This window comes from Phaseolus vulgaris, chromosome 4, assembly GCF_000499845.2.
Source record: "Phaseolus vulgaris cultivar G19833 chromosome 4, P. vulgaris v2.0, whole genome shotgun sequence".
In the NCBI taxonomy this organism is placed as follows: domain Eukaryota; kingdom Viridiplantae; phylum Streptophyta; class Magnoliopsida; order Fabales; family Fabaceae; genus Phaseolus; species Phaseolus vulgaris.
Window position 1 is genome coordinate 40,838,869 of NC_023756.2, and position 72,089 is coordinate 40,910,957.

The 72,089-nt window shown below is 34.1% G+C and overlaps 3 protein-coding genes and 1 long non-coding RNA gene across 4 annotated transcripts; 2 read left to right on the forward strand and 2 right to left on the reverse strand.

Moving 5' to 3' along the window:
* Window positions 1–21,633: 21,633 nt before the first annotated feature.
* On the forward strand, window positions 21,634–23,259 carry LOC137837663 (CEN-like protein 1). Its single transcript, XM_068646757.1, has 4 exons — window positions 21,634–22,141; window positions 22,271–22,332; window positions 22,419–22,459; window positions 22,641–23,259. The coding sequence occupies exons 1-4, from the start codon at window positions 21,854–21,856 to the stop codon at window positions 22,856–22,858; spliced, it is 609 nt and encodes a 202-aa protein (XP_068502858.1). The 5' UTR covers window positions 21,634–21,853; the 3' UTR covers window positions 22,859–23,259.
* A 3,802-nt stretch (window positions 23,260–27,061) lies between these two features.
* Window positions 27,062–29,763, forward strand: LOC137836515 (uncharacterized). Its single transcript, XR_011085317.1, has 2 exons — window positions 27,062–27,432; window positions 28,919–29,763. It is a non-coding gene; the product is annotated as an uncharacterized lncRNA (long non-coding RNA).
* Window positions 29,764–33,371: 3,608 nt separating this feature from the next.
* LOC137838827 (uncharacterized) lies at window positions 33,372–34,121 on the reverse strand. Its single transcript, XM_068648049.1, has one exon. It carries the CDS (start codon window positions 34,119–34,121, stop codon window positions 33,372–33,374), a length of 750 nt encoding a protein of 249 aa, XP_068504150.1.
* A 6,317-nt stretch (window positions 34,122–40,438) lies between these two features.
* LOC137837664 (E3 ubiquitin-protein ligase XBAT33-like) lies at window positions 40,439–49,849 on the reverse strand. The gene is made up of 10 exons (XM_068646758.1): window positions 49,220–49,849; window positions 49,007–49,066; window positions 48,617–48,688; window positions 48,177–48,358; window positions 46,784–46,944; window positions 46,648–46,706; window positions 46,530–46,576; window positions 46,301–46,444; window positions 42,106–42,197; window positions 40,439–41,479 (listed from the first exon to the last, which is right to left on the reverse strand). The coding sequence occupies exons 1-10, from the start codon at window positions 49,394–49,396 to the stop codon at window positions 40,941–40,943; spliced, it is 1,533 nt and encodes a 510-aa protein (XP_068502859.1). The 5' UTR covers window positions 49,397–49,849; the 3' UTR covers window positions 40,439–40,940.
* Window positions 49,850–72,089: the final 22,240 nt, after the last annotated feature.

The following is a 72,089-nucleotide window of genomic DNA, read 5'->3' on the forward strand; positions in this document are numbered from 1 at the left end:
AATTTAAATAAATTTATTTTTAAATATTTCTAAATGCTAATATTTGATTATATTTCATCAAATTATTATATTTTTTTATCAATATATTGGGTTGAATGACATTAAATGTTATAAATGATGAAATAATGTTTATATTAGATATTAAATGAATATTAAGTTATAATTTAGTCTTCGTGTTAATATTAATTTAAAATTCACTTATATTATTATATTCAATGTATCTAAAATATTATGTATTTTTATACACTTTTTCCACTTTATTTTTTTAGAACTCTCTTCTTTAATTTTGAGATTAAGATTTAAAAACAAATACTTTTATTTACTAATATAGAAAAGCTCATTTATTTTATAATTTCAATGTTGATTAAAAAAATAGAAAAAATTGTGCAATAAATTTTTTGTAAATAAATATAGACTTTTTATGTTAGTTATACTATGAACCAATGTAAGAAGTCACTTTTATGTCCATTGGTATTGCATCTGACGTAAAAGTGACCTCTTTACGTCAATTCCTAGTATAATCGACTTAAAAAATATACTTTATTTTATAACAGTCTCTCATGTTGTTGTTAATTTGACATCTTCTTTATTTCTATTTCGCATCATCAGTGTTGCACCCAACTCAACATCATCATCGTCATTGTTGCTAGCCACTTTCACCGACCCCACCCTACACTATGTTGCACATGCATTTTCCTCATATCATCCTTAGTCACACTAGTATTCGTAACAACTTCTCTCCTCGTTATGTTTCTTTTTTTTTATTGGTGTTACCCCCTTGCGCCATCATAAATTTTTCATGAATTGGTTTTTATGTTGTTGGTAAGTGTCATTCAACAATGTTTCATATTAAAAACAAACACTTATATGAATATTAATTGATAAAATAACTATAATATAACCCCTAATTTAAGAATTTAAACCTTTTTACATAATTTGTTATTATAATATGAATAAGAACGATTTATTCTCAAATTTGTGTTAATTTTAGGATTCTAGGGAAGAATGGAGATGAAATGGCAAAAGGAGAATATACAAGATAAAAAGTGAAAGCCGGAACACTCCAAACACTTGCCCAAACTCACCTAAGCCAGAAGCTCCCAAAGGATCTCGCCCAAGCGAGATCACTTCAAAGACATTGGGCCTGTTTTCATCCAACTCGCCCAAGCGAGCCCAATCACGCCGAAGTCAAAAGTCACTTATCCCAAGCTCAACTAAGTTAAATATGATCAGACACAACCCTAGACATCATTTCAGAGAATATAAGGTGTTAGAAAACCCTAAAGGAGGCAACCGTTAAGGAGAAACATTTTGGATCTTCTTTTCTTGCATTCCATGCTTGTAATGGACAACATGAGTGGCTAATTCTACCCTTTGGATTGGGAGTAATCTATTCAAACTCTTATGTATTGGGGTGATATTTAAATATAATATTTTGTTCTTGATTGATGATTGATATTGTCATTCTATTTGTGACGCTTGTTTATCATGATCTAGATCCTTAGATTTGACTGAAAGTATCTCTAAGTTTCTGACCCAAATGATAATGCTTAACATATTTGAATGCTAGGAATAGATTTGAAATGTTAATCGCTATTAACATCTAATCATAATGATAAAGTGTTTTTATAAATATGCGGGGAATCAATATTTAGGAGACCCTTTTAATAATTTTATATGCAAGGAATCGATATAAATGAATTTTATATGAGCATCAACATCAATCAAATGATAGAATATTACTATGCTTTTTAAAATACAAAAGAGTAAGGAGGATGAACTCCAATCCCAATTTTCCTAATTGAACCAACAAACTCTTTAACTTTCTTTCTTTACAATTCTTGCAATCATAACAAACTTACAATTTTTTTTTCTATTTAGTGAATGAATCTTGTACTTGATAATTCAATTGTTCCTTGTGGGTTTGATATTCGTCCTTAGGGACAAATTATTATTTCTGACGCGGTATACTTGCCATAAAATAGTCATCAGTTGCCTCGTTGCTGCCACGTGTTAAGAAGGTCTCCCACCACCAGGTAGTTCATCTTCTCTCCTTTTCACATTTGTTACAACTATGTATATTCTCTAATTATTCTTTTTGCTATGATTTACTTTAATGATGTATATTGATTTTGATTATGTGAAAATAGGTCAAAACATAGGAAGTGAGGTTGAATTATGTTTTAAGACTTCTCAACAAAAAAAAAAATCGCAAAACTTTGTCTGAAAGGTGCTAACAGACAAAAGTTTATACTTTTACAAATGATCTATCAAGTATTCTTAATAGTAGTGTTTAATGAAGAACGTTAGACACAACTTCAAGTTTGATAGAAACACTTTCAAAAAGGCTTCTCAAAACATGTTTTTCTCAAAATTCTCATTCTGAGGTTAGTTGTAGATTAATAACATGAATATGAAAATATAAGAGTTAAGAGAGGTTTATACAAGGTATTTTTATACTAGTTCACTGGATAACGCATACTACACATTCAGTTCTTGATTAACACAATCAAGTTCAACTAAGCAAACAAGTATTGTTTGGACCTTAACCACTCTTGGCTAAAACAACAAAAGTATTATTTGCACACATACCCACTCCTAGCTAGAATGCTAAGTATAATTTGAAATGCAATCACTTTTGGCTAAAATCCTGAGTAGTATTCAGAATGCAGTCAGTCTTAGTTAATCTATAAAGGTTAAGAAAGTGATCTAATAGATCATAGGGTTGCTCACTAGAAAGAGAATAACGTCTTACGATAAATATGAGATAAAACACAATCTTCTAGACAATTATAAATACAAACAATATTATTCCTCACAACTACAAAGCTAAATTTTACTTAAGAAAACAAGAGTTTGTGCACGTTCTTGTTGTTGGAAAAATTGGCTTTATATGTGGGTCGAGTGGAGCCTATCGACTATCTTTTTCAGCAAATTAGACTACACCATCAAGCACAAACAAAGCAAACAACACAACAAAGATTTAAATTGGTTCACCCCAATAACATGGGTTATGTCCAATTCTCCCTTAAGCAGACGATTTAAGAGGTTCTATTAGTAAAAATAATTTATTACCGTGAGTATATCAACATTCCCAGTTAACATGAATCCACCAATCTCAACAAGTTATAAATGGTTACACCAACCACTCCTGGTTTAACTTGTCACAATCTCCCTTTGAGATCAAGACCACTGAAGATAACAAAGAAACACTCTTAGAGAGAGCACACTTAAAGCTCACAAGGGTAAAACTTTACACAATGAAAAGTTACAGATATTTTCTCACTACCCAAAACACTAGATGTTCTACTTAGCAGATATAAACAATTATTATTTTGTGAACAAATGTTGTATGTGGCTTGTGTACAACATTCTTTTTGTTCTCTTTATATAGGCTTCTAAAGATGATTATTGATCCTAAGCTTTGTTTCAACATCTTCTTAAAACAGATCTTCATCTTTATTGCAATAAATGCTCGAAAAGAAAACTTCCAATCTGATTAATATTTTGCATCTTATGCTTTAAGTTGATAGGCTTAGATCGATAGACGTTTAACGTGTTAAAGATAATAAGATTGTTTAATGCATTGAAAAAAAAAAGAATAACGCTTACTTTTCTTTCTTACTTTTGAACATGAAATACTTTGTTAGTAAACACTTCATATCATATAGTTTTTCTTATCATCAAAATCTCATAGACTACTTACATACATAAGATCGTCTAGTGAGATCTTAGACTATTTAGTGTCTCAACACATGTTGCATGAGTTTTTCCAATCTTCCTTATTCACAAGCATCTTCTTTATATAGAGCTTGAAAAGAGAAATTTTTTTGTAAAATATTTATATTCGATGTTAGGGTTTTCTTCTGCTACTACTTTTTCTAGCATATGAGCATGTTTTGAAGTTGCGAAACACATCAACCAATGTTAACTTAACTTTAAATGTGCGTGTCTTCTTTGACAACACCTCTGGAACACAATAGAGCTTCATGGGCCTAGGCAGGTAGCTTTCTTCCACCTTTTGAGCAAATAGAAGGTTTGATACAGTAGGCTGACTCCACATCACTAGCATCCCAACTTTTCTAGAAAAATATATTTGTGAGGAGTAGCTTTAAGCACATTCTTCAAGACATCTTGATGTTTGCAAAACATTGTGAGATTCTCTTGAAAGAATGAAGGAGTGTACATTCTCTACAAGCCTAAACTAAGTATTTATTAGTTTGACATGTATATTCTCTGAAATGCTTAAAGCTCGCACCTGTCAGACAAAATATACTCATTGTCCAAGCAAAAGCTTGTTAAAGTATACTCATTTGTGCCTATTCAAGTAAAAACTTATCAAATGAAGAACCTACATACAACAATTGCAATTGTCAAGCAAAACACATATAAACAATGTTGTGTTAGGATAAACTAAACAAAACACATACATAAAGTTATGTTTTACGCTTAGATGTTTAAATACAAAATCAAAACCGAACAAAAAGTTTGTTGAAGTTGGATCTAATATATTAGATAGTTATTTGTATTCTTTTGTAATATATTTAGGGTTTAAAAAAATATGACCGATAAAAATAAATAAATAAATAATAATAATTATGACATAAGAAATAATAATTCTAAAATTAACTTATACAACAATGATTGGAAGGACTAAATTATCTTACTCCCTAGGAGTAATTGTTTAAATTCTTGAAAATATGTTGCTACGAATGGCGATCAAATCCTGAGCAATCGGAGGAACACGGTGGTCGGGATACGTAAAGGCTCTTACGGTTTTGTTATCTCTCATCAATGGCGGACACTTCGTTTTTCTTTACTAACTTCCCCGAACATTTCATGGAGAGAGATCTTTGGAAGGTTTTTCAAAGGTGGGGAAGGGTTATGGATGTCTTTGTTTCAAGAAAGCTCAATGCAAGGAACAGGAAGTTTGGTTTCGTAAGGTTCCAGGGTGTGAAGGATGTTCTTTCTCTGGAAAGAGAGTTGAGTGCAATCTGGATTGGCACTTGGAAGATGCAGGTGAACCTTCCCAAATATCAGAGGAAGGATGAACCAAGGAAGCAAAGGAATGAAGGGTCCAGTTTAGGGCGGAACCCAAAGCTGAGCCAACGAGTGGGAAGGGGAAGCAAACGGAGCAGGTTTCGTTCGCTCAAGTTGTCTCAGGGGGGGCAGGCAAGCTCGGAACAGGCGAGAATGCGGGTAGCTCTTTGGGGGGTGAAGTCGATTTTCAGGTTACAGTGGAGGTAGAACATGATGATTGGTTAGAAGGAAGCTACGTTGGTAATCTGAAAGAGCTTCCAAGCATGCATGTGATTCAGGAGAGCTTTGTGCTGGGAGGTTTCAGCCAAGTCAAAGTAAGATATCTTGGTGGTAGGTTCGTTCTGCTTTCATGCGATGTTGGAGGGAGTCTGCAGAAGATCATAGCAGACAACAGGTCATGTTTCGACGAAGTGTTATCGGCAGTTACCCCCTGGGATGGTTCTTTCGAACTAAAAGAACGTCTTGCATGGATACGATGCAGTGAAATCCCGTTACAGTTTTGGTGCAATCACAACTTTTCCAAAATAAGGGCCGTGGTGGGAGAGGTGATAGAGGTTGACGAAGCAACTGAGAGAAGAGAAACAATGGAGTTTGCTCGGTTTAGAGTTAAAACAACGGTCAAATCAATCGTCAATATGGAGAAGGAGTTGTGTATCAATGGCAGGTCGTGTAAGGTCGCCTTTGTTGGAAAGTGGAATGGCGGAGCTTCAGAGGTATACACCGAAGCTAGCTCTGATGACGGAAGCGTAGCGGCTAGTTTGTGTGATTCAGTGGGGTCGGAGCTTGGGATGGCCGGAGATGGAGGTGCGGACGCCGTCGGGGAAGGAGGAATGGTGATGGAAGAGACGGTGCAGGGCAAGGTGGGCCTGGGTTGTCTTGGTAAGGGGCGTGAGGGAAGGGTTCAAGATCATTTAAGAGGGCCATTGAATGTGCACGGTAATTCCTTGAGAGAGAGAGTGGCTTTAGTGGGTGGGCACGGTTCTCTTAGCTTTTCAAAGAAAGAGAAAATGGATTCCTACGTGGAGGTGGCTAGTTCCAAGGAGTCCAAGTCAACAGATGAAAAGGCAAGGAGTAATGGTGGTGTAGAAGTGAGTAGGTGCACGTTGAGTGGTTCTATGAGGGCAGGAGCGTCTTTTCAAGCGCCACCTCAAGAGCCTTTCTAGATGTAGGAGTGCAGGAAGTTAATGATGGTGGGCCCGCTTCTTTAAAGGTGTGTTCCCCTATGATTAGGTAAGTGGAAAATGGTGTTTTAAGTGTGAAAGGAGTGGTGGGGGATTTAAAGTGTCAAAGTGCACTTATGAAGCCGTGCAACATTATTTTGAGCGCCCAGGATGGCTGTCACGAAGAAGAAGAAGTTGAAGTCGGGACTGTTTCAAGAAAGACGAGTTTGGTGAGTAGGGTCGCTGACTCGGTCGCTGACTCGGTAGGGATAAGACCTTCTTTGCACGATTTGGAACAGTCTGGGACCAGTGTGATTAGAGATGGAGTTGTCGGGAGTTCGTTAATCGTAATGGACATCCCAAAGTCTCCAGTAGTCCAAGGTTTGACTGATAGTGGCTCGGCTGACCCTGAAAAGCCAGATGATGCAGAGGAGGCAAGGAGATCAGAGACGTCAAAGCCGAGAGACGGTGGGTGCGCCTCCCCTCCAAGAGGACAATCAGAGGTTTTAGGGGCGGGTTTGGAAGACGAAGTGGAAGGTGGGGGCAACAACGGTGATATGGAGGGCAGGGTGTCGGGTTTGGATGGAGAAGTCGTGGGAAGACAGTCCTCAGTGGATCAAGTGTTTTTGGTTCACCAAACAGGCAGCTCGTCGAATTCGCTATTCACTTCTGATAGTGCAATTGAGAATTGTAGCAGGATTTTTTGGGTGAAGACAGATAAGAATTTGGCTGCAAGTGTCTGGGGAGTAGGGAAAGAAGCTGGGTTTTCGCTCGCTGATCGAGAAAAGGTAGTTTTAGATGGTATTTATTCGTTATCTAATCAAGGCGGGGTGACTACGAGGAGAATGTGGAAAGAGAGGAGCAAGTTTGTTAATGAAGATTCTTAGTCTGAATATCAGAGGGATAGGCGGGGCGGTAAAAACGAATTATGTCAGGGATATGATTAGTAGGGAGCAGGTGGACATGGTATGTTTACAAGAGACAAAGTGTTCGGATTTTAGTAGAGAAAAGGTGTATCTTATTTGGGGAACCAACGAAGTGGATTGGGTGGAAAACAAAGCAGTTAATAGCGCAGGTGGGGTGATTACGATGTGGAGCAATAAGGTTTTTCAGTTGTCCAGTTTCAAGAATGGTAGGAACTTTTCAGTGTTATAAGGGGTTTGGAAGAGGGGTTTTGGAACCCACGTCACTATTGTGAACATTTATTGTTCAGGATCTTTTCGGGAAAAGAAGGAGATGTGGAATGAGATCAGTGGTATCAGACAGGGTCAGCTATTGAAGGCTTGGTGCATCATTGGAGACTTTAATTGTATAAGAAGGCAGGAGGAAAGGAAGAGTTTAGTGTCGTGCTCTGATTACTCTAGAGAAATAAAGGGGTTTAATGATTTCATTGAAAGCTCTGAGTTGGTTGATATTCCGCTGGTGGGCAGGAAGTTTACTTGGTTCAAACCCAATGGTTTGGTGAAAAGCAGGATTGACAGGGTGCTGGTATCCAAGGAGTGGTTGGAGTTGTGGCCAAATAGCCAACAATTTGTCTCCAATAGATCAATCTAGGACCATTGCGCTGTTATTCTGAAGGAAGTTTCAGTGGATTGGGGTCCGTAGCCGTTTAGGTTTTTGAATGTTTGGCTGAATGATAGTAGGTTTAAGGAGTTTGTGAGTTCGAGCTGGTCTGCTTACAAGGTGACAGGAGGGGGAATTTTTGTGTTTAAAGAGAAGCTGAAAAAGTTAAAAGAGGACATCAAGGTGTGGAATAGGGAAGTATTCGGAGATGTGAATCAGGCTAGTAAGGAAATCCAAAAAAGGTTAGACGAGTTAGATTCTCATGACGACGAAGACGGGTTGATGGAGTCAGAAAGGGAAGAAAGAAAGTCTCTCTTTGCTCAACTATCTGAGTCCAAATCCAAACAGGAGGCGATCTTATTCCAGAAAGCAAGGCATAATTGGATAAAGCAGGGGGATCACAATACAAAGTTCTTTCATTCCGCGGTTAAGTGGAGGAGGGCAAGGAACCAGTTACATGGTTTTTTTGACAATAATAAATGGTGTATTGAAAAGGAGGAGGTAAAGGATAAGGTTAGTAAGTACTTCGAAGAAAGGTTTGCCCGGAACGATGGTTGTCAGGTCACTTTGGATAATGTCAGGTTCAATACCATATCGGAAGCTGATAACGTTATGTTAGTCAACGTTTTCTCGGAAGAAGAGGTAAGAGATGCGATTTGGGGGTGCGATAGTTCAAAAAGTCTTGGTCCCGACGGGTTTAACTTTGGTTTTATAAAATCTTGTTGGGACATCTTGAAGAAGGATGTGATGAACGCAGTAAAGGATTTTGCTGATTTTGGATGTTGGCCAAGAGGATCAAACACATCGTTTCTTTGTTTGATTCCAAAAGTTGAAAATCCTCAACAGCTGGGGGAGTTCAGACCAATCTCATTAGTAGGTTGCCTGTATAAGATCATCTCAAAGGCGCTCTCCTTGCGCCTGAAAAAGGTGATTGGAAAAATCATTGACATTACACAGTCGGCTTTTATAGAAGGAAGAGGTTTGTTGGATAGTGTGCTTATTGCAAATGAGGTTCTTGAGGATTACAAGAGAAAGAGAAAACAATGTATCTTCTTTAAAGTCGACTACGAGAAGGCATACGATTCGGTGAAATGGGAATTTTTATATTATATGCTAAGGAGGTTGGGTTTCTGTGCTTGGTGGATTCGTTGGATTAAGGGATGCTTGGAGTCAGCTTCGGTGTCGGTCCTTGTAAACGGAAGCCCAACTAGGGAGTTCTTTCCTAGAAAGGGTCTTCGTCAAGGTGACCCGCTTGCCCCTTTTCTCTTCCTTATTGTGGCGGAGGGGTTAGCTGGGGTGACAAGGGTAGCAGAGGAAAAGAAGTTGATTGACAGTTTGGAGGTTGGGAAGAATAAAGTAAAGGTAAATATGTTACAGTATGCGGATGGCACTTTGTTCTTTTGTGAAGCAAATACCAAAAGTGTCTTCAACATCAGGGCGATCCTGCAGTGTTTCGAGCTATCTTCTGGGTTAAGGGTTAATTTTGCGAAGAGTAGGATTGGAGGGACGGGGATGGATCAGGTCACACTTCGGAGATTTGCAGCGATTCTTTGTTGCGATACGATGGTTCCTCCGTTCATTTACTTGGGTCTGCCAGTCGGAGGGAGTCAAAAGCGCGGTGCGTTTTGGAACGGGATGATTGAGAAAGTGCAGGCTAGATTAAGCAGGTGGAAGGGAAGAAGTTTGTCGATGGCTGGGAGGATGTGTCTGATTAGGTCTGTGCTTTCTTCTATTCCTTTATTTTTTATGTCTTTGTTCAGATTGCCTGCTGGGGTGGCAAGGAAGTTGATCAAGTTGCAAAGGGATTTTCTTTGGGGCTGGGGTGCAGAAGGGAGGAAGATCGCTTGGGCTTCCTAGAACCTGGTTTGTAAACCTCGTGAGTTTGGGGGGCTTGGAATAATAGATCTGAGATTGTTTAATTTGGCTCTGTTGGGAAAGTGGATATGGAGGTTGGGCTCGGTTGAGGTAGGTCTTTGGAAGGACATCATTTTTTCTAGGTACGGTGGGTGGAGAGATCTGGGAGAGGCAAGTAATGGTAAGAGTCGTTCTCTTTGGTGGAAGGATTTGAAGGAAGTTTGGTATTCGAAGGGGTGGGGGAGATGTTTCGAAGATAGTTTTGAGTGGAAGGTTGGGAATGGGACAGACATTTGTTTCTGGAAGGATAGTTGGTTGATGGGTGAGGCGTTGAAGAATGTTTTTCCACGACTTTTCTCAGTTAGCTCTAACAAAAATGCAAAACTGTCGGAACTTGGGACTTGGTCTAATGGGAGATGGGTTTGGGGACTTGTTTGGAGAAGGCCTTTTTTCGAATGGGAGAAGCCGGCGACGGATCGATTGAGTCAGCTCCTGCTTGGGGTTGAGGTTGTTCTTGAAGAGACTGATAGTTGGGTTTGGAAGGGTGGGGGTTCTCAGTCATATACGGTTAGCTCAGCTTACAACCTTTTCAGGAAGGATAATGAGGCGGTTTCCTCGCAGGAGCTTAGAAAGTTGTGGAGGAGTAAGGCAATTCCATCTGCAATGGTTTTGGCTTGGAGGGTGTTGGAAAACAAGCTTGCTACCAGGGTCAATCTTAGTAGAAGAGGGGTTCTTTTAGAAAGCTTGAGGTGTGTGTTGTGCGGGAAGGAGGAGGAGTCGAGTAGCCATTTGTTCTTTGGTTGTTCGTTTGCTTGGCGAGTTTGTGACTCATATTGATCCAAGGAGCAATTTTGATCAATTTAGATTGAGCTTACCTTCGGAGACGGGCCTGGTTGTTTGGAACACGATCTAGGTAGGGGTGATTAGTGAGATTTGGAGTCACAGGAATCGTATAATTTTTAATAGTGGAGTGGAAGACGAGAAAGAGGTCTTTGCATTGGCACAGGTAAAGACTTGGTCTTGGGTCTCAACAAATTCCCAGTTAGTTTCGTTCTCTTATTCCGATTGGTGTTTGGCTCCTTTGGAGTGTACGAGGTTAGTTCCTTGAGGTTTTTTGCTTGGTTTAGTAAGGGGTAGAAGAGTTGGGTTGGTTTTTAGAAGGAGATAGCTGGAATTGGTTTAGCGTTTTATGTATAAGGGTTTAACCACCCCTGAAGTGGTTCTATTTTATTTTATTTTATTTATTATTTATTGCCGATAAAAAAAAACGAAATTAGATGGGAGTTTCCTTCACCAGGTTGTGTTAAACTACATTGATGAAGCTACTAAGGGTATCATGGTCTTGCTACTTGTGGAGGTATTTTCTGTGGGAGTATGGGGGAGTTTATTGGTGCTTTCTCTGTGTTTCTTGAAGTTCAGACTATTATGGTTGTTGAGTTTTATGGAGTTATACATGCTATGGAGGAAGCTGAAAAGATGACGCTTACTAATGTCTGGCTTGAATGCAATTTTGCCTTGGTTTATGTTGCGTTTACTGTTAGGACTAATGTTATGTGGAGGCTTCATAATCGATGGAATACTTGTCTTAATTACTGTGGGAAAATCAAGTTTACTCATATTTTCCTGAAGGGAATGTGTGTTTTGATAAGTTTGCTAATTTAGGATTTATTCATAGAGAATCATTTGGTATAATAAGCTTCCATATAGTCTGTTTTTATAATTCTTTATGAATAGGTATAATCTACCTATGTATCGTTTTTGTTAACATATGAGTTTTGGTCTAGTCCTTCGATATTTTTGTATTTTTTTGTATTTTTTTAATAATAATACTTTTTTTATGTGATGACATATGATTATTGTTCCTTGAGATATCAATCTAGCTGAGATGTCAAATTGCATAATAATGCTTAACATAATTTTTTTTATAAAAAAAAATAGTTTTGCAGCTATTGCAAAATCATCATAATCCAATCACCTTGCGACTAGATTAACATAGTTAAAAAAAATATGTATGTTTAATTTATATTTTTTTAATTATAATTATATTTAATTGTGTATATATGCACACATTTAAGTATATACATCTAATATTAGTTGGTAAAACTTTATAACTATTAGATATTAATTTAAAAATTATTTATTAATAATAAAAATTATTTTAGAATAATTTGTATAATTTGTAAAATAATATTTAATTTAGTTAATATAATAATTAATTATTTTTCTAAAATTATTTTTTATTTAATAATTTTTTATAATAAAGTAAATAGAGTTAATTCATTTAGCTTGACCCATTAAAATATAAATTATATAGAAATTACTTATTTAATCTTTTATATTTGAACAAACTTTACCTTTTTAGTTTCTACATTTAGAAATTGTTTATTCTTATTTTATTCTTTTAGTCTTTATTACTTTATTTATATGCTAGAGATTAAAAGAGATTACAAATAATATGAACAGGAAATAAGAAACAAGATTAAAATTGTATTACATAGACTAAAGTGAACAGTTTTAAAATATAAAAAAAAAACAAAGTTAATATAACTATAGATATTAAATGAGTTATTAAACCTATTTTTTAAAATTATTTCGATGTATGCTTTACAAACTATTTCAGGTTTAGAAAATATTGGTTCTAAATTGATTTTTAAAAGTTCTTTAAAATAAATAACCAAATAATTATTTAAAACTTAAACATATCTTTATATTATTTCACTTTTTTGCATACCAATTTGAGTATTTTCAGGGAAAAAATAATTTTTTTCCAGAAATGGCTATTTATTTTAAAACAATTCTTAAAAGCTTAAAAAATATAAATAATTGTTTCATCCGTACATAATTGTTTGAAAAAAAAAGCTTAATTAATATAGGCATAAGAATAATTAATAAACACACTTGTCAACATATTAACAATAGAAGAAAAAATACAAAATATATTCAGACTAATATTACCATAAAATTGATGTGATGGATGAAAGTACTTTAATGAACTATATAGATAGATACGTGTTCTTCTATATGTTGTATGAGGAAGAAAATAATAATGTTTTTTGTAATAATTTTGATTTTCATTTTTAAATTGATGAATTTAGTTTCTAAAATTATGTTTTTACCGTTATAAAATTAAAAAATTAAGTTAATATATTTTCTAAATTAGAAGATTATATTTATCAATTTAAAAATATATAGAACAAAATCAAATTTGATAAAAAGAATATGGAGATTGAAAACATGTTTTTTTTTTCATATGATAAATTATTAGTGGTGGTTGATGAATTTTTCTTGGTGTGTTCGTTTGTCCTTATTCGTTTTCTTTTTCTTTGCGTGATCTTCTGCTAGTTTCTGATGAAGTGGGGAAAAGAATATATACATGAACCCAATAATTATTGATAAAGTTTTTTTCTTCTTCTGACAACTGATACAATAGTCATGGAAATAGCATCTCTGATTATGGAAATAAAGTTCTATAATTTCATACAATAATACTACTTGCACTTCAAATTATTCTTACACGTCTCTCCAATTTACTATCATCGTTCATTTCTCTATTTTTATTTTATTCAATAAATATGGATAATGTATAATCGAAGTAGTGAATAACTAGAGCAAAATTATTCAAATAAATCACTAATTTTAGAATTTAAAAATATTAAATATATAAATTATACTATAAAAAAATCATTAAATAAAAATGAATTTTAAAAATAAAATATAATTAGTCACTACATTAACTAAATTAAATATTACTCTTATAATTAAAATTTTGATAGCTAATAACTATTTATTAATAATAAAATTGCATCATATACTAAATAAATTTTTTAATTTTTAAAATAGTATCTAATTTAGTTAATATAATGACTAATTATTTTTTTTTCTAAAACTAGTCTCTATTCAATTATTTTCTTCTAGTGTTAAATATTAAAATATATTTATAGTTTATTTGAATTGTACATTACAAGACAATTATTAAATAACAACCAAATTCGAATACAAAAAATAATTAGTCAATATATTGACTAAATTAGATAATAGTTTAGAGACTGCTTTAGAAACTAAAAAATTATTGGTATCGAATGTAAATTCTATTATTAATAAATAATTTTTAAATTTCTATCAAGGTTTTACTATTACTATAAAATTTAAGATAGTTAGTAGCTAAAACCTTACTAACTAATGGTTAGATACTAATTTAGAAATTACTTTATAAATTTTTACTATTGATAGAAACTACTTTATATATCAATAAATTTTTTTAGTTTATACAATAGTCTCTAATTTAACCAATATAGTAACTAATTATTTTGGTTTTTAAATTTTTTTACTTATATTGTGTTGTTGTAGACGTTCTTACTTTCTTTATTATGTGACTTTTTACTATCACTTATCAACCCTTTTTATATTTTAAAAACTATCAAATTAATTATAAGTTTAAAATTGTTTAATTTTTGTTAAGGATTGTTCCTCTCAAATGATAGTTTTATTTACTTATAATCTTTGTATTAATTAGTTTGCCTCAAATATAGTTTATAAATTTTTCAAATTTCTGATTTTTAACTGTATAATTTTTCTTTCTAAATTTAAGATACTTACCTTTCTATTAAAATTACTTACACACATTTTTGTTAAAATTTATAATTTTAAATTATTTTTTAACAAAAAAAATCAATACAATATATACAAAATCATTATTAATCACCTTTACATACCACTTGAATGAAATGATCATTAATTTGTTCCCTCTTACTCTTCAAAATTCGTTGAATATATAATAGCAAAAAAAATAGTTAATTTTGTTGAAAAGGGTTCATTATTGAATCTTAACCATCTCTTTTAACCTGAACCGGCCACCTGTGTGAGACATGAATCTAGGAGAAATTGATTCTACAGGAACAATTGATATGTCCATTCACCAAACATAAAATTCACATTTCTATTCATCAATTGTTATGACACTAGAATTTTGATGATTGACTTGATTCCAAAGCTTGCACACTGATAATTAGCATCTATAGTATTTTATTGTGATGATAATCTTAAAAGTTTCATTGGCAATGCCCTATATTAATAATAATACATATGATTGTGAAACAAAGAATATAAATATGTTTTGTGGATTTTGTCGAAGGTCTCATTGATATTTGCAAAGTAGTATAAATGAATAAATAATAGTGTTTATTTTAGAAATTAGATTTTAGGATGAAGTTAAATATAGTGTTTTCATACACCTATGATTTAAGCCTTCAATTTTGAGAAAAATCGTAGAAGTGATTATCAAATGTCTTCATCACAATTTTACTTAGGTCATGAATACCTAGTACACTCGTAGGAGAAAATTATGGCAACTGAGTACGTGTACGATCCATGATTGATAGTTCTACGTGGGAAGACAAAGCTTGGTTCCATTCATTGTAGATAAAGTTTCTAGAGTTCCACAATTGAAAGAAAGTGGGATTCCATAGTGAATAACTTGCATATGCTAGATGAATTTAATACGTATCCAATTTAAGGGAAAGTGTTAAGAGTTATTAGTTTGTCTTTTATATCTTAGATAAGTGTTCCAAATTTAATTCTTATTTCAGATAATATTATGTTAGGGTTAATTATTATATCTGAAATAATGTTTGTTTTATAATTCAGAGTTTTATTATGATTTTATTTTTAAGAGTTCATCAACAGATTAAAAATATGTATTTAAAAGGTTTTTGACCTCAACTCATAAGTAATGTGAGACTATCGAATGTACCGGAATAAGTCCCTCAGTCAATGTATAAGGGAAATGATGATTTGTCTTTGGAACCACTTTTTCATTTTATAGACAATGTCAATGTTCTGATCGTTATGTTAATAACTAAGGTATTATCCGCTTTGGAACTCAGTTTTGTCACAGTTTTTTTTAAAGAAGCCTTAGACGACTAAGGAATTAAGGTGTATTTAAATTACGCTTAGTCTCAATATCTAAGTGATATAAGACTATTAAACATTACTAGAATAATAAGATTTATCTTTTGACTTAGTTTTATGCTTTTGATAATATTAAAAAAAAAATTTGTATATATATATAATAATAAAAACAAAAAAAACTCCATACAATATTATCTTTTTTTTAAATGTTCCATGTTCACATAGGAAAAAAGTTTCTTCACTAACTAGCAAGCATATTGCTTAAGCATGAAATGAAAGCTTGACATGAATATTACTTAAGCATGAAATGAGTTTGCAAGAAACAAAATTGCAAGGGCAAAAACAATTGTTTCTCTTTTTCATGTTGATGATTTGTATATAACTGTCATATTATGCAAGGGAGACATAATTTCCGAACACCATACTTTCATATCTTTTGTAATCTTTTTAAGTGAGTACGTTGGCATTAGGATTGATTATGATATAAAATTTTAGTCTTGTTAACATCTTTGTAAACAATGGAACACCAAAAAACGAAGGTGGCATGGACGCGGGAAACAAGACGAAGGCAAGGGACAAAATTAATTTTCACACACTTTCGAATTAAAAACAAGTAACTAGACATGTGGAAAAATTTTCAAAGGTGGGGAAGATTTTTTTAGGTAAACTTAGTGGGTTTGATTTTGTTAGATTTGCAAAGATCTACAATGAAGCTGACTTAATGAGAAGGTTGAATGCAATCTAGATTAGAAATATGAGGTTGCACGTTAATAGACCAATGTACATGAAGTATGAGTATCAAAGTAAAAACTATGAAAGCAAGAAGGTCCAAGTACAAAAAAGAAACAAAACAGTGCGGGTGAAGAGGAGACAACAACAAATGTATGCACAAGCCATAGTGGATGCCGCAAGATAAGGACAATAAAATTGATAGATGGAATGGAAGGAAGCTTTAAGTGGAGTTGGTGGGGAATAAATGGCTAAAGAAAAGTTCCGTCGGGAGGTTGAATGAAGATACAAAGTCGGTCATGCTAAAGGAACATTTTATCACAAGCAAATTAAGGTTCATTAAGGTAGGTTACCTGAGGTATAATTAAGTCTTATTGATAGGAGAGTACAACATGAGGGTTAGGAAAAACAAACATCTAACAAAGTGAGTGACTCTCAGGCCTTTTCAATTCAATCGTTAAATGGTCACTCGAAGATATGCTTAGAAACAAGTTAGTTTGAGTAAGATGCAAAGGCATTTTTATATCTTTATGAGGTATATGAGTGCTTTAAAAGGATAGTGCAACTCCTTTTCCTAGTAAAAATGCAAATAGAAGTAGAACATTTTATATAGGATTACTAATTTTCTTATGTAAAAAGTGTGACCATAAGTGAGCTACATTGGGCCTAATTAGGGTTTGACTTGGAGGTCAAAACCCTAATTTGCAAGTCAACATTCAACCTTCCTCATTAGAGAAGTCAAAATCGTAATTGAGGAGGCCAATAAGGTCAACACACAACCCACTCATAAGCCTCACACGACCATGCATAAAACAAGGAAACAAAGGCACTTATAAACACTTGTTCTTGCTTTGTTTTGAGAGATGTGGGAGTTAGAAAGGGTTAAGATGGGATGATCAACTTGCTCCATTCCTATATCTCATTGTAGCTGAAAGTTTGATAGGATTAACAAGACATATAACAAGAAAAGGAGTAAAGGTGGGGGAATAGGGAGTTTGAAGTAAAATATTATAATTTGCGAGCATCACATTATTTTTGTGTAAGGAAAACAATTGCAATATTTTAACAGTAAAATGCATCCTTAGGTGTTGCGAGCTTGTGTTGGGGCTTAAAGTAGACTTCACCAAAAGAAAAATTGAGGGGCTAGGTGTTGATAACTATAACATAGATAGGTATTAATCTATCATTTGTGAGAAGATTCTGCTTGATAAAAAATTTCATTAGTGTAGTACCTTTTTTTATTTATCCTTTTATAAAGTGCAAAAATAGGGTAGACCAGGAAGATTCAAAGAGAATTCTTTTAGGATTGAGAAAGAGATGGTAGAAAGATAGCTTGGGTAAAATGGGAAACAATTTGCAAATCAAAAGATGGGGGAGACTTAGGCCTCAAAGACATTAAGGTATTTAGTATGACATTGTTGACTAAATGGAAGTGAAGATTATAAACAAAGGAACATAGTTTATGGAAAAATATAATATATTCTAAATATGGATTTTGTAGGAGCTTGGATGTGAGAGGTAAGCCTAAACATGAATCATGGAGGTGGAGGGACTTGAGTGAGGTACGTGGGGGAAGAGAGGAAGTAAATTGGTAAAACCAAAAAAGATTGTGCAAATTAGGAAGAGGCACCATAATTAAATTTTAGAAATATAGGTGAATAGGTGAAGATGATCATATATACATACCCTAGGTTGTATAATAATGTCTTATTGAAATATGCAACAATGAAAGAGCTCAAATTGTGGAATAATCACAGTTGGATATGGAATATCACATGGCATGTGGAATGGTTCAAGTGGGAAGCTAACCAAGTATCATTCTTACTGCAAATGAAAACCCACCTAATAGGATAAGGCAAGATTTATTGATCTGGACCTTTAGTGGAACACAAGTGTACATAGTGAAATCAACATATGAAAATTTTTTTATAGCCACACAAAGGAGAAAATCGGGTGGGTTTTAATTTATTCTAAAAAGTCAAAGATACGCCATCGAACTTATTCTTAATGTGGAGATTCTTCCATAATGATTGGCCACAAAGCATAAATTAATTCGCATGGGAGTTTACTTACCTAACACATTGTGAGCCTGAAATTGAACAGAAGAAACAACAAGTCACATTCTATTTAGGTGTAAGGTAGCCCATTGTTTCTGAGCTCAATGTCATTCTTGGGAAAATATATACACAACACAACATAATGGAGTAATGTAACACTTCCAACAATTCCCCTTATCAACCTTGAATCCAATGGAAGCCTAATATGAAATTGTATGTGGGTTGCGATTATATAGAATATTTGGAAGCAAAAGAAACCAAATAATATTTAATAATAAAAAGGTGTAGATGATGTGGATATTTTTACAAAGGCCTAATGCGTGGTCATGAATAACAAACCAATATATAAAAGCAAGTTTCACATATTCGAATTGGTGTGTGAGTCCAATCATGTTCATCAAATATATTCAATAATAATTCACTATGTAGATATGCAACGCAAAGATGGAAAGGGAGGCTGACATAGGAAGCTCAAACTAGACATGGTATTGTAAAATTCTCAACAGTTTTAAAACTATCACCATTAGAAGTTTTATGAAAGCAGTAATTTTATTTATGTAAGTAAATTCTGCATTGCACGCGAATATTATCCAACATTCTTTATTTGTTGGTAAAGTCAGCATTACATATAAATTATTACATATGAACACATATTTGTAGGTAAATTATCCATGGAAAAATTTCACACTATCAATTTCAAAGGATAGAGGGAGGTTTAGATAACTAACCTCAATGAAAAACATTAACCAAATTCAATCGAATAGAAACCTCCATCATATCAAAGCAATCACATAGACCCAATAAAAACAAAGTTGGAATTACCAATAAAGGTAGAAACAAACTTACTACAATCGTCACTAGAAAAAAAATAGTAAGAAACATCATTTATACGAGGAAAAAATGAAAAAAAAGACTCACAATATAATTTTAAAGATTTTTGTTGAATCACATTTATAAAACTCGACATAAAATTCATAATTTAGGTTAGATGATATGATTTGACATAAATAAGCTAATTTTATTTACAATATTACTATCTTTTTTTTTTACGTGGTGGTTGATGGAGTGTAACGTAAAAGTATATATAATATTATCTTTTCTATATTTATCAAAAAGAAATTCTCTTAAAATAAAAAGAATCTTAAATTTAGAGCATTTTTGTTAGGAAAATAATATTTTGCAATCTTTTTTCAAAACCAATTCTACTTTAGATGATGCGTGCTTGAATTCGCGTCTTCACAAGTGGCAGCGTGGAGCTACGTGCTTCAGAGTATGGAAAACGTTAATGCTTTTCTTGTCCAACCAAACCCCACGCAGTAAATTTTGAAAATGGAAACAAGTTACCAAACCCAAAATCGATTATGACCTAAACGTGATTTTGGTGCCAAAAGCAACGTGCACTTACAAAATCATCTACATTAGAATTTGAAGTTCTAAATTTTAACACTTAATATTTAGTGAATATTTTAATTTTCTCTTAGAATAATTTCATTACTTTTTAAAAATGGTATCCATATACAATCATCTTATTCATACATTTACATATATTTCCATGACAATACGAAATTATTATACCAATATACAAAATTATTATACCAATATACAATATTAACAAGTAAGATCACTACAAGGAAATCATGAAATAAAAACTAATATTTAGAGACAAAAAATAAGTTGTTATAATAATTAAATTAGATATTATTTTAGAAAAAAAAAATTTGGTTTCTAAAATTATAGTTTTTATTATTATTAAATAGTTTCTAAATTAATGTTTAATTAGCAACCAACGTTTTTGCTACCAATTATTTAGATTCTAAATTTGGTAGCAAAAATTTTAGTTGCTAATTAGACACGAATTTAAAAAACTAATTTAGAAACCAAAATTTTGTTAGTCTCTAAAATGGTTTCTAACTTAGTCACTATAACAACTAATTATTTTTAGTCTTTAAAAATTAATTTTTATTTAATGTTCTTCATTTATAAATTCGCATATTAAATGTTGGATATACAAATAGAGTTGATAAAATAAGTTTGATAGAGATGAACTGATACAAATGGTCCTTAAAATAGGTAAAGTTAAATTAAAAAAAAAATAATGACCTAAATATAAGTAAGTCTATATGTTGACCTATTCTGTTTAACATATGGTCAGATGACTTTAGGTTAAAGTAGTGTGTAATCTGATGAACATAAATTTAAAAGTTATTGTTTTATTTAAAAAGTAATAATTTAAAATTAACATAATTTGTGTATATCTTTTATATTGATATGAGGTAAAGCCAAACCAAAATATTTTGACTCTTTTAAAATATAAATTAGATTAGTGTAACATTTTTTTTTTCAAAAAAATAAAATAAAATTAAAATGTAACATTAATCCAGACATTATTGGTGAGATTTGCCTATAGGATTATCTTGAATAACTATGTAAGTGAGTGTCTCTTTGCCTATAAGATTATCTTGAATAACTATTTTATTCCAACAAAAACAAAAACTGATGCAGTGGGTAGTGCTTTTGTAAGTCACACCTTCTTATAAACTTTCTCCCCCTCCAGTGTTTGACTGTTCTCATCTAACACATACACTTTTCACAGAGTATTTTCCAGATCTTTCTCTTTCCATTCCCATTCGTCTGAAAATTCTGTATGTAACTTCACATAATCTATTTGCCTATCAAATTCTTCCACCATTCATTTTTTTCCACTCAAATCACTGTCTTCTCCATAAAAACTTTTATATGTCAAATACATTCATATTCCAACCTGAAATATAATGCCCTTTAAAATTTGAATTTGCATTAGTCTAACATAAATTTTCTCTTGAAAAATTGGGTATTGCTGGACCAACCGTTTTACTGTCTATATATTAAAATACTAATAAAATATGGTGGTAGGAAAAGTATATATATAAGGTATTATTTAAAATATAAGAGAACAAAACAGTTGTGATCTAAAAGTTGTAAGAAATTGTTCAGTGGGAAGTGGATCTTGACGATGAAAATGACTTTGTTTTAATGTATATTAATTAGACCTTTTTATTTCTGAACAAATTTCTGAGTAGATTTTGCTGCTCCGCTGAATTTAAAATAGAAATCCTAGACCTGATAAGATTTCATTTTCATTGATATGAAAAATCATGTGCATGTAATTTTCAGCACCTTGTCAAAAAGTTGAATTCTCATTCGCCAAAGATAATATTGTAATGTATTGGGACAAATAGCACAAATTCTTCATTCTGGTTCAGCCAATACGTTAAGGACACATCATAGTAGATTATTCTACCTTTTATCAGACATAAAAATTGATATATGCACAATACAACATCAAGCTTTTCAGAGTGATCAACTTGGGATAAACAACTCTAGCATTTCATCATTCTTCTCTAGCGTTTTCCCTAGACAATTTTGAAGAACCCAAATTGCTTACTTAAAAAGTTTGTCTTGTCCCAAAATAGACAAGCTTATATGGAATCTCTCTTTATGCTTCTAATCCAACCCAAGTAAATGGTTTATTTCCCTTCATAAAATCCTTTTGGCGTCTATAAAATGCCTTCAAAATCTCACTTCTCATGTGCCCTCCTTCACAAAGTTTTAGAGCATATTTTTTCATCACTTTCGCTTCTCTTTGTCCAATTCTTGTCTAGAGTCATGGAACCACTTTCTGTAGGAAGAGTGATAGGAGAAGTGGTTGACATTTTCAGCCCAAGTGTGAGAATGAATGTGACATATTCCACCAAGGAAGTTGCTAATGGTCATGAGTTAATGCCTTCTACTATTATGGCCAAGCCACGCGTGGAGATTGGTGGTGATGACATGAGAACTGCTTATACCTTGGTAAAATAATTACTCATTCACCCTAGCTATTTGTTTCAACGTATATATATATGTCTCTATCAGTACTATAACACCTGGTTTTTAATGTCAATTCTTATCCCCCAACATCATCAAATGGAACATTTTTAGATCATGACAGACCCAGATGCTCCAAGTCCTAGTGATCCATATCTAAGGGAACATCTTCACTGGTTTGTATATAATCAAACTGATTATAGTATTTGTCTGTATTCTTTGTACTATCAATTCCATCATTAACTTGGTGACAATTTCCCAGGATGGTTACAGATATCCCTGGCACCACAGATGTCTCTTTTGGTTAGTCACTCTCTTACCCCACAGTGTGTTGTTTCTTATTATTATCATTATTTCTTAATCTAAGGATAATGCTTACTAGATATATACTTTTACCACTATGTAAGATATATTTGCCAATTTTTATAGATGCTTGTAAAAAAGGACATTTTGTTAACATAGGGAACTAACTATATTCTTACAGGAAAAGAGGTTATGGGCTATGAGAGTCCAAAACCAGTGATAGGAATCCACAGATATGTGTTCATCTTGTTAAAGCAGAGAGGAAGACAAACAGTGAGACCTCCATCTTCAAGAGATCTTTTCAACACAAGGAGATTCTCGGAAGAGAATGGACTTGGCCTACCAGTTGCTGCAGTTTACTTCAATGCTCAAAGAGAGACTGCTGCAAGGAGGAGGTGACTCCAGAAGAAGAAAAGAAAAGGGTGTTTCAATAAATGAAGTTAACTTGTTTCAGTCTTAAAAGTATCTCATAATGAGATTTGTTTCCTTTGGTTTTCATAGGGTTTGTGGCATGGTTGAATAATAAGGAGAGGTGTGTTTTGATGAAATCTGTTCCTCTCTTGAGTTTTTCTTTTTCAATTTTCTTTTGGAGTCCACAAGGCAAACTGTGAGAGGTAGGTGGTGTTTAAAAGGTATAGTAGATATTCTTGATGTCCTTTGTACTTACAGCTATTCTAGGTTATGAGAAGTTGGGGACCAAACTAGTGTTATGTTTCTTTTAAGGATCTGTGATTTGTGATAGGAAAAGAACATAGCTTTACCATAGCTGTTATAACATTTTTAGTGGGCTAGTTCTATCATTTCAATTTCTACACCATTCAAACCAGTATTGCTATCACATGCAGATCTATCAGTTTTCTTGGTTGAATGTATATATCTAAGCATCAATGGTACAACTAGTGTTTCAGATACACATATGTATCAACCCTTTTAAAAAAACTGGTTATATATGTGTATAATTTTCAAAAACATCAATGATCAACAAAAACTTATATTTACGTATAATTTATAAAACTTTTCTTTATCATCGTGTATCCAAGAATATATGAACAGTTTTATTGTTTACCATTACATATAGAAAAACAGAAAAAAAAAAAAAAAAAACTTAAACCACATATTACAAAACCCTTAAAATAGTTCTTTAAGCAATAATCAATTTCTGTTGTAGACAATGATGAAGTTAAAGTCTAGGATTAAAATTTAAGTGACGACTAACTTGACATCAAAGTAAGAAGAAAGAAAAGTGAAATCTAAAGCACAAAAGGACAAAAAAATGGTGATATGAAGTTGAAGCTTTAAACTGGATGGATTTTTCTTTTGAAAAAACCAAAAGATATTTATGGGGATTGTAATTAACACCACCTAAAGTTACATTTTTTCAACATTTGATGTTGTATATTCATTAATATGTTGTGAACACACTCTATAATTTATGTTTTTCGAACCATTGTTGGAATTGATCTTTAATTAAAAAATACGTCACATTTAAAAAAACATTTTTCTCTAAAGATGTATTTTGTACAAATTAAATTTAGAATATCTTCCACAAACTTAGTTGTATAAATTGTAAATAATCTTATTCTGTCTAAGCGTTAAAAAATTATTTTAAATTATATAATTTATTTATCCCTATAATTTTTTTATTATAAAATGAAATTAATATTGAAACACAAATATAAAATCTTTCCTCCAGTGTTTTTTAATAAGTAATGTTAAATTTGTATAAAAAACAATATCTACAAAGTAAATACGAATATAAATGCACTTTAAAATATTACATATAGGCCCACACAGGCTTATTCCAAACAAAACTAAAATTAAAACTGCATGGCAGATCAAGATTGTTAATTATAAAAATAAAAAAAACAATATGTAAATGGAACAATACAAAAAAAAAAAAAAACCTTCCATACATCATATGACATATTTCTAGTCTTACACTAAAGTTCCATGAACACTATCTAAATGCAAGAATTCTCTTCTTAGTACCTATAAGCTTGTAAAATTTAGCAAAACTTGTTTCAACTTATATAATCTATTGATTTCGATAATATATTTTTAAAATGTCAGAAAAAACATAGAAAACTTATCTAAAATCATATTCATGATATTGTATGAAATCTCTAACATGAAACTTAAGACATTTAATTATATTAGTATTATCATTATGATTGTTTTGAAATTATTTAGGATAAATTATATTTTTACATTCACTAAATATAGAAATACTTTATAACATATGATATGAGTAGGGGTAAACATTATTTTAATCAATTTTATAAAGTTGAGTTAGATTTTGTTGGAAATCCCACATCGATTAGAGATAAAGACATTTCATTGTATACAAGCGGGTGCAAACCTCACCCATGAGCCGTTTTTATGGGGTTGAATTAGGCTTAAAGTTCACTTTGTCATATGGTATCAGAGTCATTTCGATCTTATCCTAGCAAGTATTTGTTGGGCTTATTAGGTCACCTGCTATCAAGGCCGTTATCAGACCACCCCTAATGTGTTATCCCACGCACAAGCTGTCACTCTCGACGTGAGGGGAGTGTGTTGGAGATCCCACATCGACTAGAGATAAGGACATTTCATTGTATACAAGCGGATGCAAGCCTCACCCCATGAGCCAATTTTATGAGACTGAGTTAGGCTTAAAGTTCACTTACTCATATGTTTATAGTTTATTATTTAAAAAAAAAAATCATTCTTTTAGAATTGATCTTAGTAAAAAATTTGTTAAAATCACTATTAGATTATTCATATATATATATATTAAACTTATCAAATATCAAATTAATATTAAATTATTTATAAATGTATAGTCGACAATTATTAAAATGATTTGGTGGCGTCCCACTCTTCCACCATTCTCTGAAAAAGTGTGCAATGGCTATTGTGCATATTCTATGCAAAACTATGCAAGAAAGAAACAAAAGCTTGGTAATAGACAAGACAGGCAACACAGCAAACAAAATAATAATTGACCTTAAAAGGAGATGGTGCGTGTCGCCTTGTCTATGGATAGAGACCTCAAACGTGGCAAGATGTGATTAGTTGGATGTGACTTCCAAACTCCATTAGAGAAGTGCAAATACTCTTCCAATCCCACTCAATTTCTCCTCCATGCATTTTCATTCACATCGTTGACCTACTCACTCATTTAGTGGGCCATTAATCGTGATAATAATAATATGTACGGTAGTAGCCACACACAACAAAATATGTTTGCACTTGCTAAGTCATAACACAATTTGAACTCATGCTAAAACCAAACTTAATTGCTCCAAATAATAAATTTACCTTGCTATATAAGCAAAGTTCAACTCAATAACGAAAAAAAAACGAAAAATGTCTATAAAATGTAAATTAATTTTTTTTTATAAATTGTAATTAATTTATAAAACTAAACAGTTATCATAAAAAATTATGTAATTCTTTTTATTAATTTATTATAAACGACACCCATAACGATCATACTATGAATCATCATTATAAATACAAAAGTGAAAAAGAGATAGTACACTAAGGTGAAAAAAAAATACACTAAAAAAAACATTATATATACGGAAATTAGTATTAGAGATGACAAATAATTAATTATTATATTTGATATTATTTTATAAACTAAAAAACTAAATATCAAAATAGTTTCTTTTATTAATACAAATTTATAAATTAATTTCTAAAAAATCTAATTAATCATTACTAACTATTTTAAATTCTAAATTAATCACTATATAAATTAATTTAGAATTAAAAATAGTTAATAACTAAAATTTTAGTAATTAATGTTAAATGTTAAGTTAAAAATTAATTTATAAATTTTTATTAATGATAAAAATTATTTTAAATATTAATATTATTTTAATTTATAAAATAATATCTAACTATTTTTTTTTAAATTAGTGTTTATTTAACATGTATTCTATTATTTCTTTTATTTAAATTTAAAATATGATCTTTAATCATAAGTATTACTTTTTACCAATGATTTTTAACTAAATATATCATCATATAATTTATATGGTGAATTTAATGTGGACTATTTTAAAAGGTGATCCTCCATCTTCCATTCATAACCATTGTTGGTTTACTCACGGGTGTAACTTTTTATTATACATTCTTTTTAGCGTAATATTTGGAGAGTGAAAAAATGTGCGGTAGTGCTGCCCCCAAAAATCGCCTTCAGGGGTGGTTAAAACTAATCATGGAATGATTGATTCGGGATTTACTTTATTCGATCCAACCATATCATAAATATCATAGTACCCATAAAATTAAAATAAATATTTATGGTTTCATATATTTGTTCTAGATAAGAATATAGGTGATCTTCTACCTTGACATTCAAGATGGTTAAGGATAAGTGTACATTTTTACCAGTGTGTTAGATGATTTTTACTATAGCATATTACATGATATATATGGACACATTCCTAACCTTCCTCTTACGGTTATGATTTTATCCTAATTGAGTAATCAAGGCTGCATTTAGCATCAGCAGCCGATCCAAAGTCACCCATAATCGGGCTAGACCCATGTCCTTCCATGCCTCTCAACCTTAGGCGTGGGCTACTGAGGCTTCAGTAACTAGTGGATCCAAGGATGACTTATCAACTGCTAATATCGGGCCAGACCCATATCCTTACATGCCCCCAGCCTCGAGCTTAAACCAGCGAGGCTTTAGAAGGTTTCTTCTCAAAACCTGATCTTGGCTACTTTATCGATACATGCACCCCTCATTTAATGCATTGCGTCACGTCTCCTCACCTGTCTTTCCCTCCGCCTCGTGTCCACGTGTCTCCCCCGGATTGGGCCACATTTAAACGCCACTTCTTCTTCTTGCGCCCTTCCACCTTCTTTTCATACCTTTACGTTTTCAACCACACCTCTTCCCATTCTACCCTTGCTCCCAGCCACTTCTCCGACACTAATCTCTTCCGCTCTTTCCACCCAACTCCCACTCCTAGGTACGCATTTGATCACCTTCTGTTGCTTTTATTCCCTTGCCATTCATTCTCCTTTGTACTTTCCCATTCGCGTTTTACGCTTTTGCCTCGCTCCTTTGCATTTATCAGTATTGCATTTGTATTTTAACTTTCTTGTTGTTGTAGTGTTTGTGCTTATTCTATCCTTCCTTTATCGCGTTCATCTTTTAACCCCCATTGAATTGTACCTCCTTGCTCATGGATTACGGTTCTTTTTATTCCTGGGTGAAACTTGACATTTTACACGAGGTTTCTATGTTTGCTTCCCTTAAACGAATTAAAAAACTTCGCCACGCTCAATCTCTAAGACTTATTAGCTCAGATAAAGATGTTGTTATCATTCCTTGTAATCCTGGAGAACCCATTTGTAAAGACCAAGGTTGTCAAACTCGCGAGTCTACGTACACTCGTGGGAGCTCCGTAGACTCGACTCGGAGGATCAACTCGTAAGAGTCTACTCTCAACCTGCAACCTGCGACCACCGCAACCCGCGACCACCTACAACCTGTGACCATCGCAACACGCGACCACCAACCACCACACGAACCACCTGCAACCTGCAAACACTTCGCTCGATCGACCGTCGCACTCCACAGAAGACGCAAACGCAAACAAAAATGAAACGTGAAACTCTAATTTCCCCATTTAGAACGACACCGTTTTGGGATTAAGAAAAAACCCAGTTGGACTCGCCAACTCAGACCAGAGTTGCGAGTCCACTCTGATTTCACTGAGTCTATCGATTTTACCCAAAAAACGAGTCTACTACCGAGTTAACTCGGTAAGGTCAAATGGACACGTAAACTCGTACGAGTCAACAAGTTGACTCACGAGTTTGATAACCATGGTAAAAACTATTCAGACAAGACACCCTTTTGTTTTTTCTATGAAACATTGTTTACCAGGCTCGATGTCTTTTTGCCTTTGAGCCCCTTTGAGAAAGAGATTCTTAATACCATGAATGTGGCGCCCGCACAACTTCACCCAAATAGTTGGGCTTTTGTGCGAGCCTTCTATATTCTGTGTTGTCAACTTAGCTTTGTTCCGAGTGCAAATGTGTTTTTCTACTTCTTTTAATACAAACCCTCCAAACGAACTTCATGGGCCTCTGTTAGCGGAGTGAAAGGTCGAGCCATACTCACCTTGTTCCAATCCTCCTATAAATCTTTTAAAGACAAATTTATAAAAATTCAAAAATCTGATCCTCATTCGGAACTCTTAGAAGGATTTCCCCTCTACTGGTCATCACACCCTCAAAGTCAACAATCTCGCTCTCCCGATGACCTTGAGAGTAGTGAATTTAATGACTGCAAGAAACTTGACGACTTAGGAATTGTCTTTGAAACTTCGATACTTTTAAAGCTTGAGTTCCGACCCAATGACTTAAGAGTCTATATTGGTATACCCTCCTACTGCTACTTATTTTTGTCATTGCCTGTTGTTATTTCATTAATATTTGCATTTGCAGAGAACACCATGCTTCTGACCAAAGTTGAGATGGCCTGTCGCATGAAAGGAGCTTCTGTGAAACACAACACAAAACCAATTTCTGCTGATTTCGAGCATACTACCAGCATGCCCTTATGGAAAAAAACGCAATTTTGAAAGTCGTCCTCCTAATGACGCAATTGACTTGGATGACCACTCCTCTCATCACCAAGGATCATTGAGAGCCTGAGCTTCTTAGACCTAGGTTGGTCCGACCTTTCAGATGGACGCTTCTTCTTGGCCCGAACTGTTGAACACCTTCGACCGCATGGCACACAAGCTACTTAAACAAGACAAAGACAAAATTGACAAGCTAACTAGCGAATTGGAGAGTGCTCGTACCGAGAATTAGAAGAAAAGTTAGCAGCATTAGCTCGTGATCGCGATGACGCTCTTAGCAAGCTTCAGCGGACTATCGAAGATTATGCTCGTCATTGAGAGGAGCGTCAGGCTGCTAACCGAGCTTGGGAGAATACTGAAGCTATGCTACAAAATAAAATAAACACTTTGAAGAATGTTTTGGAAGTAGCTAAGAACGAGATATCCCAAGCCTTTGTGGACGGTTTCCATGGTGTTGTAGATCAAGTTAAAGTGATCCAACCGGACCTGGATACCTCGGACTTTGGCCCTTTCAGAAGCGTAGTCGATGGAAAGAATGTGAACAAAGAATAGAGACATTACTGAGACTCTCGACATCGTAGTTGTTTAAAAAGACTTAATCATATTTTGCTAATTAAGTTTATTATTGTCTACACATATTTACTACTTGAACAAATATCTATTTATATTTGGGCGACTTCTATAATACCTATGTTTACCTTTGTATTTACTTATCATTACCTCAACCATTCCTTTAATCTTTTCTTTCCCATCGCGTTTTTTATCGTTAAAACATTTAATTACTTTTCTTTCCTGCACCGTAAACAAAAATCATAATGAGCCAGCTCCTAACTCGGCTCCAGGGAGCACACTTACCAAAACTTTCAATTGACCAAGCATCTCCAACTTGGCACCAGAGGTAGTGAATGCTACTCACTAGATTTTTATTGAACCGAGCATCTCCGACTCGGCACCATGGGTAGTGCACACTAACCCATGGTTTTAATTGGACCGAGCAACTTGACTCGACACCATGGGCGGTGAGCACCAACCCATGGTTTTTATTGGACCGAACAACTCCGACTCGACACCATGGGCGATGAACACCAACCCATGGTTTTTATTGGACCGAGCAACTCCGACTCGACACCATGGGCGGTGAACACCAACCCATGGTTTTTATTGGACCAAGCAACTTCGGCTTGGCACCATGGGCGGTGAGCACCAACCCATAATTTTTATTGGACCGAGCAACTCCGGCTCGGCACCATGGGCGGTGAGCACCAACTCATGGTTTTTATTGGATCGAGCAACTCCGACTCGACATCATGGGCGATGAGCACCAACCCATGGTTTTTATTGGACCGAGCAACTCCAACTTGGCACTGAAGCGACCTACAATGTTGTTCAACAAATCATTCCAAATAACAAATCTCTTCAATTGATTGTAACATATATATATATATATATATATATATATAAAGAAATCTGACTTTAGCTTGTCTTAAAGATGTAAAGTAAACAAATAACAACTCAACCATTCCTACTAACTATAATAAAACCTCAAATTAACCACATTCCATGACCGAGGGATTTCCCCTCCATCTAAGGTCTCCAACCTGTAGGCTCATTTTCCCATTACTTCTCGAATCTTGTAAGGTCCGATCTATCGTGGCACTAATTTGTTGTCCATTTTTGCTTCCCCCACCTTTCTTAAAACGAGGTCTCCCTTCTTGAATTCCTTTGCATGTACTCTACTTAAATGTTTCACTTCTATCCTCCTTTTTATGCACTACTTCTTATATTCTAGCCTTCTCTCTTAACTCATCAATAGTGTCTAACTGGTACAGGCGTCCTTCTTCTGATGCTACTTCTGAAAAGTCCTCCACCCTCCTGGACATCATCTCAATCGCAATAGGCAATACTGCATTTCCACCATAGACCAAACCGAAAGGTGTTTCCCTCGTTGTTGACTGCAACGTAGTGTGATACGACCAAACCACTTCAGGTAAAATTTCCACCCACTTGGCTTTTGTTGTTCCCAACTTCTTCTTCAAACCTTGTAAGACTACCTTGTTTGCAGCCTCCGTCTGTCCATTAGTCTGAGGGTGCTCCACAAATGAAAATATCTGGTGAATCCCAAGCTCTTCACACATGAGTCTCATCTTTCGATTAGCAAATTGTGTGCCATTATCTTAAATCAATTCCTTAGGAACGCTAAACCTGCATATTATTGACTTTCATACAAACTTGGTGACCTTCTCAATTGTAATGGTGGTTAAAGGCTCCACCTCTACCCATTTCCTAAAATACTCAATAGCCACTACTATGAATTTGAATTGTCTCACTGATATGGGAAAATGCCCTAGTATGTTAATCCCCCACCTAAAAAAGGGCCAAGGAGCAACCAAAGAGTACAATCGCTCCGCTGGAACCTTAATTTCATTCGAATGTCTCTGGCACCTGTCACATTTTTTTACATACTCTACACAATCACCTCTAAGTGTGGGCCAGAAAAAACCTGCCCTCAGTACCTTTACAGCTAAAGATCTTCCACCGATGTGACTCCCACACAACCCTTTGTGAACCTCCTGCATTATCCTTATCTTTTCAACCTCGTCCACACACCTCAGCCATGGTGTCGAAAAATCCTCTTTTGTATAACTTACATTCAATCATCTTATATCTAGCTATGTTTCTTCTCAATGTATCTTGCACCTCCAACCCAACGAGCTCTTCTCCATCCTCGAACCATTTTAGATACATGTCCATCCAACTGTGCCTGTTATGAAGTTCCATCATCTCTCCAATGGTTACATTTGGTGCTGCCAAGCTCTCCTAAATGACCGACCTGTGATTGCCCAACCTTTTTTGTGCTCGCCAGTTTAGATAATAAATCTGCCCGAGCATTTTGGTCTCGTGGAACATGCACCAAACCAAATTCCTCAAAGTTAGTTTCCATCTCCTGCACTTTCTCCAGATACTTGGCCAAATTTGGATCTCACACCTGGAAGTTTCCTACTATCAGCTCAGTCACCAACTACGAGTCACTTCTTACCACCAACCTCCTGGCCCCCATACCAATCGCCTACCTCATCCCTGCCAACAAAGCCTCATATTCTGCTTGATTATTACTTGCTCAGAATGCGAATTTCAATGACTGTTCTATTAGGACATCATCTGGCCCTTCCAAGATTATACCTCTTCCACTCCCCCAAACGTTTGACACGCCATCTACTGATAAAATCCATCCCCCCGAACTTTCCTTCAAAACTTCATCACTTGATGGTGCTAACTCTGCCACAAAATCTACCAGTGCTTGAGGCCTTACCAAACCCCTACCTTCAAATAGAAGTCCATATTCTGATAATTCAATCGCCCATTTCATTATTCTCCCTGCCAAATCCATCTCCTGCACAACTTGTTTAATTGGCAAATTCGTCCTTATTACTACTTGAAAATTCTAAAAATAATACTTCAATCATATCGTTGTAATCACAACTGTCAAGACTGCTTTTTATATCTTCTAGTACCTCACCTTCGCCCCCTGTAATGTCTGGCTAACAAAATAAATTGGCATATGTTCCTTCTCTTTCTCTTGTGTTAACATCGTGCTTATCGCCCTTTCTGTTACACACAAATACAGATAGACGGGTGACCCAGCTATGGGCTTAATTAAGATTGGTGGTGACGCTAATAGTTCTTTTAGCCTTTGAAAAGCCTTCTCACATTCCTTCGTCCATATGAATCGGTCATTCCCCCTCAGACATTGAAAGAAAGAGACCGACCTTTTGCCCGCCTTTGGAATAAACCTCGATAATGAAGCCATTCTTCCAAGTAGTTGTTGCACTTCCTTAACCGACATTGGACTCCGCATGTTAAGGATTGTTGCGCACTTCTCTGGATTCATCTCGATCCCCCCTCTATGTCAACATAAAGCCTAGAAACTTCCCTGCCTTTACCCCAAACACACACTTTTCTGGATTTAACTTCAATTTATACTTGTTTAATGCTTGAAAAAGCTCTTTCCAATCTTGCACATGGCTATCAGCTTTTACAGACTTCACCACCATATCATCGACATATGCCTCCAAATTCGTACCCAACATGCCTCCCAAAATCCTATCCATCAACCGCTGATAAGTTGCTCCTGCATTTTTTAAGCCAAACGGCATCACGGTATAACCTGAATACGCATCCATGAAGCTTAGTAATTCGCAACCTGACACCCCGTCTACTAACACATCAATGTTAGGTAAAGGATAAGCATCTTTAGGGCACGCTTTATTCAGATCTGTGAAATATGTACACATCCTCCATTTTCCATTACTCTTCTACACCAAAACTACATTGGCTAGCCAAGCGAGGTATTGTATTTTCCAAACATAACCAACACTCCTCAGCTTCTCCACCTCCTCGTCTACTATTTGTCGCCTTTCTTCGCCCAACTTTCGTCTCTTCTGCACCACAAGTTTTACATTCGGGTTCATTGATAACCAATGACGCATAACATCGGGATAAATCACAGGCATATCCTGAACCATCCATGCAAAAGAACTTAAATTTTCTTTCAGATATTCTACTAACTCCTTTTCTCGCTCCATCTCCATACAACTACCTATCTTTAGAAATCTATCACCTCCCATTGCTACATTTTTTACTTCCTCCACTGGTTGTGGTCTTTCCCCCTCATAATCTATCCTTGGGTCTAACTCTACTTCACCACCTCTTCTCTCCACCTGCCAACACTTCTTTTTATTTTTTAAACTCCCCTCATAACATTTCCTTGCCACCCTCTGATCTACCCTTATTACCCCCACCTCACCCCTATCAGTGGGGTACTTCATCTTCATATGTACTGGTGACACTACTGCCCTTAAATTTTTAATGGTAGGTCGACCTAACAGGATATTATATGACGAATGAGTATTAACGACCATGTATCTGATAGTAATTGTTTTGGCTTTACTATCATCTCCAAAAGTAATATGAGCTTCTATGTAACCCCACACTTGGACTGAGTCACTTGAGAACCAAGCCAAAACTCCCTCATGCGATTCCAGCTCGTCCAACGATCCTCCCATAGCCACAAAAGCATCCCAAAAAAGCACATTAGTCGAAGACCCTTGATCAACTAGCACGCTATAAATACGTCGACTTTTCTCACAACTGAAATGACTATGGGGTCATTATCATGAGGAAAAACATCTTCCAAATCTTCTTTGGTAAAACTCAGCGTCGGCGTAGACGCCACCTCCGCAGCTACATGCATCACTGCCTGAGCATATCGTCTCCTATCCATGTTAGAAACAACTCCTCCCGAAAATCCACCTGTAATCGTATTTAGATCTCCCATCACTGGCCTTTCATGCCCTTCTTCCCCCTCGTCGCTCCTTTCGCCTTTCTCTTCCTTCATTCCCTCTGATTCTTCCTTTTTCCCTTCCTCCATCCCCGTTCTAACAATTTGCAACAATCCTCTTTGTATCAAGTCCTCAATTTGTCTTGCTAGAGTGTAACATTGTTCTGTATCGTGTCCATATGTTTTATGGAAACAACACCAAGCACGCGAATTTCTTCCCATATTTTTGGCGGCCTTCTCAAGAAAACGCAAAAGTCGTGTTGTATTTACGTCTTTCACAATATCCCTTTGAGATATTGTCAACTTCGGCAAACCCTACACTCTTTCTTCCTTTCTCTCATAAGGCTTTCATGATCCATACATATACGGACTTTTTCCTTATCTCCCCCCATATGAACCTCCTCCCGATTTTTCTTCCCTTCGTGTTTTCAAAGGACCACCATTATTGTCTGTCGATCGGACTCGTATCACCTCATTTTCTTCTTTTCTCCTTTTGACCGCATTCCGAATTCACCCCATCTCTCTTCCTCTTTCTTTTTCCGAGCAAACTTCTTTACTTTAACATACGACATAGCCCGGAGATTGATATCTGCCATATATGTCGGTCTTTTCAAACGAATCTGACTTCAAACCCCTAATGAAAGCCTCCACACACATCCCTTCATTAGGCTGAGGAATTTGCACTACTACTTCGTTAAAAGGACGTAAGTACTATTTCACCGCTTCTCCCTTGGCTTGCCTTACATCAAATAAATTTGTTGTGTCCAAAGGCTTCATTTTATTTGCCGCAAAATGAGGAACAAATAATTTAACAAAAACCTCCAGCGATGTCACCAATTCTTCTGGCAAATTACTAAATCAATCCATAGTGGTTTCTGTCAAGGATCCAACCAGCATTTTACATCAGACCACGTCTGACCTCCCATATATCAGCCTTTGTGCCTTAAAAGTTTTTATGTGGCCATTTGGATCTTGCTTCCTATTGAATGAGCCAATTTTAAGAAAAACTTAATTCGTAAAAATGGGCTCATTCAAGATTTCAAATGAAAAAGGTTGGAAATCTGGCTCCACTTCTTTCGTCACTTTCCTCCCCGCATTCCGAGTCTCCATCTGCCTTTAAATCTCCTCATTTCGTCTTTGGAATTGTTCGTGTACTAAATCATTAAGACTTTATTTGGAAATATTTGTTTAGAAATTTTGTTTGGTATGCAGGGTATTATCATTTGAGTAGAAAATAGATACATCACGATTTTTAAAAAAAAATAAGAACTTGCTATGCCAATTAAGGTTAAATATAACATAGAAAGTATGTTAAATTCGAATAAGTGTAAGTTAACCAACATAGAAATAGAAAGTAACACGTTCTATAATTGTTGAAACTTCACCAATCATAGAAAATAGTGAAAAAAACATATATATATATATATATAATATATTTTAATATTTTTTCTATTATGTTTCTTATAGAAACGAAATATAAGGTGGACTTTGACTAGAAGAGTCTAATCTCAATAGTCTATCTAGTACAGTTTAATTTATAGAGTTTAAATTATACACTTTAACATAATTTTGACAAAATGACCCTTATATTTAGATAATAAAAAATAATATTAAATTTTGATAATCTAATCTTTTCAATTTAAATTTTATAAATATATCCTTCAAAAATCATATAATCATATAATCATATTAAGCATTACAATGCCTACACTTTACACAAGTTTCAAAATGACACAACATACATTAAAAAACACAATGCTCAATATGGACTTCTATACACAAGATAGAAATTCATTTTTGAATTTATTAAATAGCCTAACAAGCACAAAATTTTACTAAAGAATCCTAAGATTCTAACCAACAAAACCAAATCATTTTATAGAATGTATGCTAGATTTGATTTTATTATTACACAAAATAAATGTTCAGAACAAAAGACATTTTATTCACACTACAAGAAAATCATGAAATAAAAACAAATTTTAGAAACAAAAAATAATTAGTTTCTATAGTGACTAAATTAGAGACCATTTTAGAAACTAAAAAAAAAAAATTGTTTCTAGTTTCTATTATTGTTAAATGGTTTCTAAATTGCTATCTAATTAGCTATCAATGTTTTTGCTACCAAATTTAGAATATAAATAATTGGTAGTTAAAACCTTGGTAACTAATTAGATATCAATTTAAAAACTATTTAACAATAATAGAAACTAATTTAGAAATCAAAATTTTTTTTAATCTTTAAAATAGACTCTAACTTAGTCATTATAGCAACTAATTATTTTTAATCTCTAAAATTAATTTTTATTTCATGATTTTCTTGTATTGTAAACACAAGTTTAGTGTTATAGAATACCTTGTCACCTAAAAAAACAACACTTGATTACTAACATGTGAACAAATATTTGTATCCAATCTTCAACTGTCTTATTTAAAAGGTCTGTAATAAAAATCTGATTATGTATAAGCAACTAACGATTTTACACCGACTCATGACATAACATTTCATGCTATTTCTTAATGTTTGATCATTTGATAGATGAAAAACAGATAGTGTGACTATATTTATAAATCCTTCATTTCTGTGAAGTTCTTTTAAGCAAATAATGTTTGTATATCATATCTTCTCATTAAAAAAAAAATCATATAGTCGCATGTGACAATATAAAATACTAAAAAGAATCATAATTAACTTCATGAAAAAATACTTTTGTTTATTATCTCATGGTAAGATAAAGAAGATAATTAGAAGATGATTTTGCACGTATAACCTGAAATAACAAAAAACGTGTTCTATTATCCTTATAACCTTTAACAAGCTTTGAAAAAGATATTTCAAACAAAATTTTTGAACTAGTAAATAATTTCGTATGAGGTCCCTGCCTATAATTGCTTTAAAAAAAATTTAAGTTTTATTCAACCCTTACTGATATGTTGTTTTTAAGAAGAGATATTAATTAATTGACTATAGGAGTAGTTCTATAAAGAGTTGTTTTTTACTATCACTATTCATTTACTTCTAGTCTAAAACAAATATTACAAGCAAATAAATGATGAGGATAACAAGTAACTCTATTTAGAATCCATTGATCACGTGTGAGAATATATATATATAATGATAGACAATAATGTGAATAAATAAAATTAAATATGTGATATTTTCTTATTGAGATAAAGCTTTTCTACTTGTTTTATTGAATCTGTGTTATTTGATTAGTATAATAAAACGTATCTTTCTGAAGAAATTATGTGTAATTTTTATACAATAATTAATTATGTTTTCAAATACAAATACTTGTGTATAAAGGTTATTTTTGGAGAAAACTTCTTCATATATATTATTTGGGGGGAAAAAAAAAAGTTTTAAACTAAAGTTATCTTACGAATAAATTAAAAATAAGATCTTTAAACAAATTATAAAAAATAAGATTTTTTTTTCTTAAGAGCAATTAATTATAAAGAAAACCAAAAAACCTTTGATATTCCGCTCTTAAAAACTGAAATGTTTGGTCATACATGATAATTTAAAATCTTTCCAATCACAAAGGTATGAAAAGAAAAGAAAAAACTTTAAGTATACTATGTATCCGCTTTTTCAATTTTATTATTTATATATTCATATAATTTTAATAAATATTAAATTATATGAGAAGACATATAAATTATCCAAATGCACCACTGATAATAGTTTTATTAAGATTTTACATTAATTTTTTATATTTTTATTTTATTGTTTTTGAATATTAAGTTTTGATTTAACTTAAGTGTAATGTTGAACTTTGTAAGGTTTATCAAGATTAAAATTAAGGTTTAAAAAAATTGGAGCAACAAACAATGTCAAAACATAATGCAAATGATAATGTTCTTCATTCCCATTTCAAGTTTAGAGTAACTTTCATGTTCATCAAATGCCTTATGCAAGGGTTGTATATTGGAAGTTGTAGAATCTATCATCATATCAATTGAATCCACGTCGTCTTCCATGACAAAGAAGTTGAAAAAAATGAAATAATAAACTAAATACAAATTACCAAACTTTCAACTTATGTAATAGCTAATATATCAAAGCATCAGTAGACATAAAAACTTTGCCCGCAAAGTTGGGCTTAGGATTCATACAAAAATATAAAAAAAAAATAAAAAATTAAGAAAGCAATAGAAACAAAAAATGTTCAAATCCTATAACAATGAATTAAATGAAACTTTTAAACTTCTTTAATAAAACTCTGAATCTATACTAATTGTTTCGTTCATTTACATCTCAAACCTCAAGAGCCATTCAAACATTTATGGCTTCCCCATCATAATCTCCACCTAAGCGGCGTGGCTTCGGCGACTACTGCAAAGAACCTTCCAAAACTTCAAAACGAAACCGAGAGCCATTGAAACATTTCACCGATTTTATCCCTGTTGGCTTCCGTATCGTATTCTCCACCTAAGCAACGTGGCTTCGGCGTCTATTGCCAGTGAAGAACCAGAACTTCAAAACGACATAGTATTTGAAACAACCTTCTATTAAATAGAATTACTTTTAAATAATAAAAATTAAAAAGTAACCAAATATAAAAAAAAACGGACATAACTTGCTAATATCCTTTTTCTTTCTCTCGCATTTGCAATCATTTGTTCCGATAGTTCCTCTTTCTTTGGGTTCTCCTTTATCTTTAACTTTAGGTGTTCTCTGACTGTGAGGGACACTGCTGAACTCTTTGGTGAGTATTTGTGGTTTCAATTTGATTGCTTCCATGTCGAACTCGCGGTGCCTCCTTGCGTCCTGGATCTCTCATTGGCTTCCTCTCCTCTTAGTTGCCTTATAAAATGAGACGTGTCTCTGCTTCGAACGCTTTGGGAAGTGTGAGAAAGAGGAAGCAATGGTGGTTGTTGTTGCTGTGTACAGTGGTAATTGAAGAGGGACTAAGACGGTGAGAGAAGGAGAAGAACATGAAGCGTGAAGGAAGAGGGTTCAAGATGTGTCAAAATTTATGAGCATCTTTTTTTCTTTGGATGTAACTAGTGAAAACTACAAACTACTCATTCGTAAGAAAGTGGATGTAACCGGTAAAAATTACTCCTTCATTAATGGAAAATGACAATGTACTCAAGAATTTTCAAAATTGTTCACTTTTGACCACTACTCACACTCACGTTTCCTAATATTTATTTATCTCTCATAAAAGAGACACTCCCCTACATTAAGCAATTAATTTTCAAAATAAATTATCTCTCTCAATTCAAAACGGTTGTTCCATTTATTTCAACTATTTTATTAAATTTATTTCTCTCTCATTATGCAATTAATTTTCAAAATAAATTATCTCTTTCAATTCAAAATGGTTGTTGCATTTATTTCAAATATTTTTTAAATTTTCTATCTCATAAAACAAACATTCTCTCTCATTATGCAATTAATTTTCAAAATAAATTATCTCTTTTAATTCAAAATGGTTACTTCACTTATTTCAAATATTTTTAAAAAAATAAAAAATGACACAATGCCCAAAATACTGAAATAAAATCAAATATTAATCTATAGATAAAATAGAAAAAAAAAACTGAGAGGAAAATCCCTTTATATATAAGTATAGATAACATAAAAAGTATTTACTTCTAATTGGAGAAAAAAGTTTTCATAAATTTAAGAGACATTAATATCTTTACTTATATCATATATCATTTTTTTTCACAATTTTCATTGTATTTTACAGTTTTTTTAACTTTCTACATAACTAAATAAAAAATACATTAATATATTTTATTTTCGTTTTTTATTAAGAGAATATATATATATATATATATATATATATATATATATTTAAAAAAAGTATATTTTTACTTTTATTAATCTTATAAAACTAGTTTATAAATTAAAACCTACCACTCGTTTATATATTGTAATTTAATTAATACATCCAGAACAGTATATAAAAATAGTTTAAGTTTCTTTTCTTTTCTGTTACAAATATACCGTAAATAAAGTGTTCTACGAAATATTTCTCATAAAAGCGATATCAAAGGAAACAAAAACCATGCAGGTACATAATCTGTGGAACAAGTACTCTTTATAACATCAGTGCTGATATGATAAGATAAACATTCTCCAGTTCACAACAAGAAGATCAATTACAAATCCAGCAACAAGCTGTTACATTACTCAAACTTGTTCTTGTAAACCTATAAAGAGAAGCTACAACAAAATATACTACACAAACAAAAGTGAGACATGCCAAAACAGAAAGATATTTTTCTTCTTTCTCTTCTTTTGAAAGAACACTGAGTTCCCTATGATAAAAATGAAATCCAACTAAATTGCAGTAACAACCAGCTCATACTAATTTTACTAATGCTTTCTAAATATCATATCTGGGTACTAAAAAGGTAGTAGGATGCTGACATGCAAGATTATGTATCACTCTCACATATACATACACTGGATTTTCACCATATGAGACTGGTTAATAAGATAAACTATAGACTCCTTTATTGATGATCTAAGATTGTATGAAGTATCCACAAAATAAGAATGGCCATGCACCAACCTATTATGTCAAGCATTTATTTCTGAATTGCATTGATGCTCCCTGCTGTAACTTCTTCTACCCCAAAACATGCCTGAACATGTTGTTTTATCCAGCCTTGGACCTTCCATTTTATCCTGATCCATCGTCGCGGATGAGCGGCGATCTGATTCATCTCGTGTTTCCCCTTCCCGGGATTCAAATGTTGGACAAGGACCATCATTGCAAGTACACAGAGGAATAGCTACAGAAGGAAATGGAGTACAAGTGACAGGGCAAAGCATCTCTGATGGAACTGAAGCTACACGGTTCCTTCGAATCTCAGGGGTACGAGAAACCGACGAGTGATCTAGGTCACGTGGGTGTAGCATGCATGGGGTACACAGGCTGAGAGACACATGCATTTTGTTTTCTTTTGCTTGGGAACCTGGTAACTTGACAAAAGAGACAATTCCATGTCTGCATAAGGGGCAAGGGATAGAGCCAGGAGGTCCACACGTTTCAGAAGAAACATTGCTTGTTGAGCAAAGATAGAGTGCACATCTTACACAAAGCTCATGTCCACATCCTGTATGTAAAACGCTTGAAATCAGTTCCACTGTGAAAGCATCCACAGAAGTAGTAAGCTCAAATGCCTAGCACAAGAAATGACTCAGGGCTTGCTTGATTTGGTTAGCTTTTTTAAAAATTGTTTTTGAAGCTGTTTTGAAAATTTGTTCAAGTTTCTGAGTGGTGAGTGTTTTGTCTATCTTTTCAGGTTTTAAAAGTGGTGAGTTTTGCATCCATCTTTTCAGTGGTTTTGGTGTCTTTGCCATTCAAATGATGAGTTTATAGTAAAGTTGGCATTAATGAACGTAGTTATATAGTTGTGCCACCATGTTCTATAAACCCTATTGAGAAACATCTTTTAGGTGTTTCTAATTCATAGATTTCAAAACCATATTTTGGAAATATATATTAAATTAGCTACTAAGAAAACAATAATCAAATACGTTTTAGTTTTAAAAGATAAAAACTTTCTTAACAAAATCAAACAAGACTTCAGTATTTCATGTTGAATGCATAGTGATTAACTGATCTAGCCTAGTGGGCCTTCGACTTGTCTGAGTGTGCCTGTGCAGTTCATCAAATATCCTTGTGTAGATAAGCAGGCAAAAATACACAGATAGATATCCGGAAGATTGAATTCAGAACCTTCAGCAGCCACTGAACATGACCTCTCCAGGCAGACAGCACAAACATCAACTTCACTAGAGGAGGTTGTAGTTGATTGCAATCCACAGTCCCTGCATTTGCATCCAGGATAAACAACAGAGACATGTTTAGCATTTAATTCTAAGTTGGTATATCAGGAAAAGGACAACATTGGCAAAAAAAAGTAATTTTCTCTTTCTCCTTCTCTTTCAAGAGTTGATAACTGCATCTTTTGGTATTATCTCGCTGTCATTAAGAATCATACAATAGGCAAGATCTTTGTGTATCACTCCACAAGACAAATATGGGAGGAGCCACAATGAAAATGACTTTGACCCCACTCTCTAATGTAAAACAAATATTCCATAATGAATATGTTTTTCTAACATGCTCCATACCACAAATAACTTAAGGAAAACCACCGTTGTCAGCATTTGTCTTAAATATACAATAAATCACTTCAATACCAAAGATGTGAGTTAGTTACTGAGAAAAACATAAGGAAATGTGTTTCAATCGTAACATCCATGATTGGCCTCTATTGAGCACCATTTGATATATAATATGATAAACACGATATCATAAGTACATTATAATAATAGAGACCAGCAAAAGCAGTGATGCATATTAAATACATTCAACTTAGCAAGTACTGTGAGCAATCATATCATGAGAACTTGGCAACTGTTTAACATGGCTAGAAATCAAGGTTTAAAGTAGTGAGCTAGGGTTTGTGACTTGGATCATCGAGAAGGACTTTGACCCTTAAGTTTATTATTATTTCTATAACCATCATGAAGGAAATATGGGAGAGAGAAAGGAAAGCATATTGTTTGTATTGTTGTAAAATAATGTATGAAGAAATTTAAGATAGAATCATGACATGATAACAAGAATGAACATGATAAGACAGGATAATTATTGTAAATAGTAGATTATTAGGATAAAAATATCTTCAATATCCGGATAGTGACTAAGAAAATTATTTTAGAAGCATCCTATTTATTTCAACATATTTTTATTCTTATTTTAAAGAATTTGATTGTTATCAATAATATAATTTTTTATCTCCTTACAAAGTTAAAGTTGGTATAAGAGTTTCTGATTTTGGGAGTCTCGTTTCCGCTACCACATAAACAACCACCACCACCAGTTGAGGTCAATGTGATGGACCAAAAAGGTGTCCCACTTCAATGATCACAATGCCAACAGTTGTGTCGTCAACATCACCAATAACAGCACGTGTAGCCCACATGCCTACCTCACTCCAATAACAGTAATTCTGAGTTTTTTTGTTCTTTTGCCAAACAAGTTCCCTTTGTTACATTTTTTTTCCAATGTCTGATATAAAAAAGTCAATAAGGAGTATCTTGATCGTCTAAGAACAATGATTTAATAAAAAGTCCTCTGAACCATATACCATAAGGATGATCTTGATCATCTAAGAACAATGCTTTAATCAATGAGAAAGTCCTCTGGATCATCTACCCTATCCTTGAAAGGTAAGAGTACATTCAATTTTGTTGGTTTTGTATCTCAGGGTGTTTGGATTCTTGATTCAAGAGCAACTGATCACAGCTTCATTTTTTATACTTTGCAATTTGTATATCAAAATAATGACTAGAACAACTAACTACACTTGCAAATGGTGATAGTGTACTAATGTGGATATGGGTATATAAATTTAGAATTATCTATTATATTAAAATATGTTTCATGTCTAACAACTACCCAATAATTTGATCTCTGTGTAGAAACTTACAAAATATTTGAATTGTTCAATAACCTTCTTCTCTTATGGTGTATTTCAAGACCTTGTCATGATGAGGAAGACAATTTTAATTGTTAGGGAGTAGAGTGGGTTGTATCTATTGAGTCCAAGGACCAAAACAAAATAAATGGCATAAGCCATCAAACAACATCTGACAAATGCGCAAATTCTCAAATATGGCTTCATTATAAAAGACTTGTATCTCATTCAACTTTATGCAATCCTTGTTTTCTTGTTTGTTACCAAAAAGTCCGAGTTTTCAAATGTGATATTTGTCAATTGTCAAAACATCATCGTGCATCCAATCCCATTTGTGGTAAAAAAAAAATATTCCCATGAGTTAATTTACTCCAATGTTTGGGAACCTTTTCTAGAATCTACTTCTAAAGGAAAATAGTTTGTTACTTTTATTGACAATTGTATCCAATCACAGAGACATACATTATGAAAAGTAAATTTGAAGTCTTTTCAAATCCTCGCTTATTTTTCCATCTTGTCAAAAATCAATTTGGAAAATGATTCAAAAGAATAAGTTTGATGATAGTAATAAATATGTAAATCATGAATTCTCCAAATTTATGTCTCATAATGGTATTGTTCATGAACTAACATCCATATATACTCCACAACAAAACAAGGTTGCAAAAAGAAAGAATTGTCATATCTTCTAGAAGTAACTAGAGTCCTCCCTTTTCCAGATGTTTGTTTCCAAAACCTCATTTTGATGTGTTGTTTTTGTTCACTTTTACAATACAAATTGCAGTAAATTAGATCTTAGAACTCTTAAATGTGTATTTATTGGTTATCCTTCTAAGAAAAAGGGGAACAAATGTTATCAACATCAAAGTCATCATCTCTTTATCACCATGGATGTCACTTTTCATAAAACAAAAATCGTTTTTAGTTAGTCTTCCAGTTTAGGGAGAGAAGGAACTAGAAGTGGAGGAGCTCACATTCCTGTCATTACAATATTTGTCTTTGCAAGATGCTCAAGATATAAGAGATGAAGCCATCACAATGGGATTGAACCAACCCACAATGAAAAAGAAGACAAATTCTTTGACATAAAATATCAAAGAATGAAACAACCATTTTAACTCCGGAGCAAGAAGAGTTGTTTAGTATTTACTCAATGCATTGAGAAAGGGAAAAAGATTGTGTTATATATCCTATTTCTCAATATGCTTGCACTGCCAATCTCTTTGATAAAAATTGGAGCTTTATTATTGCTATTGATGCCACGAAAATTCCTAACTTAGTTTAAGAAGCCATAAAAAGTGAACATTGGGACTCAAACCATGAGAAAGGAGATGAATGCATTACAAAACAATTCAACATGGGAGATTATTGACAAAGCAAGAGATAAGAGGATTGTAAAGTGCACATGGATATTTTCAATTAAATACAAAGCAGATGGGAAACTAAATAGATATAAAGTCAGATTGGTTGCAAAGGAATACACTCAAACTTATAGAATTGAATATAAAGAGACATTTGCTCCAGTAGCAAAGATGAAAACTTAATGTTTCTTGGAGAAAGTTTGATAACCCGGAGAAGAAGAAAATAGGATAGGGTATCTAGTTCTAGTGCAGAAGTTGAATTTCGTGCCCTTCTCAAGGTGTGTGTGAAGGACTCTAGATAAAATCATATTAGATAACCTTAAAATAAAGGTTGACATCCTTATGCGATTGTGTCATAATAACAAGTCAGTCAAGAGCATTGTCAATAATCCAGTTCAACATGATAGGATCAAATGTACTGAAATTGACAGGCATTTCATCAAAGATCATCTTTCACTCCTATTTATATAAGACTCAATGACCTAATTTATCAAGATTAAAGAATGTGGCTAGTTTAGTTTATAGCAATAAATTGGTCCTAAATTTATAGTTTTTCAAAACTACCCTTGTAATTAATATTTCTCTCTCTCTAATAATCATTTGCTAGTACAACCTTCTCTCTTTTAACTGGGGGGATTTTTGTAAAAAAATACTAATGCAAGGAAAATTATTGACTGGATCTTATAGAAAAGGACAAACCCTATTCTAATTTGTATTTTATAAATAGGATTAGAGGGAGAATATTTAATTTCATTGGACTGACAACAACATCAATCAGTCAAGTCATTTATTGTTTGATCTGTTTAACAAAAAAATCTGAAGATCCTAAAGCCATTTCCCCAAAGTATTATTTCTCGTGATCACATTCCACATGCACAAATAAAAACTAATGATGTATACTTATTTATGAAGTAGACAAATAGTGAAAAGTAACAAATCTCAGCATCCCACATTTATCTGGAACAAAGTCCATCATAATGGAATGAATATTTCTTCTAGAATATAATCCATCTTTCCTTGTTAGAAAAAAATTGGTTGAACGTTTTCATTATCCAGATTCTAGATATATTGACTGAAAAATTACCTGGCAATGTTGAGCACACTCATGAGAGGCAAGGACAAATAATTTGAAGAAGGAAACGTCGATATTGTGGCTTCAGAAGTGGGTGCGAGCAATGGTTCAAGCCAATGACGTCCCCACATCCTAGCAACATCAAGTGGAAGCCATCTAGAGAACAAAAATTTAAATTCATATGATTTAATCATTTATGTTATAGGCTTGCAAACTGAAATTTCCATTTAAAGTAACTTACCCATTGCAATTCAAAGCCATCCGACTGGCACCTCTTGCAAGGAGGATCTGAAAGAATAAAAGTATCATGACATGTTCAAAGGAAAAGACTATCAAATCAAAGTTGAAGAAATTCTTGCCTGGCAGCATTTTAAATTGCCTCCACAAGCAGCATAATGCAACGGAGTGCTTCCAGCCCCTATATCAATGCACATCAGTAAATTTCAAGGAAAGAAAACTACCATTCATTTGTCAGAAAATTAAACAAAAGATTACCAATTAAATCCATTGATGTTCCATAATGAAATGTTGCAGCTGACACATTTGCATCAAGATCAAGTAGCAGTTGGACACAATCAAAGTACCCATTTAATGCAGCCATATGAAGGGCAGTAATACCAGCATCAGCTGTTTTATTTACAAACTTCGACAGCACACTGCACTGGAATGAAGTAAATAAATAGCAAGATAACATACAAAAATTGCAACTCTGCAGCATAGGCATGCCTTAAAACATTCTTAACATCAATAAAACTAAAAGAAAACTCGAGAGCGTAATCAGGTTGGATTGGGTTAGGTTGTGGACCATTAAAATACCAAACAATTTAAACAATAATGGGTTGGATGAGGTTGGGTTCTCTAATTTTTATACAACAACCCAAACCAACAAACCCATTCTCTATGGGATTGGTTCAAGTGAGTGATTGTGTCATACTATAAAACAATAGTAATAATAATAATAATAATAAATATTGATCATTGACTAATCCTCTTTCCTCCCAAAACAGGCTTGATTCATTATGACACCCACAATCTCATCACCCTCCCTCAACCTCAATAAGCTGATGGGGAACCAGCAGCAGTAGAAGGGCTGAGTCACCAGCAACCGAAACAACAAACACAAGGTTTTCAGATGGAGAAAAGAAACCCACTAATGAAACTAAAGTTATTAGTATATGCATCAGTAGTGAATGAGTAAATAAGCCGGTGGTGAATGGTGAACCCATGATCCGTTGTCTCCAAACCCATCAAAAACACTGATGTTTTCTGAGCCATCAGAGATGCCACTAATGTGTAAACCTCTCGCATCGATCTCTGGTCTCTCCACTGTGACCGTGGAGTGTGGGGATTGAATAGAATAAAGCCAACATCACAACCATAGCTAAACAGTGCAAACATTCTCCTCATGGTTTTGGTTCTGTTATATGGTGATCATTTTATAAATATATGGTTTGGTGATGTTCATTTCAAGTTGGCTTAAATCAGGTTAGCAAAGTCTTAACCCAAACCAAACATGATGCAAGCCAAACAGATTACCTAAATCAAACCATATAAGGTCAGGTTGTGTTGGGTTAACTGGGTTTGTGGATAGACCGTCCTGCTATCAACCCTACTCAACGTCATTGTTGGCACAAAAAGTTAAGCATAGCTCTCACAACTAATATTCTTATCTAATACATAAGTAGTACACCATGCAATATAATGGGTAAATGTCTATGAATGAAACCTTAAAATAATTATGTGAAATACTAATAAGATTGTGACATTAATATAAGAACATCTTAATACAAGCAAGTCATGTCACCAATGGTGAAAATATCACATATTAAATCCACTGCAGTGGTAAAATACTGTTTTAAAAATTACATGATGAAAAGGAATGACACACCTTTGTTCATGTTTGTTTTTCACATTTGATCCATCTCCTTCCACATCCATGCGAGCATGTAAAGCTTCAAAAGGAGCACTTGGAACAAAATCTGCAACAACAAGTCTGATGCATCTTGCATGTCCATTGATGGCTGCAAAGTGTAGAGCTGTCCTCCCACTGAGATAATCTGCTTTCATAACCTGTTATCAATTGGCTACAGTCTAGTTATTCTTGAAAAGAAACTTTAAGTAAACAGGAAAATACACTTGAAGACCAACAATTCCCTTCCCATCTAACACATTCAACATTCAACAACCAGCCCTATGTCCTATGGTCTCCGTATGACACAACAGTTCAAATATAACTAAAAGACAGAAAGAGGGAGAGAAAAAAGAATAGTGAAGAGATTGAATTTCTCCCATATAAACACACTTAATAAATGAAGTACTCATACTCACATTACATCTGAAGAGCAGAAGAGTTTGTACAACTTCCCAATGACCATATCTACAAGCTTGCATCAATGCCGTCTTCAAATCAAGGACAAAAGCAAATCAAATTCTCATTCAGTGAACCATATGTTGAATCAGTACACAACACGCATGCATCAAAAAGAAAAGCAACAGACATCCAAATAAAATTGTGCAACTTTTACACATTATCATTCTAACAGCTATTGAATAGGGAACCAGATCACTGATCCATGAATAACCACCAGAGGCATGAAACAAAACCACACTCAAAACCGTGGGAACTATTTTTTTCAATTTCAAATACAACATAACTTTCCAATCAACCTGTCAAGTTAAGCACACATTTAAAAATAAAACACCAAAACGAAACCGTACCTGCCCACAATAATTTCTTGAATTCACATCAGCTCCATTTTCAAGCAGCAATGCCACAATCTAACAGAAACCCAGATTAAAAAAATCAAAAGAAAAATAAAAAAGCAAAGACACAGAAGCTTCGAAAATAAAAAGCAGTAAAGATAGAAACTTCGAAAGATTAAAATGATGAGAAAAACGAGAAAGGGGTGGTTGAAAATGTGAAATTGAAACCTCATTATGGCCTTTAGAAGCTGCAAAATGAAGAGGGGAATTGAGACCCCCAAAAGTGGAGTACTTTGCAAGACCAGGGTTGCATTCTAGAAGCATCTTCGCCTCAACCAAATCTCCATCCCTCGCCGCCGACACCAACCTCTCGCCTGACGCCGAGCAACCAAATGAATTCCCCATCTCTCTGAGAAATCAAATCTTCACAAAGGAGGTTCAGGGCAAAGAAAGAAACAATATTCAACCAAAGGGAGCAGAATCTAAACGCAATGGGGTGTGAATGTCTGTGTGTATTTATGTTGTGAAGGAAAATTGGAAACTTTGCTTTTGGATTGGGTGGAGAAGCTGTGATGGTGACGTGGCAACCTTTTTCTCTCTCTCTCTTTATCTAAAACTGTGTGAGACAGAGAAGGGTAAAACAAAAAGGAAGGGAAAAGCAAAGGTTGAAGGTGTTTGAGGTCGGTGTTAATGGTGGTGTTGTCTGTAGCGAAACAAAAGGGAAAAGAGTGTGATGCAAAAATGAAGCCTCTTTCTCTCTCAATCTCTCTCTTATTTGTGTTTTTATGTTCTTTCCTTCTAGGTGGGTTCTTGTTGCTTTGACTTTTTGTTTCTTCCTCTTTGTTCGATACATTCGTTAAAATAGTTGTTGCTTTCATAGGTTTTATAGTTTTGTTTTTTTTTTAGTGACAGTGAATTTTTTTATTTTTTGTTTGGTTCTAACAGTTTACTCACATTTAAGAAAAAATATGTGTGTTAAGTAACAAATAAAGAAGGATTCAAAGACATTTTTTTTCAATTTCTTTTTCACTATATAAAAAAGTTATATTTAGATATGTTTCAGTTTTCAATATAAGATTTATTTTTTTATTACTTAAAACCTTTTTCAATAAATTCAAAGTTTTATAGAAGTATATAACTTTGACTCAAGTCCTTGAAAATTATTTATTTGTATTTTATTTAATATTATGCCAATAACATCTAAAATAATTTTATACTTTTTTAGTCTCTTAATTTATTTTCAATCATTACCACTACTATCATATGATATGATGGAAATAATGAAAATATAAAAAAAAAATATTAGAGGCAAAATCAGTGTTTCTACCTTTGGTTGGCTTTACCATTAATACCAACATCCTAATACTTACAAAGGTTTTAATATTTAAATAAAATTTAAATTCATTTAATTATTTCCTTCATGTAATTCAGTTTTATTCATAACTCAAAGAAGGTAACAGAAGAAAAAGTACTTAATGTGACGTGGTTGGATTTTATTTTTTGTCAAACTTAAATTTGAAAAACCTAATTAAATAAGATAGGGTTAAAATAGTTATAAAAAGTTAAAATTATTTTAAAGTTTGTTCAAGTTTTAAATTTGGTTATTTTTGGTTCTTCGGTTTTGTAGTTGGAGTATTCAACCATTTTTAAAAACTAATATCTTATTTGAGGTGATTTTAAGTTCGGATTTTAAAAAGCAATTTGCAAAACAAATTGCATTTCAAGTTCTTCCTAGCACCTTAATTATTTTCTCTTTGCTCTTCTTATTTGACATGGAAATGTTCTTTCTAAAATACAATTTTAATTCATTAACTTATCTTATCATGATTCAATATGATCACATAACTTCAATACAAGTTGTTGAATATAATATATTACACATATAAGATAAATAGAAACATTAAGTTGACTTTTGAAATTATAATTTGTAATTTCTAATAAAAATAGAAAAATCGATGTAACTAATAGTGATATTTCTTGTTTGACTGAGATATAAGTTAAGCTTTTTGTAATTTGTAAGAGGATGAATTTCATATTCCATACAATTCAATTTCATTGCTATGTGAGTTTGCATTAGGTTCAATTTTGAAAATGTTTTATACTTAAGAACTTCATTATACCAAATAAAACAACTTCAGGGGGAACACATGAAATTATAAATTTTCCTCAAATAATCACAAAATTTTATAGCAAATGGGATTGGATACATAATATCATTCCAATATCCTTAACTTAGACATTTTAATAAAAAAAAGTTACAACTTATGTTTAGTTTATATACATTAAATTTTTAACTTATTTTTTATTGTTGTTTTTAAAAATTTTACAATTACAAATAAGTTGTATTTGGAAGTAAGACTTTAAGATGAAAAAGATATATTTTTAAATAGAGTCTAGTTTAACTCTTTTTTTTCAATTAAAGTTGGGCTATGGGTGTGGAAGGAATGGGAGGAGTCAGGGTTTACGGTTAAATCTGGATATCTCCGTCTAAGGGGGGACAGTGAAGGGAAGAACGATACGGTGTTTAAAGAAGCTATGAAAGTGTAAAGGTGTACCTTCTACACAAGTTACCGCTTGGAGGGTGTTGGTAAATAAGTTAGCCACTGAGGCTAACTAGGAAAAGCATGGGATCACGGTTGAAAGTACCAATGTTGTGTATGGCTGGGCGTGCAGAATGTGCTCCATAACGATCCATTGCTAAATTTATCCCAATTTAGGATGTGTAATGCGCCTACTTCGGTAAATGAGGTTTGGGCAGTGATTTGGATTGCAGTTGTCAACAAGATTTGGAAGCATAGAAACAATGTAATTTTTAAGGGGGGGGGGTAGTAGATGATGTATTGGAAGTGTTTGATTTGGTTCAACTTAAGGCTTGGTCTTAGGTTACATCCAAGTCACATTTTGCGCACTTTTCCTTCTCTAATTGGTGCATTGATCCTTTAGTTTGCATTGGGATGATCTCATGGTGTACCTTTTTAGGTGTATGAGTGAAAGCCTTAGTGATGAGAATCAAATAAAGGAGGCTTTTATTAATGGAGGAAGAGGACATCCACCCTCACATTTGAAGTTCTTCCTTCTAGTCTTCTCAAAATTAAAAGAAGAAATAAAATAAAGATGAGGCCCAAGCCCAAAGCCTAAGCCCAAGCCCAAGAAGGCCAAAGCCCAAAGAGCCCAAGTCCATCCCATGAGGGGCAAGGCCAAGCTTTGAAATACTCTTGTATAGTTTTAGGAGGTTTGGTTATTAAATAAAGGTGTGTGAAAATGTAAAATAAAGTCACATTGTCCATGTGACTTAGGAGAGTGGTGTATGTGTAGTTTTTGGGAGGTGTCATAGTAGAAAAAGGTCACACCTCCCATGTGACTTGTTTTTGGTGGGAATTTCAAATGAGTTTATTTGAAATTTCCCACCTATTTTTCAGCACCTTAGGCTATAAATAGAGGTGCTTCCTTTGTAAAATTCAGATTTGAATTTTATCTAAAGAAACTATACTCAAAATTGGAGTGAGCATTTGGAGAGCTTTGAGCTTCTTCTCTAGTCTTATCTTGAAGGACCATGGTTTCCTCAAGTGGCGGCTTCCACACTCATCTAGGAGCATCCATTCTTCTAGTGGCGTGATCATCCAACCATTCCTCCATCTTCATGAGCATTCTCTTCTCCTTCCTTTCTTCTTCTTCAATTTGTTCTTATTGCCTTGAGTTTTGAGTTGTTTTTTGTTTCGGTTCCTTTAATTTTCCAGCACCTATTTTCTGTTTAGTTTTTAAATTCTGTTCGGTTCTTTTGTTTTGAAGTTCAATTCTGTTCGGTTTGTTCTTTTCCTTCTCCTTTGTTGATTCAATTTGACAATATTTGGTTCATCCAAATGAGTTTGGGATTTGGTACTTGTTTTGGTGAGTTCTTGATCTTAGAACTATGATCCAACTTCTAAGAAAGTGCCTCTACATTTTCCAGCTCAAGGTGATTCCTCAAAGTGTCAAGAATCTTGTTCTATGTGGCTATTGGAATCACATCATGTGGTATCATGAGTCTTAGGTTCATTCTTGTTTAATTGTTGAGTTGTGTGCACTTTATTTCAAGAGCTCTTTTTAATTTCTTGCAATTTAAGTTTCTGTTTTAGAATTTTAATTGAGTTTTCTTGCTGTTTTTCTTTTGCTCCAAGTGTTTGAGGAAAGGTTTATGGCACTCATAATTCTTATGAGTATGGTTGCTCTTTTGGAATGGCATTATCCTTCCTAGAGTTTACCTTAAGCTTCCTTTCATTTGTTACAATTTGTGTTGTGTCTTTTAATTTTTGAATCATGTCAAGTTGTGTCTTAGTCATGTTATTCCATATATGTCATTACTTCTAGTAGTACTTTTATTGTTTTGATTGTTTCTTGCTTTGGTGTCATATAATTTTCTGAATTGATGTTGATCCTTTGTGCATTTTCTTTTTAGAATTGAGTTCATACTTGTATTCTAGACCTATACAAGTTCCAATACATCATTTTCTATTATGTCTTTGCTAGTTCATCATTCTGTTTTTTTTATTCCTATTAGGTTTCCTCTGTTTCTGAAAAGAGTGCTTACTGTTTTTCCTTATTGCAACTGATTTACGTACTTTAAAATTCTGAAATTCTGGATTTGAGATATTCAAAGTGTTAGAAAAGAATAGAAAAAAGAATCATTCAAAAATATGAAGTACACAAAAAATGATAAATAAAATAAAAAAAGTGTACATTCCTGCCGAAAAAAATACGGTAATCTGGCAGTGATTTTAAAAAATTTATTTCTCTCAATTGGCTTACTGTTTTTAATTGATTCCAGTGCCATTATTGAGTTAACATCTTGAAGTTTCTGTGGTATAAATTTCATAATCCAGTTCGCTCTACAACGTTCCAGTTAAATCAGTGAATATCAAACACAGTTTGCATAAATTTTTTTTTTTTTCCAGTAGCTAATATTTTTGTTTTCTTCATCTACTCTAGTGCTTTTCCTTAGGTATTCTTTTGTGTGCCTACTTTTCTCATTGAGTTCTTTATTTTCTTGATTGTCTTTCATTCTTATTCTTTGAGTTTGTCTTACATATAGTATTCCTTTTGTAATTACCTTTCCTTGCTTATACCTTTTCTTGTTTGTCTTTATTGTTTCTTTGGTTTTGTGGTGGTTTGCTCTTAAGATTGGTGTGCTTGCTTTGACATATTTCATTTGAGGATTCCAAGGCCTCAAGATCAGATTGGTGCAAGAACATTATTTCTTTGAGAGTGATCTCTTTTTTCAGCCTCATTTCACTTCGGCAGTTTCATTGCCAAGCTCACTGTTATTGCTAATTTTGTTTCTTAACTTGTTTGCTGTTTTTGTGTGTTTGCTGTTTTTTATTTGCAAAATGGCTGGCTATTCAAGTGGTGCATCTTACAAACAGCATTCTCCTTCCAAAGCTTCAGTCCTTGGTGAAGAAGAACATAGAAGAAGGAGGCATCACCATCATTCTCATGAAGAGAGCTATAACCGTGACCAAATATCACCAAGTGTTCAACATTGCTTGTAAAAAAGTCCCTAGTTTTAATGGTGATAGTGATCCTAATGTGTATTTAGAATGGGAGACTAAGGTTGATCATTATTTTCATGTGTATAAGGTCCAAGATGACCAAAAACTTAGAATAGTTTCTTTATCCTTTTTGGGCTATGCCAAAGAATGGTGGCATAAAATTGTAATGGACATTATATATCGCAAGAAACCTCCCGTGGTTTCTTGGAATGCTTTGAAAGAGTGTATGCGCGCGAGGTTTGTTCCTCCTTCTAGGAAGGAACACTTGTTGAAGTTCCAAAGGCTTCCTCAAGGACATAGGATGGTAGAAGAATACATTAAAGATTTTGAAACAACTTTGACTAAAATGAATATGCATGCTAATGAAGAGTCAAAGCTAAAATGGTTTGTACGTGGTTTGAGAAGAGATATTAGAGAAATTGTAGAATTAAATGAGTACTCTTCTTTAAAGAAAGTGTTTCGCCAAGCCATCAAGGTAGAATCCTATCTTTTGAAAACAACTTTCAAAAATACTCATGATTATAATTTCTACAACTCTTCTAGGAAGGATGCCAACAAAATGTCTACTCAAAATTGTCCTTCCAATTTTTCCAAACAAACCATGTTTCCAAACAAAGTTTCTACTACAAATCTTTCTACTCTTAAGTCACCTACCAAAACTTCAAATATCAAATGTTTTAAATGTTTAGGTTTTGGGCACATAGCTCTTCATTGTCCACAAAAGCAAATCTTAAAGATAAACAAGGTAACACAAGACCTAACTCACCCACTTCCCACAAGTCAAAATAAAAAAGACAAAGAAGAACAAGTTGACATGAGTCTTCTCCTTTCACCTCCAAGGTGTTTTCCTTCCTTATCTTTTTCATTACCCAAGGTTTCTATTTCAACACCATCTTGGTTAAAAAGTGTTAGGGATGATTTCATACCTCCTAATGGTTTTCACCATTTAAGATGCCTTTTCCCAAAAGATATCATCATTCCCAAACAAATTTTTCCAACTTGGTCGATTTATAGAACCTCCTTTTCTGAAATCCCATTGTTTACAAAAGATAAGTCATGTTTACATTTTTCTTCCACTTTTAATTGTAAAACTAAACTGACTTTGTTATATGCAGGGATTCAGAATTCGTGGACGAATTCTCTCCAACTCGAGGAGTATGATGAGAATCAAATAAAGGAGGCTTTTATTAATGGAGGAAGAGGACATCCACCCTCACATTTGAAGTTCTTCCTTCTAGTCTTCTCAAAATTAAAAGAAGAAATAAAATAAAGATGAGGCCCAAGCCCAAAGCCTAAGCCCAAGCCCAAGAAGGCCAAAGCCCAAAGAGCCCAAGTCCATCCCATGAGGGGCAAGGCCAAGCTTTGAAATACTCTTGTATAGTTTTAGGAGGTTTGGTTATTAAATAAAGGTGTGTGAAAATGTAAAATAAAGTCACATTGTCCATGTGACTTAGGAGAGTGGTGTATGTGTAGTTTTTGGGAGGTGTCATAGTAGAAAAAGGTCACACCTCCCATGTGACTTGTTTTTGGTGGGAATTTCAAATGAGTTTATTTGAAATTTCCCACCTATTTTTCAGCACCTTAGGCTATAAATAGAGGTGCTTCCTTTGTAAAATTCAGATTTGAATTTTATCTAAAGAAACTATACTCAAAATTGGAGTGAGCATTTGGAGAGCTTTGAGCTTCTTCTCTAGTCTTATCTTGAAGGACCATGGTTTCCTCAAGTGGCGGCTTCCACACTCATCTAGGAGCATCCATTCTTCTAGTGGCGTGATCATCCAACCATTCCTCCATCTTCATGAGCATTCTCTTCTCCTTCCTTTCTTCTTCTTCAATTTGTTCTTATTGCCTTGAGTTTTGAGTTGTTTTTTGTTTCGGTTCCTTTAATTTTCCAGCACCTATTTTCTGTTTAGTTTTTAAATTCTGTTCGGTTCTTTTGTTTTGAAGTTCAATTCTGTTCGGTTTGTTCTTTTCCTTCTCCTTTGTTGATTCAATTTGACAATATTTGGTTCATCCAAATGAGTTTGGGATTTGGTACTTGTTTTGGTGAGTTCTTGATCTTAGAACTATGATCCAACTTCTAAGAAAGTGCCTCTACATTTTCCAGCTCAAGGTGATTCCTCAAAGTGTCAAGAATCTTGTTCTATGTGGCTATTGGAATCACATCACTCAGGTGATTTTTTCCCGAATTTAGATAAAAGGGGGAGGTTAAAGGTTGAATTTCATGTATAAGGGTTGGATCACCCCTAAAATGGTTCATATTTATTCATTTTTAATTGCCGATAAAAAAACTGTACATTTTTTTTTTATTGGAATCGTACTTAGTAACATGATTATAATTTGTTTAATTTTTTAAAAAAATAATCATACTTGTAAGCATGTTGTTACTTTAAAAAAAACAGTGCTTCTTAGCAAGTTTTCACATTTCTAATTGTTTTTAAACTTGTTTTAAATTGTTAACATGTCTTTATTTTTTTATTGAATCAATTTTATTTTTTTTAAATCAAGGTTTATGTACTAGTATGGATAAAAAGGGGCTCAGATAGTACTTGGAACTTGTAACATAATTGTTGACGTGTCTCCTTCAAATCTCCTCTCCTCAATATTGATGCTCAATCGGTCGGGGTACCTGCGATTGCACTCCGACGTTCAAGTCAATGTTCTAGTTTAGATATATTTTAGTGAATGAGAAAAACGTACCTTACTTTTTTCTTTAGAGTTCTATTTATATTATTGCTTTCGGTTTTTAATTTTTTAAAATGTATTTTTCTTAAATTAAAATTTAAAAATGAACATATAGTTTTTAGTTTTAAATTAATGTTTTTATTTATTTTGTATATTTTTATAATGCGGTTCATTAATTAAAATAATTATATTAGTTTGATGTTTGTGATTTCCTCAGGATTATTTCCAGTGAGGACGATGTCGTCAACATACACAAGAAAAGCAGTGATGTGATTGGCATGTGTTTTTAAAAATAAAGAATGATCAGCAACAGATAACACATAACCATTATTAAGTAAAAAAAGAGATAGTTTAGCATACCATTGCCTTCCAGCTTGCCGCAGACCATAGAGGGATCGTTGTAATCTACAAACGACATTTGATTTAGGAACAATGACTCCAGGTGGTAGCTTCATGTAGACTTCTTCAAGTAGATATCCATGTAGGAAGGCGTTATTTACGTCTAGCCGTTTGAGATCTCAGTTGTGTGATGCAAATAGAGCTAGAAGAGCACGCAAGGTGGCCAGCTTTGCAACAGAGGCAAAGGTGTCCAGAAAGTCGAGGCCTTTAAGTTGTGTGTAGCCTTTGGCGACGAGGCGTGCTTTGTAACGATCAAACGTACCATCTTATTTTTGTTTTGCTTTATATACCCAGCGACACCCAATTTCTTTCTTTCTCGAGGGAAGGGGCACAAGCGTCCATGTCTTGTCAACATTGAGAGTAGCGAGTTCATCTTCCATCGCCTTTTTCCAGCAGTCATGTTTAGAAGCATCCTCATAGTTGTGGGGTTCAATTGAAGAAGAAAAAGAGGCAACAGTGTGTTTAAAATTAGAAGATAATTTATTATATGATACAAAATTGTTAATGGGATATTTTGAACTTACAGTATGCACTGACGGCAAGTTAGTGTGAAACTCTTCAAGGTAGGCTAGAGTACTTCTGGCTCGAGTGGATCTCCTTGGTAGATTGTGATCCGCATTTTCAATGGATATCATAGGCTCAGTAATAGTATTATGGTCATCAGAGAAAAAATCATAGTTGGAATTATAAGATTGGGGAATAAGCAAAGATAAATTGTTGGGACACTTATTAGTATCATCTTTCAATTTGTATGGAAAAAGATTTTCATAAAAAATAGTATGTCTTGAGATCTCAATTCTATGATTTCTAAGATTAAAAAGAGGTAACCTTTAGTGTGAGGTTGAAAGCCTAAAAAGATACTAGATACAGATCTATTATCTAAATTTTTTCTGTGAGAAGTGATGATGTTGGAGTAACAAAGACAACCAAAAACACTCAGTAAAGAAATATCATACAATGAACCATGTAGCTTTTCATAAGGGGTCATGTTCTTCAGTAAAGGGGTTCGTATACAATTAATAAGCAGAATAGCATGTAAAACAACAAAGTGCCAAAAGATTGGGGGTAAGTTAGCTTGAAAGAGTAAAGCACGAGTCACATTAAGAATATGCTAGTGTTTACGTCTACTATGTCATTTTGTAATGGTGTTTCAATGCAGGTTTTTTGATGAATAATTCCTTTAGAAGAAAAAAGATTTGTCATTGCAAACTCAACTCCATTATTAGAGCGAATAACTTTAACAATGGTTTTAAAGTGATTTTCAACATAAGATAGAAAACTAACTACATGAGTTCTCACTTCAGATTTCGTGCACATAGGAATGGCCCTAGTATATCTAGAAAAACCATCCACAATAGTTAAAAAATATTGAAAACCATGCATAGAAATGATAGAGCAAGGACCCCAAATATCCACATGTAAAATATCAAAGATTTTCGAAGTAGTGGAATCACTTAAAGCAAAAGGAAGTTTTTTTTTTTTGCTTTGCTTTATGACAAGTATCACATAGATATGGTTTTTGAACAAAAACAAAAGAGTATCGAGATCTCAATACATGCAATCTTTCATCAGAAAGATGTCTCAGTCTATTGTGCCACACATTGGCATCCTTCGTAACATAGTGAAAAGAAGGAATGGATATGTTTGTGACAGGTCTTTGAAAAACATAAGCATGAAAACATACAAGCCATCTTTGGCCTCAACTGTACCAATCTTCTCTTTCGTTAGGTTGTCCTTTATCACACGGTACTTAGATGAGAAAACCAATTGAAAGTTCAAACTTGAGGCAAGTTTAGAAGCAGAGACAAGATTGAAAGTAAATTCAAGCACATACAAAACATTTGTTAGGTAAAATCTACTGCTAAAAGCAACAGTTCCAAAATAATTGGTGTAAAAACAGTGACCATTTGGCAGACTAATAAGAACTGGTTTGATACTTTTGTATGATTTAAAGTCAGATAAGCAAGTGCAAACATGGTCAGTCACTCCCAAATCTAAGATCTAAGAGCCTTTAATAGTAGTGTAAATATTTGAAAAAACAACGTTACTAGTTGGAGAATCTTTGTGGTTTGCATCAACAGTGGAGAATCTTTGTGGTTTGCATCAACAGTGAAGGAACCCACTTGGTTTAATTGTGCCGAAGGCTGGCTTGTAACATTATTAGCTGAATTTTGCTTGAGCAATGCAGATAGAACTTGACATTGTTGTGCTGTAAAGAATGACCACTTGTCCCCATTTCCCTGTTCTTGCTGACAATTCTCAAAGAAAACATCATCAGTTAGAATAACATTAAGCAAATGAGTTATCCTATTGTTAGGCGGGTTATAACCCGGAGGAAAACCATGCTTCCTATAACAAGTGTCTATGGTGTGACCATTCTTACCACAATGAGTGCCAAGTTTTCTATTGGTGCTGAATCTAAAATTTTAATTTTCTTGATTCGGAAAACCTACTTTTCTGAAACAGATATTCTCGGTGTGACCCAATTTGCCACAGAAGGAACAAGTAATAGAAGAAAGTTACTTGCCAATTGACGTTCTTGCTGAGCCACTAAAGAAAAGATTTTCGAGATAGGCGAAACTGGTTCCATAAGGAGCACGTGAGATCGAATATTGTTGAATTGATCATTGAGCCCCCGTAAGAATTGAATATCTTAGTCCTCACACTTCCTTTTGTTGATAACAGAGACTACAGAACAAGAACAATTATGATGACAAATACAAATGAGGTTAGGTCAAAAATTATCTAATTCATCCCAAATGATCCTTAGTTTGGTAAAGTAATCAGTGACAGACAAATCATTTTGACTTAGGGAGGATGCCTCTAACTGCAGATCAGAAATTCTAAATAAGTCCCTTTGGGAATATCTTGTTTTTAAATCATTGCAAACATCAACGCTACGTCCATTCAGATTACACTTTGTCTAATTGGAAGAGATACCGAATGCACTAACCATGACACAACCATGTTGTTGCATCTGATCCACGTCGAATATGTTGGATTGTTCATCGGTAGACAAGGGTGAGTTCCCAAAACCAATTCCACCTTGTTCTTCGCACTCAAAGTCGTTGTGATAGACCTGCTCCATGAATGATAGTTGCTAGAGTCGAGAACTGGCCAGACCAGTGAAGCCATTGGGTTCTCTCTAGAGATAGTTGTTTCCAAAGGGTTCCAGCGTAGGCGTAGTCGATCTTGTTCGTTCTTTCGCCATTTCACTGAAAGAGGAGCAAGAGGCAAAAAAATTAATACAAGAAGAACTCATAAAGACAAAGAAAACTAAAGAAAACAGAACGTGTAGTAGAGCTCTTCAAAGGAAGAGCTCTGATACCATAACAGAGTTGGTGTGGATCCTTGTCACTGCTTGATTGGACCTACGGAAGCAAGAATGAGCGAACTAGGTTGTGTTGCGCCTGATAAGGAAGAAATAAGGGCCAAAGAACTTGAAAGATTAAACCCTAACACAGTGATGAAAAATAGGAACAGAACACGCGAGGGATAAGAGAGAAGAAAGCAAAGTATTATTATTGCTTGCTTAATAGAGAAAGAGTACAATACATATATAAAACATGGTGGGGTTAAAAAAAGACCTGAAGCCCAAAAGGGAAGGCCAAAAACAAACAAAGCACTACAAGAAAATCATGAAATAGAAACCAATTTTTAGAGACCAAAATAATTAGTTGCAATAGTAACTAAATTAGAGACCATTTTAGAAACTAAAAAAAAAATTGGTTTCTAAATTAGTTTCTATTATTGTTAAATAGTTTCTAAATTGGTATCTAATTAGCAACCAAGGTTTTAGAGACCAAATTTATAAACTAAATAATTGGTAGTTAAAACCTTGGTTGCTAATTAGATACCAATTTAACTATTTAACAATAATAGAAACTAATTTAGAAACTATTTTTTTTTTAGTTTCTAAAATGGTTTCTAATTTAGTTACTATTGTAACTAATTATTTTGGTCTCTAAAAATTGGTTTCTATTTCATGATTCAGAAGGCCAAAAAAAGTAAAAAAAATACTATACTTAACATAAACTAAAAAACAATAAGTAGACCAATGAAAAAAAACATCCCAACATTGAAATAAACAAAAATTAAATTTTTGTACTTAGACAATTTCTTTATAATTTTTTATTTATTTAAATGTTTAATCTCCTTAATATTAACATCATTATTTTAGTTAATGAACTACACTATATAACATAAACAAGAAAATTAATTTAAAATTTAAAATTGTATGTTCATTTTTAATTTTAAAAACAATAAATTAAATCTTAATATAAATATAAATAAAAAACAAAAACTTAATTTATAAAAAAAAATATTCAATAAAAAGATTAAAAAAACACTAAAAATGTGCCAATATGATTTCAAAAAAGTTCTTGAAAAATTTAAAAACTAATTACTAGCAAGCCAAATTTAAAAGAAATAAGGTTTAATTACCTTATTTGTCCCTACATTTAGGGTCAATAGTCAATTTAGTATAGTAATTTTTTCAAAAAATCAATTTGGTCCCTATGTTTTTTAAAATGTATCCAAAATGGTCATTTCTGTTAAATCGTACCAAGCAGCGTTAAGAGGTGCTTATGTGGCAGAGACGTGTGCTTACGTGGACTATGAAGTAGGTGACACGTCATTTTTGGTAATTAGGGTTTGGGGCATGAGATTAGATCGAATAAATTGTGGTTTCACCATTCTTCTTTGGGTGCTTGACCATGGTGGCAATGAAGGAAGTGCTTATGAAATGTAAACTGTTCATTTCCGCGACATGTACAGAGGGTTCGATAGATGGTTTCAGATCCTTCATCAGCGTCGACGACGACATGTACATAGGGTCCTAGGTGGCCGACCCAAAGCACGAAAGGGGTTCTGGTGTGGGGGAAGGATTTTATGGAAGATTACCCTAATGTTGTTGTTCTAGACTCACCGGAATTAATCGAGAGGCTCCACAGTTGGGTTTTGATGTTGCAGGTTGTGTTGGATTTGAAAATCGACGACCAAACCTAGACTGTCGGGATTTCGAAGAAGATTGTGATAAACGACAAGGCAAAGCTGTTCTACCAGCGGATCTGGAAGCGAAAGGAGAGGAGTGGTTGGGGAGAGCGTGAGGTGCATGAAGCGGAAGTCGCTGCCGAACGTGGGAGAGGAGGAGTTTATGAGGGTTTTGGAGCATTTATGGGCGTTTTTGCAGGTTTCAAATTTGGCAAGGGATGAAAGAATTGATTATAGGTATTATAAGACGATGCATTTGGATAATGTTGAGATGCCTCCCCTAAGCTTCCTTACTCAGATAGCTCGAAAGTTGAGACGTGTGATGAAGCTGAACCTGTTTAATTTCGATGTTATTAGGGATTCTGAATCTGTTTTTACTGACTTTTTTGTGTGATGGGAACCGTGCAAGAAAAAAGCAAAAGGGTGAGAGTGAGGAGTGTGTGAAAGATATAATTAGGATTGTGAATAGTAATGGTTGTGGTGATAGGGATGAGGGTGTCATAGAAGTTTCTCTTTATCTGGAAGACAAATAGAGTTCTTTACAATTATGAAAATCTAGTATTTAGTGTTCAATGTGTTTTATCCTCCTAGTTCAACATCCTCCTGACATTCTTTAATAAACTATCAATTCTCAAACCACTACTGTATTCATATATTCCTCATGGGTGTTTCTCAACATACTTGAAGTTGTGTTTCCACCAAAAATATTATTGTTTAATGTTTTCTTTTTAAAATATTATATTTAAATTAATCAATTTAAATTTTTAATTTCAAGACAGTACACTTTAATTCCTATTACATGTAAAAATTATTTATAAATATTTCAAATTTTAATGGTGAACTTTATAAAATAAAACTATGTCCAATTTTGAAATATTCAATAATATAAAAAATTATGATATTAGATAATATTTAGTAATTAAAAATATAAAAAAAAGTAGTTAAACAAAGAGATAGAGAAATCAGACAAAAAAAAAAAAATCGCAACCACCACACCGCCACGCCAGCATCTGATATTGACATGTCATCTCTCAATTCCATGTCTCTCTATCACGTAAGCAGCATTTAACGTCGTAAGGAGCAACTTATCAGAAAGGACCAATTTGTATACATTTTAAAAAACATAGGGATCAAATTGAATTTTTTAAAAACCACTATACTAAATTGACTATTGGTCCTAAATGTAGGGACGAATAAGGTAATTAAACAAAGAAATAAAGTAAAAATATGCCTAGAAGCACAATTTTTAAAAAAAAAAAAGATTATCATATTTTTAAACACGACTAAAAAAAATAGATTAAACAAAACAAAAGTCACAATTTCTTCATTTTAAAATCAGCTTGACAAGATTATCTCTTATATAAATCTTCCGTTCTTGGGCTGGACTCTCACGGTTTCCTCTTGGATTGGATACTCTGGGCTTTTACTCAAGGTAGATGCTCTCGGTTATTCCTCACGCTGGCTGCTCTCGGCTTCTCCTCTCGCTGGCTGCTCTCGGCTTCTCCTTCACACAGATGGGGGGGTGTACCTACAAGTCGCTCCAATGCCAAAGTCAGAAATAGCTTTAACGTTATTCAAATAAAAATCACTCTTACCTTCTTTCTTACGTTAACCTCCTATTTATAGGATTTCTTTAATGGGCTTTCCACTTTACCTTTGGACTTTCTTTCTACACCATTTTATTATTTATGCACCCCCTTAATGCAGGTTTCTATCTTATTTGGGCCTTATTATAATAATATTTATATTTTGTTTTATTCTTTTATTGTATAACCTCTCGGTTATGTGTAGTATCTAGCTTTCGGCTAAAGCCTATTAGCACAACACTTGCGTATAACCTCTCGGTTATGCTTAGTACCTAGCTCTCGGCTTAACCTCTCGGTTTTAGCCTACCAGTACACTGGCCCCCTAGGCATAAAGAATTTAATTTAAAGTTTTTAAGGAATAAAATAAAAATTTTTATGTCTAAAATTATGATTTTGAGATATGATTTGATGCGTTTTAAATGCCTCGTTTTCTGTGTTTTGCTTTCTCAGAGTGAATGATTTGACATTAAGACTCTTTGAACCCTTAGATGATTTGATTTTTTGAACGGCTTGAAAGGGTTGTGACTTTTCAGTATCTAGGGTTTGTTTTGCTTATAAATAGGCAATGTATTCAAGCTGTTATCATTTTTTACGGTTTGTATTGTTTGCGGAGAGCTAGGACGTTTGAAGTCTTCTTCCTTCAAAGGTAACAATGTCTAATCCGAAATCTTCTTCTAGTTCAGATGATCTTAGTGATTTTTCAAGCGCGGGTGGTGAATCCACTGGTCGAGTGGTACGGGGAGAACAAGATCTTGAATCGAAGTCTTCGTCTGCTACCCTTTCTTGTATGAAAGACTCAAATGATGTCGTTACCACAACTGTTGCCGAAAGAGTTAGAATGATTTCTCCAAAGAAGACACTTCGTCGAGGTTACAACTGGGTTAATCCTAAGGTCCGAGACTTCTTCTCTCGGTATCGCTCTGCTAATGAGCTTCAGAATTTTGTTTCTGGTTCTCAGATTTATTATTCTGATTTTGAGAATGATATAATTTCCTTTCGGCGTGTGGGTGATGTTGATAATGTCTGTCATGGTCGAGAGGGTGATAGCAACGAATTTTTTTATTTTTATGCTTGCTTTTTTAGGGATCTCCATATTCGACTGCCCTTAAACGATTTTCAAATGGGCGTTCTTAACATTCTTAATATTGCTCCCACCCAGCTTCATCCTAATGGTTGGGCATCAATGCAAGCTTTTAGCATTTTGTGTAAATTGTTGTCACTCTCTCCCAGCCCTAGATCTTTTTTGTATTATTATAGCTCTCGTCCAGGTAAACGACCGAGTTGGTTGTCTTTGATTAGTAAGTCTGATATTTGCTTTCTTAAGCCGTTTACGTCGTCATATAAGGATTTTAAAGGAAATTTTTTCAAGATCCTAATAGAGCCCGAAGGAAGAGAGTATTTTTTTGATGGGGACACTCCAAAATTTCTCCTGTATTGGACGCAAGATCCATTAAAGTTCAACTCGTGGTCTTGCCATTCGATGAATGCTGCTGATCGTCGTGTTATTGAAGTTTTTGGTCATTTCTCGTATCGGATTTCCACCCGTACTTTACTACAGTTGTATACTTCGAAGAGTCCGCAAGAGGATTTCATCGGTATGTGATTGTTTCGTTTTTTTTCTTGTTTTATACCATGAGATTTTCAACTTTGCTAAATTTTTCATTGATTTTCAGCATTAATGACGGCCATCGATCCGAAAGGTCGTTCATATTTTACAAAACTTCTTAACAGAACTGGCGATGTTACTCCGCGGCGTAAAAATGTGGTCAATCCGGTGTTGGAGGTGGGAGCTACAGAACCTTTTTCTTGTACTGAAGTCCTTGAAACTGCGAAAGATGATCATGTTGTTGGCCCTTCGAAAAAGTCCAAGAAACGTGGTAGAAGTAGCAAAAAATCACATTCTTCGTCTCGGCGTCATCGTCATTGTGAGGATGTTTCAACTGAGCCTCTTCCCGAATCCATTTTTAGTGCTTCTATGAAGTATGCCAAGTTTGTTCAAATTTCGTTTACTGAGTCGTCATATAACCTGTTGAAAGCTGAAGATTCTGCTTCTTTAGCTGATTCTATCATCGAGCTTTCGAGTAGGACGCTTTTGATTGGTAAAATGCTGAAAGCCAAGAATGGCAATTGTGTGACTCTTGCTGAATTTGAAAAATTAAAGAATGATTTAGCCGAGAGTAATGAGAAAAATGCTGCACTAAGTTTGCAACTGGAAGATATGAGTTTGCAGAGCAAGCAACAAGGGATAGAGAAAGAAAATCTTGAGAAAAAAGTTTCTGATTTGGAGGCTGTTAGTTCGAAAATTGGTGAAGAAATCAATGATCTTCGTAATAATAATCAACTTCTTGAGAAGAAAGTTTCGGAGTTATCTTCGGTGAAGGATTGTAATACCAACACTATTAAAGGTATGGAGGATGAAATTGAGCAGTTAAAGGTGGATGTTTTTGAAGCTCAAAACTTTATTTTGGCACAACATAAACTAGGCTTTGCAAAGGCTTTGGCACAGGCAAAGTATTTCTACAAGATTCCCATAGATGAAGGCAATTTTGATGTCATGAAAGATTTCTACAATGCTAACTTAGTACCGGTTAATGAAATTCCTGAGGATGAGGCTGATGATTTTGATGCTGAGAGCTAGATGGATATATGCTCTTATTTTTGTTTATAGCTCTCGGTTTAGTTAACGAGAGTGAATTTGTTTTGGAATGCTGATCCATGTAAGGATATTTGCATTCTTAATGTAATCCCTTTTTTGGAACATTAGTGCGTATAAAGTTTATTGGTTTTTTTTTAATTTGTGTTATCTTGTTTGTTATTTATTGGATGTTACTTTTTGCTTCTTATTTGCCGACTATCATTGAATTCGCGATCGTGACCTCTCGGTTGTATGATTTTTATTTTTTGGTTACAATTAATTGTCATGATAAACCTTTCAGTTTTAACCTCTGGATGCTTAATCTTTTGGTCATTTAATTGAAAAAAATTTTAAATGCCATTGTTTGGTTTTCGAGTGCTTAACTTATACTTCTCAATTTTCAATAACCTTAAAATAAGACTACCTTTCGGGTTTTGGTAACTTTAAAGCACTGAGTACCTTTCAGTTTTTATAACTTTAAAGCTCTGAGACTACCTTTCGATTTTAATTTTAAAGTGTTCAAAATGGTGAATTTTCCACGCGAATTGTAACCATTAAAAAGAATTCTTAGAAGACCCGAGAATTCTTTTGGTCGAATTGTGAATGTCTAATATAAAGTTATATAGAATATTTTAATTTAACATAATGGTTTACTAGTTGTTAATTTAAACAACGATAGATATGAATGGAAGATGTAGTTTAGACAACCTAGTGCAATTAATGTTAAATGTCACCTCTCGGTTTTAGTATAGGTTTTTAGTTTAACCAAAACAAAACAATTTCCTTGTGATTTAGATTTTTATTTATTCTTTCCGTCAAAGATAGTTTTATCTCACGTTTTCGGCTTTAGTATTCGGCTTTTTCGACATCGCTATTCGACAATTATTTTGGGTCATAAGAGATTCTTTCAGGGAAGTGAAAGCATCCAAGACCGAAAGTAATATAAGTATGTGTTCTTCGGGTGGGTTTTCCCCTAGAATGAAATCATCCAAGACCGAAGGTATTATAAGTATGTGTTCTTCGGGTGGGTTTTCACCTGGAATGAAATCATCCAAGACCGAAGGTATTATAAGTAAATGTTTTTTCGGGTGGGTTTTCACCTGGAGTGAAATCATCCAAGACCGAATAAATGAAAGTGAAAGAGAGAAATTGTTACTTGATAATGCTTCTTCTTCATTGATTGATAAGTATGTACACAAAGTCTTCTTTTTATATCTTCTACTTTAACTAAAATAAAACTTTAAATGACTTGCATTCCATGTTCTTGGTATCACTTTTTCTTCCAAAGTTTCTAATCTATAAGCTCCATTTTGCAAATTTTCTAGTACCCTGAACGGACCTTCCCAGTTAGATGCCAGCTTTCCATGTCGCGAATCTTTTCGTGCATCAGTTCGCATTCTCCATACCAAATCCCCCTCCTTAAAGTCTCTTAATTTTACTTTCGCATTCAACCTCTTCATTGCTCTTCTCTTTACTGCTGCCTCTTTTATTTTTGCTCGCTCTCTAAGTTCTTCAATAAGATCAAGATCGGTCCTCAAACATTCATTGTGAATATTCCAGTCTTCTATTTGCCTTCGTAGTGTTGGTTCATTTACTTCTACGGGTAGCATTGCATCTGTTCCGTACGTGAGGTTGAATGGTGTTTCACCAGTTGAAGTTTGTGGTGTGCACCTATATGCCCATAATATCTCTGGCAACTTCTCTGCCCATAAACCTTTGGCACTTCCTAACCTCTTCTTTAATTGTCCGAGGATAACTTTGTTTGCAGCTTCCGCTTGTCCATTCGTCTGTGGATGTTCAACTGAAGTGCTTGTTGACTTGATTCCCAAATCTGCATAAAATTCCATAAGTTTTTTGTCAATGAATTGTCGGCCATTGCCAGTTATAATGGTGTGTGGGATTCCAAATCGACATATTATATTTTTCCATACAAACGTTTGAACTTGTTGAGCTGTTATCTTAGTCAATGCTTCTGCTTCTATCCATTTTGTAAAGTAGTCTATAGCTACTATCATGAACTTAGTTTGTCCTCGTCCAAGTGGAAATGGACCAAGTATATCAATTCCCCACTTTGCAAATGGCCATGGAGAAACAATTCCTTGCAACTCTTGTGCTGGTATATGATTTAAATTTCCAAACTCTTGACATTTCTTGCATGTTTTAACATAGATTTCGCAATCTTCTCGGAGTGTTGGCCAGTAATATCCGGCTCTGCAAACTTTTGTAGCCATTGTTCGAGCTCCACAGTGTAATCCGCAAATTCCTTCATGAAGTTCTTTCACTACATACTGAGCTTGCTCTTTTGAGAGACATTTTAACAAAGGCATTGAATGTCCTCTTTTGTAGAGTTCATCTCCAATTAAAACAAAACTAGCTACTTTCTTTGTCATTTTTGTATCCAGTTCAACACCTTGCTTTTGGTTCTTTATCATTTCTATATATGTTTTTATCCATTCATCCTTTGATGTTGCAATACTGAAGCATTCCTCTAAACCAACTGTCGGATGACTGAGGGTTTGTTGTATGACTGAGTTATGTTGTAGTTGCCGTTGTTGACTTGCTAATTTGGATAATGAATCTGCTTTCATATTCAATTCTCTTGGAATATATTTTATTTCGGCCTTATTGAAACATTGCATAATATTTAATACCTTATGATAATATTGCATCAATAATGGATCTTTTACCTGATAATCTCCTCGTACCTGTCCCACTGAGAGTTGAGAGTCACTTTTGCAAATGACATTTTCGGCTCCCATGTCTCTGGCCAATAGTAATCCTGCAACAAGAGCTTCGTATTCGGCTTGGTTGTTGGATGTTCTGAACTCGAATCTCAATGCCATCTCTATTTGGAAGTTGTCTGGTCCTTCAAGTATTATCCCTGCTCCGCTTCCTCTTTTGCTTGACGCGCCATCTACATATAATGTCCATTGTTCCTGCTGTGTTGTTGTCGGCATCTGGATGATGAAATCCGCAAGGGATTGAGCTTTGATTGGTCCTCTTGGTTCATATTTGATTCCATATTCTGAAAGCTCCATTGACCATGTCACCATTCTACCTGCAAGTTCTGGTTTTCTCAAAATTTTAGATATTGGATAATCTGTCCTCACAATTATCTGATGATTCTGAAAATATGGCCGAAGACGTCTTGCGGCGTACACCAGTGTTAAGGCAACCTTTTCAACCTTGGGGTATCTGGCTTCGGCATTTTGGAGGGATCTACTTACAAAATATATTGGTTTTTGCTCTGGGTTCTCTTGGATTAAGGTTGCTCCTATGGCTTCATTTGAAGTTGCTAAGTACACTATGACGGGTTGGGTTGACACAGGTTTAACTAAGATTGGTGGTTCAGCTACCATACTTTTGATTTGAGAGAAGGCTTGCTCACACTTTTCACTCCACTCAAAGGTTTCAGATTTTTTTAACAAGTTTACTATTGGTTTAGTTTTTTCAGCCAATATTGGTAAAAATCTTGACAATGAGTTCAGCTTTCCCACTAATCTTTGTACTTCCTTCAAGTTTTTTTGACTTCCCATCTTCATTATTGCTTCGCATTTATCAGGATTTGCCTCAATTCTCCTGTTGGTTAGCATAAAGCCCAAAAATTTTCCACCTTTGACGCCGAAAACGCACTTTTCTGGATTGAAACGTATATTGTACTCTGTTATGCGTGCAAACACTTCCTCAAGGTCGCTCAAATGTTTCTCTACCTCTCCTGATTTCACAACCATATCATCAACATACACTTCCATGTTCTTTCCAATTTGATCTTTGAACACCTTGTCCATCAATCTTTGATATGTTGCTCCAGCATTCTTCAAACCGAAAGGCATGACTTTATAACAATAATTTGTTGTGGTGAAAGCTGTTTTTGGAACATCAGGTTCATACATTTGTATTTGGTTATACCTTGAATAGGCATCGAGAAAGCTCATCATCTCTTGTCCATACGCCCCATCCACCAATCGATCTATGTTGGGTAATGGATATGTATCTTTCGGGCAAGCTTTATTCAAGTCTGTATAGTCTGTACACATTCTCCATTTTCCATTCGGTTTCTTGACAAGTACCACATTGGATAACCATGTCGTGTACTGAGCCTCTTTAATGAAACCAGCTTGCATCAACTTCTCGGTTTCTTCAATTGCTGCCTTTCGCCTTTCTTCTCCCAACTTTCTTCGTTTTTGAGATACCGGTCTCGCTTCTCGACACACAGACAGTTTGTGACAAATTACCTCCAGATCAATTCCAGGTATATCAGATGGTTTCCAAGCAAATAAATCTTTGTTGTTACGTAACACTGTGATGAGTTTGTTCAACAATTCTTCGGGCAAACTTCCACTTACATAAGTGCATTGCTTCTCGTCTCGGCCCAATACTACAGTTGTGGTCTCTTCTTTTGGTTCTAACCTTTCGTCATTTAATCTTGGGTCCAAATCTGCCATTGCCACCATTCTTTCAGTACCGTTGTTTGCTTTCAAATTCATCTTCAAACCTGCAGCATAACACTCTCGGGCATCTTTTTGATTGACATAGACCGTTGCTATCTCCCCCTTTTCTGTTGGAAATTTCATGGCTAAGTGTGGTGTTGAAACTATTCCCCCAACTTGTTCAAAGAAGATCGCCCTAACAACACATTATATGATGTAGAAGCATCCACCACCAAGTATCTGATTTTGATCTTTTTAGTTTTATTGCCTCTTCCAAATGTGGTCATCAAGTCAACGTATCCTTTCGTGCTAACTCTTTCCCCCGAGAAGCCAATGATTTGTTCTCGGAAAGGTACAATATCTTCTTCTCTTAGATGCAACCTTTTGAAAGTATCCCAAAATAAAATATCAACTGAACTCCCTTGATCAACCAAGGTTTTCATGACGGCATATTCAGCTATTTCTACCGTTATCACCATAGGGTCGTCATGATCAGGATCAATTTCTTGAAAATCTTCATCTGTAAAAAGCATTGGTGGCAAAGTTCTTCTTTTGAAAATATGATTAATGCTTCTGATACTTCTCCAATGTTGTTTCCTTGCTGATGAGGATTCCTTTCCAGAGAAACCACCTGAAATTGTGTTTATAAACCCCCTAACAGGCCTCCCCAAACTTCGCTCCCTACTTCGCCTTACTGACTGCGTGTTTTGATAAGTTCTATCATTTCTTCCTTCCGGCCTCCCACCTCTTCTATCATCTCTCTTTTCTACTCTTTTATTTTCTCTTCTTTCAAATCTCTCCACCCTTCTCTCTCCTATCTCACCCCCTCTCAAACCTCTCTTCGGA

Excerpts from the sequence above, each read along its gene's own strand:
- LOC137837663 (XM_068646757.1), top strand. The coding sequence starts at position 21,854 with ATGCCTTCAAAATCTCACTTCTCATGTGCCCTCCTTCACAAAGTTTTA. Across the intron at positions 22,333-22,418 it reads CTAAGGGAACATCTTCACTG|GATGGTTACAGATATCCCTG; the intron begins GTTTGTATATAA and ends ACAATTTCCCAG. Across the intron at positions 22,460-22,640 it reads CACCACAGATGTCTCTTTTG|GAAAAGAGGTTATGGGCTAT; the intron begins GTTAGTCACTCT and ends ATATTCTTACAG.
- LOC137838827 (XM_068648049.1), bottom strand. The coding sequence starts at position 34,121 with ATGGGAGGATCGTTGGACGAGCTGGAATCGCATGAGGGAGTTTTGGCT.
- LOC137837664 (XM_068646758.1), bottom strand. The coding sequence starts at position 49,396 with ATGGGGAATTCATTTGGTTGCTCGGCGTCAGGCGAGAGGTTGGTGTCG. Across the intron at positions 48,689-49,006 it reads CAAGAAATTATTGTGGGCAG|ACGGCATTGATGCAAGCTTG; the intron begins GTACGGTTTCGT and ends CTTGATTTGAAG. Across the intron at positions 48,359-48,616 it reads TTCTGCTCTTCAGATGTAAT|GTTATGAAAGCAGATTATCT; the intron begins GTGAGTATGAGT and ends AATTGATAACAG.